At 42.7% G+C, this 72,089-nt stretch overlaps 1 protein-coding gene across 1 annotated transcript; it reads left to right on the forward strand.

Moving 5' to 3' along the window:
• The first annotated feature begins 13,589 nt into the window (after positions 1-13,589).
• WDFY1 (WD repeat and FYVE domain containing 1) lies at positions 13,590-59,671 on the forward strand. Its single transcript, XM_077825764.1, has 12 exons — positions 13,590-13,795; positions 26,204-26,271; positions 31,947-32,020; positions 33,262-33,316; positions 34,912-35,062; positions 39,665-39,777; positions 43,793-43,919; positions 45,899-46,004; positions 49,143-49,244; positions 50,417-50,547; positions 51,363-51,471; positions 53,232-59,671. Exons 1-12 carry the CDS (start codon positions 13,659-13,661, stop codon positions 53,289-53,291), a joined length of 1,233 nt encoding a protein of 410 aa, XP_077681890.1. The 5' UTR covers positions 13,590-13,658; the 3' UTR covers positions 53,292-59,671.
• Positions 59,672-72,089: the final 12,418 nt, after the last annotated feature.

The following is a 72,089-nucleotide window of genomic DNA, read 5'->3' on the forward strand; positions in this document are numbered from 1 at the left end:
GCCAGTGCCTGTGTGCTTTGCTTTCTCCCTGAAGACTGACCAGTGTATTGCTCACAGTTATTAGTTACCATGCAGCTCCTTCTAAGCAAGCATGTTTATTCTTAAGATAAAAGCATTACTGTGTGTGTGTGTGTGTGTGTGTGTGTGCATATGCATATATATATAATATATGAATGAACTTATATATTAGGACTGTCGATAATTGCAGTTAACTCACGTGATTAACTCAAAAAATTAATCGTGATTAATCGCACTGTTAATAGAATACCAATTGAAACTTATTAAATATTTTGGATTTTTCTACATTTTCAAATATATCCATTTTGATTACAACACAGTACAAAGTGTACAGTGCTCACTTGATATTATCTTAGATTACAAATATTTGCACTGTAAAATGATAAACGAAATAGTATTTTTCAATTCACCTCTTACAAGTACCGTAGTGCAATCTCTTTACATTTGTAAATTTCACTTTTTCATGATTGTTTTGTTTTTGTGTGCAATTATGTAAAAAAACAAAACTATGTAAAACTTTAGAGCCTACAAGTCCACTCAGTCTTACTTCTTGTTCAACCAATTGCTAAGAGAAACATGTTTGTTTACATTTACGGGAGATAATGCTGCACACTTCTTAACTACAGTGTCACCTGAAAGTGAGAACAGGTATTCATAGGGCACCATTGTAGCCGGCATCACAAGATATTTACATGCCAGATGCACTAAAAATTCATATACCTCTTCATGCTTTGGCCATCCTTCCATAGGACATGCGTCCATGCTGATGCCGCTCGTTTAAAAAAATGCGTTAATTAAATTTGTATGTCTTCTGCTCTGTTTTACCTGCATTCTACCATATATTTCATGTTATAGCAGTCTCGGATGATGACCCAGCACATGTTTGTTTTAAGAACACTTTCACTGCAAATTTGACAAAATGCAAAGAAGATATCAATGTGAAATTTCTAAAGATAGCTACAGCACTCGAACTAAGATTTAAGAATCTGAAGTGCCTTCCAAAATCTGAGAGGATGAGGTGTGGAGAATGCTTTCAGGAGTCTTAAAAGAGCAACGTGCTGATGCGGAAACTACAGAACCCGAACCAAAATCAGCGTTCTGCTGGAGGCATCTGACTCTGATGGTGAAAATGAACATACATTGGTGTGCACTGCTTTGGATCATTATTGAGCAGAAACAGTCATCAGCATGGACGCATGTCCTCTGGAATGGTGGTTGAAGCATCAAGGGACGTATGAATCTTTAGCGCATCTGGCATGTAAATCTCTTGCGATACTGGCTACACCAGTGCCATGCGAACGCCTGTTTTCACTTTCAGGTGACAGTGTAAACAAGAAGCAGGAGTCGTTATCTTCTGCAAATGTAAACAAACTTGTTTGTCTGAGTGAATGGCTGAACAAGAAGTGGGACTGATTGTACTTATAGGCTCTAAAGTTTTACATTGTTTTATTTTTAAATGCAGGGTTTTTTTGTACATAATTCTACACTTGTAAGTTCAACTTTCATGATAGAGATTGCACTACAGTACTTAGGTGAATTGAAAAATATTTATTTTGTTTTTTACAGTGAAAATAATTGAGCACTGTACATTTTATATTCTGTGTTGTAATTGAAATCACTATTTGAAAATGTAGAAAACATCCAAAAATATGTAAATAAATGGTATTCTATTATTTAACAGCACAATTAATCACAGTCTTAAAAAAATTAATCGCATGATTAATTTTTTTAATTGCTTGACAGCCGTTATTGATCATTTATTCATTCACATATGCCAAAAAGTTTACCAGAGGTCACCCCCAGCTCCAGCCGAGGGCTTTGGTAGATTTTTAGTCCTTCAAAACCCACAGCTGTTTTTTCCCTATGGTTACAAGTTCATATCTATCTTAGAACCAGAACCGAGACTGCGCAGATCAGCTATTTTCTTGATCCTTTGATCTTGGTTCAATCAGTAGCACAAACTGGATTCAGTCTATGCTCCACTAGGATTAAAGGCCAACAATTTGCCCCCAAAAACATTGACTTTTCAAGAAGCTCCTGGGGAAGTTCAGAACCATATCAGAAATTGGCCTATGGCTGTTCTTTTACAAATGCATTTATGTGCAGTCATCATTCCTGTAGTACACTAGGCTAAGCTATTATTTCTGGTATTTGGTTAATTAATCATCTTCCAAAACAGATATTTAGTTGCTAAAGTACTGAAAACAGTTTCACGTAAAGTGCAGCAGAGAAAGGGCTCTGGATGCTTAAAGTGTATACAGGGCTTTTATGACTGACTTAAGATTCTAGTTAGGTGAATAGCTCAACTCACCTCCCTGAAGACAATTTCATCAATGTTTGTAAAGCACTCGAGTAATGTGATGACAGCACCATAGAAAAACCTTTGGGGAAATGAATAATTCTGAATTCAGGATGGTGTGTACTAAATAATGCATAGGGCTACACCCTGAATCTTAATCCTCCCCGTGCTGTCAGACATGGCCGAGGGCAAAATCTTGTTGTGTTCTATAACTTGACTTTTTGACAACAGGTTCTTGACCTATCCCTCAACCCCACTGTAGAGATCCCAGCACACTGCCTTTCATCTGGTCCTTGTCCTTTGCCTTGTCTGGCTTGGGTGACTCTACAAGGAGTTAGGGCTCCCACCAGCATAGTGCTCAGGATTACTGGACTACACCGGCCTTTCCACCATGTCAAGGTGCAGCCCCAGGGAAGGACACATTGAATGAGGAGTACAAAAGAAATATTGAATAGCTGCTCCTTCAGTGATCACCATCCATCCTGTGCTCTGAATGAGGTAGAGGTCCTGGGGAAAAAATAGTATGTAATTAGAGACTACATGTTAATGTACATGCTTCCCTCGGTCTGAATTAAAGTTCTGGCATTAATTTGGGCATTCCCTAACTTAAACGCCTAACTTTTCAGCCTCAACTGTCTTTTAATGTAGACTTTTAAAATTAACAGTTAATTGTTATTTTGACTGAATTGGCTTCAAAGGATGCAGTACCTGCGTAACTGAGGGCAGATCTGAACTGCTGCTTTTTTCTGTCTTTGCCTGTAAATAACCTCCAGTGATTGAAAATTTGGTACCCATGAAGCAGACAGACAGCTGCCTCCAGATTTGTGTTTTGTAATGTAACTGAAGTTCAGAGGTTTCTTCTGCTTTGTGCTTACCTCTGCTCCTGTCCGAAATGGACAATGTTAAGTCTCCAGTGCCCCTTCCACCCAAGGACCCGCTTCTCCGTCCCCCCATCCCCCAACTATCTTGAATAATTTTGTATTATCTGCAAATTTTACCATGTGACTGCTTACCTCCTTTTCCAGATCATTTGTGAATATGTTGAACAGCACTGGTCTCAGAACCGACCCCTGGAAGACACCACTGTTTACCTCTCTCCATTCTGAAAACTGATAATTTGTTCCCACCCTTTGTTTCCTATCTTAACCAGTTACCAATCCATGAGAGGACTTTCCCTCTTATCCCATGACAGCTTACTTTGCTGAGGAGCCTTTGGTGTGAGGGACCTTGTCAAAGGCTTTCTGAAAGTCCAAGTGCACTGCATCCACTGGATCACCCTTGGCCACATGTTTGTTGACCCCCTCAAAGAATTCTAACAGATTGCTGAGACATGATTTCCTTTTACAAAAAATATGTTGACTCTTCCCCAACAGATCGGGTTGATAATTCTGTTCTTTACTATAATTTCAGCCAATTTGCCTGGTACTGAAGTTAGGCTTACTGGCCTGTAATTGCCAGGATTGCCTCTGGAGCCTTTATAAAAAAAATTGGTGTCACATTAGCTCAAGTCACCTGGCACAGAAGCTGATGTAAGCCATAAGTTACATACCACAGTTAGTGTTCTGCAATTCTGCTGGTGAGAGAGACAAGCTTTTGAGCTTACACAGAGCTCATCTGCAGGCCTAGGAAACTGGCCCAGTCTAACGCCGTTTAGTCCTTGCACAGGGGACCTATTAAGAACATTTCCCTTTGAGGACTGAGCTAACACCTCAATCTGAAGTTCGGGAGCACTGGGCTGCTGGGAGTGATGTCATTAAGAGGAGAGAGTTTCACCATGCATGGTCATAAAAAAAACCTATGAAAGAGTTAGGGGTATTAGGTCTGAGGAAGACTGAGTCAGGAAATATGAATTCAACTTCTAACACTGCTACTGACTCTTTGTTGAGTTTGGCCAAAAATTTAGGGCTAAATTTTCAAATCTTTTAGTTCACTGTTTTGGGTGCTGGCCATAAGTGTCAAAGTGGGAGCTGCTGGGGGCCGAGCAGTTTTGAAACTGTGGCCCTAGTTACAGGTGCTGAAAACAACTTGAAAATCTGGCCCCACAGCTCTCCTGTTGCCTCAGTTTCCTCTCTCATAATAAAGGGAATCAACAATGCTTATTCATCTTTGTAAAATGCTGTAGGCTTTATGGATGAAAAGACCTATAAATAAATAGTACAATATTTTTACACTACCTTTAGAAATCTATTAGATTAACTCTATTTCAGGGGATTACATATTGCACTCCCTCTGCAGCCCCCAGGGAAGACAGGTTGTGGTTTGATCAAACAGAACCTGGATCCAAAGTAAAACTTGACTGATAAAGTTCTGAAAACCATACTCAGGGTTGGCAATTACTGACCACTCTGCCACTGATAATCTGAAACTAAGTTGGCTCTACAGTTTTGTTGACCCAACCAAGAATAATCCTCCCTCTTCTCTGTTGACTTCTTTCTCCTCATCCTCTGCTTATCCTTCCCCCTAGTTACCTGTGGTGGAAGATTGAACAGCCTTACTGCCCTGTAGTTTCTGGAAGCTATATACAGAAATTGGCTTCAAATACTGTTTTTGTTTGTTTAAACTCAGGAAAATGGTATGTGATGTCCGAACTGGATTGTGGGTGAATGCGTGCACACCACTGTGCTCTCCTGAATGGAATGAAAATTGCTCAACTGTGACTCTGGTTATAGGCCCTGTTCTGCCAACAAGTCCGATGACTTCAGAGGCCTTTTCTTTTGGAACACCAAGGTCTGAGTTCTATTCCCACTGCCACTGTGGTGTTCGAAACAGCCATGGCACATAGCATGATGACAACCATGAAGCACTAGAGAACAAGATCTTCTACTTTAATCGCATATGGTCACTTGAGGCTCACTAATTCAAGGACTGTCTTTCCTGCAGCCTGACTAAACTGGACCCATCTCTTGGTTCCTCCTCTATTGGTTTCAAAGTTACTTTTGAAATTGTAGCGGCTATAACTCTGGTGCCGTGGGAAGTCCTGAAATTCTGCAGTCTGTCCCAAGGGTCTGTGAAATCCCTCAAAAGTCTGAGGTCAGGCTGGCCTCTTTGGGTACATCTACACATGACTGACCTGGTCAGCTGACTTTGGCTTGCAGGGCTCAGGCTCTGGGGCTGAAAAATCACTGTGTAGATGTTTGCATGGGAGCCTGAACTCTGGGACCAGGCAAGGGTGGACTTTTAGATCTATAGACTCCCTGAGGGGTTAAAAATCGAGCCCCACAGCCCAAGCCCTGTCAGCCCGAGTCAGCTGACCCAGGCCAGCTGCTGCTGTTCTTCTGCAGGTCTTTTATCCCTGTGTAGATGTGCCCTGTCTCCTACTTAATAGTCTGGAGTGGGACAATGACTGACCGTCTTTCTTCCCATCCTCTCACACAACTGGGAAGTTGAGCTGGATCCAAACTTCCTTTCCTCTCCTTTTGTGGGGTTTGTAAGGAGGCTGGTTTACAGGGCAAGACAACAAAGAACACATTGACCTTTACTGCTCCTAAGCCCTGGTCTACACTAGGAGTTGAGGTCGAATTTAGCAGTGTTAAATCGATTTAACCCTGCACTTATCCACACGACGAAGTCCTTTTTTCGACTTAAAGGGCTCTTAAAATCCCCCAACAAGAGGATTAGGACTGAAATTGGCCTTGCTGGGTCGAATTTGGGGTACTGTGGACACAATTAGACGGTATTGGCCTCCATGAGCTATTCCAGAGTGCTCCATTGTGACCACTCTGGACAGCGCTCTCAACTCAGATGCACTGGCCAGGTAGACAGGAAAAGGCCTGCAAACTTTTGAATTTCAATTTCCAGTTTGGCTAGTGTGGCAAGCTGCAGGTGACCATGCAGAGCTCATCAGCAGAGGTGACCATGATGGAGTCCCAGAATCGCAAAAGAGCTCCAGCATGGACCGAAAGGGAGGTACGGGATCTGATCGCTGTATGGGGAGAGGAATCTGTGCTATCAGAACTACGTTCCAGTTTTCGAAATGCCAAAACATTTGTCAAAATCTCCCAGGGCATGAAGGACAGAGGCCATAACAGGGACCTGAAGCAGTGCCGCATGAAACTTAAGGAGCTGAGGCAAGCCTACCAGAAAACCAGAGAGGCGAACGGCCACTCCGGGTCAGAGCCCAAAACACGCCGCTTCTATGATGAGCTGCATGCCATTTTAGGGGGTTCAGCCACCACTACCCCAACTGTGTTGTTTGACTCCTTCAATGGAGATGGAGGCAATATGGAAGCAGGTTTTGGGATGATGATGATGATTGATTGATGATGAGGTTGTAGATAGCTCACAGCAAGCAAGCGGAGAAACTGGTTTTCCCAACAGCCAGGAACTGTTTCTCACCCTGGACCTGCAGCCAGTACCCCCCGAACCCACCCAACACTGCCTCCTGGACCTGCCAGGTGGAGAAGGGACCTCTGGTGAGTGTACCTTTTAAAATACTATACATAGTTTAAAAGCAAGCATGTTTAATGATTGATTTGCCCTGGCATTCACGGCTCTCCTGGATGTACTCCCAAAGCCTTTGCAAAAGGTTTCTGGGGAGGGCAGCCTTATTCCATCCACCATGGTAGGACACTTTACCACTCCAGGCCAGTAGCACGTACTCGGGAATCATTGTAGAACAAAGCATTGCAGTGTATGTTTGCTAGCGTTCAAACAACATCCATTCTTTCTCTCTCTGTAGCACTTTAGAGACTAAACAATTTATTTGAGAATAAGCTTTTGTGAGCTACAGCTCACTTCATCGGATGCATACTGTGGAAAGTGTAGAAGATCTTTTATACACACAAAGCATGAAAAAATACTTCCCCCCACCCCACTCTCCTGCTGGCAATAGCTTAGCTAAAGTGATCACTCTCCTTACAATGTGTATGATAATCAAGGTGGGCCATTTCCAGCACAAATCCAGGGTTTAACAAGAATGTCTGGGGGGTTAGGAAAAAACAAGGGGAAATAGGTTACCTTGCATAATGACTTAGGCACTCCCAGTCTCTATTCAAGCTTAAGTTAATTGTATCCAATTTGCAAATGAATTCCAATTCAACAGTTTCTCGCTGGAGTCTGGATTTGAAGTTTTTTTGTTGAAGAATTGCAACTTTCATGTCTGTAATCGCGTGACCAGAGAGATTGAAGTATTTGGTGAGTATTTGCTTCAGGTTGGGGGGAAATACTCACCAGCAACCACATACCACACAACAGAACCACTAACCCAGGAACCTATCCTTGCAACAAAGCCCATTGCCAACTGTGCCCACATATCTATTCAGGGGACACCATCACAGGGCCTAATAACATCAGCCACACTATCCGAGGCTCGTTCACCTGCACATCCACCAATGTGATATACGCCATCATGTGCCAGCAATGCCCCTCTGCCATGTACATTGGTCAAACTGGACAGTCTCTACGTAAAAGAATAAATGGACACAAACCAGATGTCAAGAATTTTATAATATTCATAAACCAGTCGGAGAATACTTCAATCTCTCTGGTCATGCGATTACAGACATGAAAGTTGCAATTCTTCAACAAAAAAAACTTCAAATCCAGACTCCAGCGAGAAACTGTTGAATTGGAATTCATTTGCAAATTGAATATAATTAACTTAGGCTTGAATAGAGACTGGGAGTGCCTAAGTCATTATGCAAGATAACCTATTTCCCCTTGTTTTTTCCTAACCCTCCCCCTCCTCTCCCAACGTTCTTGTTAAACCCTGGATTTGTGCTGGAAATGGCCCACCTTGATTATCATACATATTGTAAGGAGAGTGATCACTTTAGATAAGCTATTGCCAGCAGGAGAGTGGGGTGTGGGGAGATATTTTTTCATGCTTTGTGTGTATAAAAGATCTTCTACGCTTTCCACAGTGTGCATCTGATGAAGTGAGCTGTAGCTCACGAAAGCTTATGCTCAAATAAATTGGTTAGTCTCTAAGGTGGCACAAGTACTCCTTTTCTTTTTGCAAATACAGACTAACACGGCTGTTACTCTGAAACTTCTCTCTCTGTGTTATCCTCAGGAGAGTGATACCATTCATGGTCACCTGGTTGAAGTAGGGTGCTTTTCTTAAGGGACATTCAGAGGTGCCTGTTCCTGCTGGGCTGTTTGCCTGTAGCTGAATAGAAATGTTCCCTGCTGGGGATGGGGGAGGGACGAGGGGCTAGCCATGCAGTGGGGGGGAGGCAAAATGCAACCTTGGAACGAAAGCACATGTGCTATGTATTTAATGTTAACAGCAAGGTTTACCGTGAAAGAATGTACCCATTGTTCTATAAAATGTGCCTTTTAAAATATTGCCTTTTTTTTTCTCCACCAGCTGTGTGTTTCAAGGATCACAGGATCTTCTCCTTCCCAGAGGCTAGCGAAGATTAGAAGGTGAAAAAAACATACTCGCGATTAAATGTTCTCTGAGCTCATGCTGTCCTCCCACACTGACAGAGCACAGACGAATGTGTGGAGGCAGACAACGTCAGAGTGCAGGAAAGCACCAAATGACCAGGAGAAGAGGTGGTGGGCTGAAGAGACAGCTGAAGCTGAAAGGTGGTGGCAGCGCGATGAGAGGAGGCAGGATTCAATGCTGAGGCTGCTGGAGGATCAAACCAATATGCTCCAGCGTATGGCTGAGCTGCAGGAAAGGCAGCAGGAGCACAGATCGCCACTAAAGCCCCCGTGTAACCAACCACCCTCGTCCCCAAGTTCCATAGTCTCCTCACCCAGACACTCCAGAACGCGGTGTGGGGGCCTCCGGCTACCCAGCCACTCCACCCCAGAGGATTGCCCAAGCAACAGAAGGCTGGCATTCAATAAGTTTTTTAAACTTTTGAAGTGCTGTGTGGCCTTGTCCTTCCCTCCTCCACCACCCTTCCTGTTGCTTCTCTCCTCCACCACCCCTCCTGGTCTACCTTGGTAGTTATCCCCCTATTTGTGTGATGAATGAATAAAGAATGCATGAATGCGAAGCAACAATGACTTCTATTGCCTCTGCAAGTGGTGATCGAAGGGAGGAGGGAAGGGTGGTTAGCTTACAGGGAAGTAGAGTAAACCAAGGGGCGGGGTGTTTCATCAAGGAGAAACAAACAGAACTTTCACACCGTAGCCTGGCCAGTCATGAAACTGGTTTTCAAAGCTTCTCTGATGTGCACCATGCCCTCCTGTGCTCTTCTAACTGCCCTGGTGTCTGGCTGTGTGTAACCAGCAGATAGGTGATTTGCCTCAACCTCCCACCCCGCCATAAACGTCTCCCCCTTACTCTCACAGATATTGTGGAGTGCACAGCAATCAGTAATAACAGTGGGAATATTGGTTTCGCTGAGGTCTAACCAAGTCAGTAAACTGCGCCAGTGAGCTCTTAAACGTCGAAATGCACATTCTACCACCATTCTGCACTTGCTCAGCCTGTAGTTGAACAGCTCCTGACTACTGTCCAGGCTGCCTGTGTATGGCTTCATGAGCCATGGCAATAAGGGGTGGGCTGCGTCCCCAAGGATAACTATAGGCATTTCAACATCCCCAACGGTTATTTTCTGTTCTGGGAATAAAGTCCCTTCCTGCAGCTTTTGAAACAGACCAGAGTTCCTGAAGATGCGAGCGTCATGTACCTTTCCCGGCCATCCCGCATTGATGTTGGTGAAACATCCCTTGTGATCCACCAGTGCTTGCAGCACTATTGAAAAGTACCCCTTGAGGTTTATGTACCCGTCGGCTTGGTGCTCCGGTGCAAAGATAGGGATATGGGTTCTGTCTATGGCCCCACCACAGTTAGGGAATCCCATTGCAGCAAAGCCATCCACTATGACCTGTACATTTCCCAGGGTCACTCTCCTTGATATCAGCAGATCTTTGATTGCTTTGGCTACTTGGATCACAGCAGCCCCCACAGTAGATTTGCCCACTCCAAATTGATTCCCGACTGATCAGTAGCTGTCTGGCATTGCAAGCTTCCACAGGGCTATTGCCACTCGCTTCTCAACTGTGAGGACTGCTCTCATCTTGGTATTCATACGCTTCAGGGCAGGGGAAAGCAAGTCACAAAGTTCCATGAAAGTGCCCTTACACATGCGAAAGTTTCGCAGCCACTGTGAATCGTCCCAGACCCACAACACTATGTGGTCCCACCAGTCTGTGCTTGTTTCCTGAGCCCAGAATTGACGTTCCACCATATGAACCTGTCCCATTAGCACCATGATGTCCACGTTGCCAGGGCCCGTGCTTTGAGAGAAGTCTGTGTCCATGTCCTGATCACTCATGTGACTGCGCTGACATTGTCTACTCGCCCGGTTTTGCTTTGCCAGGTTCTGGTGCTGCATATACTGCTGGATAATGCATGTGGTGCTTAATGTGCTCCTAATTGCCTAAGTGATCTGATCGGGCTCCATGCTTGCCGTGGTATGGCATCTGCACAGAAAAAAGGTGCGGAACAATTGTCTGCCATTGCTCTGACAGAGGTAGGGGCGACTGATGACATGGCTTACAGGGTTGGCTTACAGGGATTTAAAATCAACAAAGAGGGTGGCTTTGCGAGAAACTGAATGGCCCCCTCAAGGATAGAACTCAAAACTGAGTTTAGCAGGCCATTGATTTCACAGAGGGAGGGAGGAGAAAATGAATACAAAACAAATCTGGTCTATTTCTTGTTTTGATCCACTTCATCTATCTTTATACAACTTGCTGGCAGCAGACTGTGCAGTACGATCGCTCACCATTGTCATCTCCTGGGTGCTCGGCAGAAGACGGTGCACTTTGACTGCTGGCCATCATCTTCTGCTGTTTGTTGATTAAAAGCCAGTGCACTGCCGGTAGGACTCAATCTCCATGAGACTAAACTTAAAAGGGAAATGATTTGGCTGAGTCACTCCCATGTTTGCCCAGGCACCCCTGACCTCATTGAGATCAGTTAAAAGAGCACCCAGGACTACGTCAACAACAGCTACCAGTCATACTGCACTGTCTGCTGCCAAAAGGAAATAAACTGCTGCTGTGTAGCAATGCAGTACCACGTCTGCCAGTACCCAGGAGACATACGGTGACGGTTAGCTGAGCGGGCTCCATGCTTGCTGTGGTATGGCATCTGCACAGGTAACTCAAGAAAAAAGGTGCAAAACGATTGTCTGCCCTTCCTTTCATGGAAGGAGGGAGACAAGGGGGGCTTGATGATATGTACCCAGAACCACCTGCAACAATGTTTTAGCCCCATCAGGCACTGGGATTTCTACCCAGAATTCCAATGGGTGGCAGAAACTGCGGGAACTGTGGGATAGCTACCCACAGTGCAACGCTCCGGAAGTTGCCGGTTGCCTCGGTACTGTGGCCACACTCCGCTGACTATACGCACTTAGAGCATTTGTGTGGGGACACACACAATCGACTGTATAAAAACGCTTTCTACAAAACTGACTTCTATAAATTCGACCTAATTTCATAGCGTAGACATACCCTAAGAGTGAACAAAACTAGCATTTAGGTGATCAATGCACTTAGGCCAGGTCTACACCAATTTTTTTTTCTGGTATAGCAATGTCATTTAGGGGTGTGATTTTAAAAAAAAAAAAAAAAAAAAACATTCCTACATCTTTAAAAGCCCTCGTATAGATGCAGTTATACTGATAGGAAAGTACACTGGCTGATATCACTTATTTCATTCACTGACCTAGCATAACCTTTACCAGAAAAAAAACCACACTTTTTTGCTGGCATAGGCTGTCTCTACACTAGGACGGGTTTGATGGTATAGCTATCCTGGCCATACTTTTAAGTGTAGACTAAGTTTTAGACAGCAGCAGCCACACAGTTCCATGTTAAAATTGAGACTTTCACAGATACAGAGGAACCACATCACTGCGCGGTCTGCTGGGTCTGTATCAACCTCTCAAGGCCAAAATATGAGAGATGCAACATGGAGCAATGATACAAAATAATATGAACAAATGAATGGCACATGAAACTTTACATACCACAGAATAAATTACTGTAGTGTAAACACTAGTGTTTCTAATATCAATTTACTGATCCAGCATGGCTGACATAAATTTTCTACCCTACCACTATGAGACTTCCAAATGTGGGCGTTGGGTGTAAGATGTAGGACAACGGTCAAGTGCCAGGATTTATTTGGGAAACTCCTAATGAGGGCTGGGGCACAGGGGTTGAGAGGAAGCATGGAAAGGCCTTAGTACTCCAGGCAAACTCTGCACAGTGGTGAAGCGCTGATAATGCAGAACACAGACAAATGTCTAAAGGAGGAGAAAATAGCAGGCATGCTATTGAATATTTAGAGACAGCACGGAATGGGTAGGTTAAAAGGGGGAGGTTGGCTTTGTGTCGGTGTCAGATCATATGTGTTAGTTGTCTCAGGCTCGCACAGGGAGGATAAGAGATCAGCTACTGCTGCCAGTAAAGGGAGCTCTCCTTTATCTTAGGAGATAGAGACCTGTGTTTAGAACCAAAGGAGAAGAGCCTGGTTCCCAGTGCATGGATGGGCTTCTGGGGCACCTGCCACTCTTGCTCCCATTCTGGCAGTGTCTGATGGGTGGCTGTGGCTCTCAGAGAGGTACTGCCCTGTGCACAACAGACCCTGCCCTGGAGAGCTCCCAGCCCTATGGGGAAAGCACAAGGTTGGGTTGGGCTGGCTGCTCACAGTTAAGGTTACCAGCTTTGATTGGATGAATTCCTGGAGATTTCATCACATGACATTATCTTTATTTAAAGATTAATCCATAATTCCTGGAGACTTCAGGACACTCCTGGAGGGTTGGCAACCCTACTCATGGTCCATCGTCCTCTGCTGCCATTGGGGGCCTGTGGGAGGCTGGTGCTCAGGGCCCTGTGCCAGCACCACTGGCATCTCAGGTTCCTGGATCACGCAGGAGGTGACTTCACCCTTATACACACATCACGCCCAAAAGAAAATTCCCAGCTTTTCTATGAAATACGACCTCTAATCTGCCCAGCGCAGGTGCAGAGCTATTTGTAGGAAAGCTCCATCACGCTGCGTGCTGCCCTGGGTCTTTTAGAGGCCCTGCTTCTCTGGGGAATACGCAGCCCATCCTCGGCGTCAGGACCTTTCAGAGGCTCCTCTACTTCAGAGTATACGGGAGCCTCTGACTGGCATTGGGCCTTCCGCTCTGCGTTGCTAGTCCGATACGAGGGGCGCTCCACTCCTTCCGGGAGCGTCACTACTCGTGATATTACGGGATCCTCCAGCGCCCAGTCCTTCCGGTGGCGCCGCTACACCTGATATTACGGGCACCCATCGCGTATTACCCCCCCCAGTCCCCTCCGCCGAGTAGAGCCTTTACCTCTGTCTGTCACTCAGCGGAGGGGCCGCCCCCGGCGGAGGCTCCGCACCGAGATGGCGGCCGAGATCCATGCCAGGCCGCAGAGCAGCCGGCCCGTCCTGCTCAGCAAGGTCGAGGGGCACCAGGACGCGGTGAGCGCCGCTCTCCTCATCCCCAAGGAGGACGGGCTCATCACAGCCAGCGAGGACAGGTGGGCGCCGGGCCGCCCCACCCCACCCTGGGAGGGGACCCCCCAGCCCCCCGGTTCGAGGGCCCCGGCTCTCTCCGGGGAAGCCCCCTCGGCTCACTGCCCAGGGCTGGCCGGCGGCGTAAGCTGCAGGTCGCTGCGTCTCAGCCCTCGGGGGGGCTGCCGCGCCCCGCCCCCCCGGCTACCCCGAGCAGCCCGCCCCTCGCGGTGCCCCCTGGAGGAGCAGCTCGTGGGGGGCTGGCCGCGCTCCGACCCCTCCCGGCTCTGGCAGCGCCGCGCCCGGGCGCAGCCGGGGCGCGGGGGCGGGGGAGGGGGGTTGGCCGGGCTGCCCCTCGTGCCATTCCGGGGTGCCAGGGCTGTGGGTCAGAGCCGCCACTGAGGCGCCGCCTGCCTTCCCCAGGCAGGGCCGGGGCGGAGAGGGATCGGTAGGAAAAGCGTGTTAGTCCCAGGGGGACCCCTCTCCTCCAGAGGAGTGAAGGGCCGGGGCTGAGGCTTCGCTTACCAAGGCGCCGAGAGCTAGCGGGTCAGGGAGCGCTTTTCGGGCGCGGGGAAGCAGCGGGCTGCGGGCGGAGTAAGGCGTCCGTGCTCGTCAGTGAGCCCTGGGCTGCAGCTTTAGTGTTGCTTTAGGCATCCGGTGCAGGTTGCTGGAAAAATCCGTTAGACACCTCAGTCCCGAGAAGCGCCTTTGTCCGTCCTGAGGAAGGTGTGCAGGCCCCTTCTTTAAACAGCCGCTAAAGAGTCCGAGGCTGTTCGCCGGTACGCTAGGGATCGCTAGAAATCAGAATAACTCGGCTCAGACTTCTCTAGCACGGTATGCATCCGATGAAGTGAGCTGTAGCTCACGAAAGCTTATGCTCAAATAAATTTGTTAGACTCTAAGGTGCCACTAGGACTCCTTTTCTTCTAGCACTGAGAGTCACTTCTGTAAAGAGGAGTAGAATTTGGCTCTCGTTATTTTAAATTTGGGCCTGGGATTGGAGAGAGGCGCAGTGTTGTGGGAGTCCAGCTGGATGTCAGAGATGTGGGATTGAGGGGCACAGTGTGAAAAGGCACTCTCTTTAAGGCATAAATTTTGCCAGAAGGCACAAAATAGAGACTGTTGCCACTAGCCATAAAGAAACAGTGGATTGCAACACTGATTAGGGAAAATGAACCACTTGTTACACTGGGAGTGGTGAATTGTGAAACTGAGCAAGAGTTGGCTAGCATACTGCCGTTTGGGGTTGGTTAGGAATGAGAGGCACTTCTGAATATTAGAACCAACAAATACTTCAGACAACCTGTTTTGAGGATCTTGATGCACTTTGTGAACATAAATTAAGCTTCCCAATTCTCTTCTGAGGTAGGCAGGCAGATATTGTTACCTCTTTTACAGATGGGTAAATGGAGACATGTGGAAAGGTTAGATGGCTTCCTTGAATTAATGCAGAGCTAGGATTAGATCAGGCTTTCTTTTAATCTCTAGATCACATTGCTTCTATGATTATTGGGAGGGGAAAGCAGCAAAACTTCTGTTGTGAAAAATACCTATTTAGTTAAAGAGAAGAACAGAGCCACTGGGGATTGTTGGGCTGGAAGGGAGGTGCAGCCCATCAAGGTTGTCTACAAGATGCTGTTGTGAAGTGGTGGTAGCTGGAGAACTTTCCAGCAGTTGGGAATGAAGCAGAAGAAATGGGAGCTTCTTTTTTTTTATCCAGTTGAAAACATTTCATTGTTTTCTGCTCTAAAGGAAAGTTATAGTCTAGACTGGATAAGGGCAGGGGTAATTATGAGACTGGAAAATATCCTCACATCAAAGCAGCAGCTCTCAACTGGGGGAAAAATAAGTTACAGATAAGGACCATTATTTGTTATAAACATTGACTCAGTTTAAAACAACAAATAACTCTGCATGATATATATTTGCAAGCATATTTGTTTATAGTGATTTCCTAAGGGAGGTTCTACAAACTGTGTATATTGTAACAGGAGTTAGGAATGGGTTTAGTAACTTAATAGTACTAAACACTAAATGGGTTTAGTAACATAATACTAGTAAAGGAGTGACTAGCATTTCTCAAGGGAGAAGACAGAAAATGTGAATCCATATTTACTTTCTGTTCTGAGGAGGGATAACATGAATGTTTTTTTTTCTGCTTAGCCTATCAAGAACTTCTTTAAATTCTGGAAAGAACTCGGATTCTAACATGTATTTTGTTGTAAGGAAGAAGTTGAAGACTGCATAAGGGAGTCTTGTAAACAAGTAGTCTTTGTTTATTGTTTGGATTAACATATGCAGAGCAGAGACAGAATTGCCTTTTGTGAGGTGGTTGGGAAACCCACTTCCATTTGATAAAGTAGATTAGAACCTCTAGATTTCAGAGTAACGTTTTAGTCTTGGGCACATTTAGTCTTTAGCCCAGCCCTCGTGATCATGGAGAAAAGTTCAAAAATGTGAACCTTGAAGGCTCAAATCAGAAAGCAAATGCAAAGTATCCAAAACTGTTATTTCAAAATCATGATTTGGGGGATCTGACTCTGATTTTTAAACACTTAGGATTGGCATTGCTGGATTTAGGAGCCGATCAGTGGGACATGTGTTTCTAAGTTACTTGCGTGGTTTTAAAAATACCACCCATAGGCAGCTAAATGTGGATTTAGGAGCTCTGGGGTGGTGCTGCGGAATGAGGGGTTTGGGGTGTAGGAGGGTGCTCCGGACTGGGACCAAGGGGTTCAGAGGGCAGAATGGGGATCAGGGCTCGGGCAAGGCGTGGGATGCGGGGGGGTGGGAAGGGGTATATGGCTCCATGCTGTGCTTATCGGAAGCAGTAGCATGTCCCACCTCCAGCTCCTATGTGGAGGCTTGGCCAGGTGGCTCTGCCGCCGCCCCCGCAACTCCCATCAGTAGAGGTTCCTGGCCAATGGACTGGGAGCTGTAGAGTTAGTGCTCAGGGACAGAGGCAGTGTGCAGAGCTGCCTGGCCGTGCCTCCCCAGCAACAGGGACTGGGAGTCCCATGCGGCCAGGCAGCTCTGCAGGCATGCTGCCTCTGTCTGCGGACACCACCCCCGCAGCTCCCATTGGCTGAGGTTCCCAGCCAATGGGCTGGGAGCCGAATCAGCACGTGGGGAGCGGGGACGGAGGCAGTGTGCCTGCAGAGGCGCCTGGCTGCGCCTGTGTCAGCAATGGCAGGGACAGGAGCTGCCTGAGGTGAGCCCCCACATGGACTTCAGTTTTTACCATGGACACGTAGCCGACTCCAGCACTATGTGCTGGGTCTGGGATGTGATCAGAGCAAGCCTGGGCCAGTTTCCTTAGCCCTGTTCCATGGAGATGCGGAAATCTTGTGTCCCATTAAATACCCGTGGGGGAAATATTCTGGATCTGTGGTGAAGCCTGACCAACTCAACTTCCTCCCCCACTGCTCACTACAGCTGCTCTCGCACATATCTCTTCTAATGCTGCTTAGGTGGCAGTGTGCAGCCAGCATTAGTGTGGTGGTCATTTATTTCGATATGCTTCCATGCAAAGGACATAAGGGGGACAGTGATTTTTCAACACGTTATCCCTGCCAACCCTGAACAGCATTTTATGGCACTCTATCTCTAGCCCCAGAGCTATCAAAGGCCTGTTGCAGACAGTGGTGGTGGTGGAACTTCGCACAAAAAGGTTGCAACTACTTTTTGTGATGGTGTTAGGGTTAATAATGGGGTTGCTGCTTGCTCTCCCTATAATAATCTAAAGCTTGCTCAGATAGATACTGTATCCCCAATTCATACCAAAACATTCCACCTTTTTTAAAGTCCAAAATGTCTTTTTAAAAGTGACACACCAAAGGCGGTAAGGAACTATAGCTCAAGACTGAGAGTCTATAAGCAGTCCTATAATCTGTTTCATTAGTCCAGGGAATTATTGTTTTGGTTCTTGGATTCTCAGGTTTCAGCATTTGTTGCATTAGATTATATGTAAGAGAGTGCTTGCTCTCTTGAGAGTAGGGGGAATATAAGATTGTCATGTATCTCTGAGCCACAGCTTAATATGGTATCAAACTGTTTGTTTGACTTCAAACTTTGTGCTCATCTGCTTTTACTTCAGAACAGTGCTTGAACTTTGGGACATAGGAGTTGTACAGCATAGGTGGCTGTTCCATACAGTAGCATCTCACATCTGCTGGCAGCAAAAAACAGGGATAACAATGGGAGCATTCTATCCCTCTGCCCCTCCCAGTTTAAGCAGCATGCCTCTGGAGTAGATTGTGGTGTAGTGGATAGTAAAACTTGATACAGGTAACATTAACATCAAGTTGGCTATGAACTAGTACTCTCCTCTGTTGTGCTAAGCATGTTTAACTATGACTGTACTAGGTAGGGCTTTATTAGCATTCAAACATTCCTTCAGGAATGTTGTAGGTTATTTTTTTAAAGGCAGTGCAGTGCTTTCAGTCAAGTTTGAAGTTTGTTGGACTAATGTGTGACTTTCCTGCCTTAGTTCATGCATAATATGCAACAGACCTTCTGTGGGTCGTGGAATTTTGCTATTGAAAATGTTCTGCAAAGAGGGAGATAGGGATCCTAGAAGAGTGAGCATTTGATCATTGTTCCATCATTGCTCCTATTAGGATTTCACTAATTGCTTGGGGTTTTTTGTCTTGTCTTGAAATGAAAACCCCCAAATGAGAATTCTGGCACTTATGGCTAATGTAGTGCCCATCTTTAAAAAAAGGAAGAAGGAGGATCCCGGGAACTACAGGTCAGTCAGCCTCACCTCAGTCCCTGGAAAAATCATGGAGCAGGTCCTCAAGGAATCAATTCTGAAGCACTTAGAGGAGAGGAAAGTGATCAGAACAGTCAGCAAGGATTCACCAAGGGCAAGTCATGCCTGACTAATCTAATTGCCTTCTATGACGAGATAAATGGCTCTGTGGATGAGGGGAAAGCAGTGAACATGTTGTTCCTTGACTTTAGCAAAGCTTTTGAAACGGTCTCCCACAGTATTCTTGCCAGCAAGTTAAAGAAGTATGGGCTGGATGAATGGACTATAAGGTGGATAGAAAGCTGGCTAGATTGTCGGGCTCAACGGGTAGTGATCAATGGCCTCATGTCTAGTTGGCAGCCAGTATCAAGGGAAGTGCCCCAAGAGTCGGTCCTCGGGCCGGTTTTGTTCAATATCTTCATAAATGATCTGGAGGATGATGCAAACCTCAGCAAGTTTGCAGATGACACTAAACTGGGAGGAGAAGTAGATACCCTGGAGGGTAGGGATAGGATACAGAGGGCCCTAGACAAATTGGAGGATTGGGCCAAAAGAAATCTGAGGTTCAACAAGAACAAGTGCAGAGTCCTGCACTTAGGACAGAAGAATCCCATGCACCGCTACAGACTAGGGACCGAATGGCTAGGCAGCAGTTCTGCAGAAAAGGACCTAGAGGTTACATTGGATGAGAAGCTGGGTATGAGTACACAGTGTGCTCTTGTTGCCAACAAGGCCAATGGCATTTTGGGATGTATCTGTGGGGGCATTGCCAGCAGATGGAGGGACGTGATCGTTCCCCTCTGTTTGACATTGGTGAGGCCTCATCTGGAGTACTGTGTCCAGTTTTGGGCCCCTCGCTACAAGAAGGATGTGGAAAAATTGGAAAGAGTCCAGCGGAGGGCAACAAAAATGATTAGGGGACTGGAACACGTGACTTATGAGGAGAGACTGAGGGAACTGGGATTGTTTAGTCTGCAGAAGAGAAGAATGAGGGGGGATTTGATAGCTGCTTTCAACTACCTGAAAGGGGGTTCCAAAGAGGGTGGATCTAAACTGTTCTCAGTGGTAGCAGATGACAGAACAAGGAGTAATGGTCTCAAGTTGCAGTAGGGGAGGTTTAGGTTGGATATTAGGAAAAACTTTTTCACTAGGAGGGTGGTGAAGCACTGGAATAGGTACCTAGGGAGGTGGTGGAATCTCTTTCCTTAGAAGTTTTTAAGGTCAGGCTTGACAAAGTCCTGGCTGGGATGATTTAGTTGGGGATTGGTCCTGCTTTGAGCAGGGGGTTGGACTAGATGACCTCCTGAGGTTCCTTCCAACCCTGATATTCTATGATTCTATCGTGTACAGCACCACTAACAGGAAACATCCCTCCCAAAACCAAAAACATTCTTGTTATGGAACTTGCTCAAAGTCACAGTGAGTCAGTGACAGAACCAGAACTCAGGAGTCATCACTCTCCCATGCTCTGAATACTTATCATGCTGACTCTCCAGCCTTTCACAACGCAGAGCAAAGGCATAAGCTAGTAACTCTAGAGTAGCTGAAATATTGAAATCCTGGAGGTTTTTAAAGAGAGTGAACTAATGTAACTTAGATATTCAAAGGTTATAATATGTTTCAATATTATCTTGTTGCACAGTGGTTATGTATTTTCTTTGTGTTATGGAGGGTGTTCATGGAGGCAGTGGCCTTGTTAAACTAGTAATGCTCTAAATGCAACAGCCTGAAGAAAGCTGCTTGGGATGAAACTTTGGCTTGGCTTATGGCTGAAATTATTAAATACGCTTCGATTTTTATGCAAGTTCCAATTTCCCAGTAGTGATGGTTTCTTGAACACAATGCTAGCTATTTTCTCAGTGCTAAACTTTTGTTTCAGCTACAGTATTTATTTGGTAATTCTCTTCCGAAAATTTGCCACAGGCTTTTCAGTAGCAGCTGTGATGAGTGAGTCAAACACATCAGTATATAGACTAACTATGTATCTTTTTTTAACATCACAGAGCCAGCTCCTTAAACTTATGGGTTCAGCTTGCACTTCCTAAATAATTTTATTTATTAAACTTTGTGTGGCTTTTATTTTTTAAGCCCTGGTTGGGAACTTACAGGGCATCACTTCTCAACATTGTAAATGGTTGTGGAGATAGCCAAAAGACCCTCAATGCAGATCTCACTAATGTGGGTTGATCATATCCTTATGGCACTATAGCACAACCTTTGAGTTACTGCTATGCAGGTGGAACTTGGGTGCAGAAAGAGAACAATTCCCTAATATTCTATTCCTGTGGGGATATTTGTTCAATGATTATCAGTTTCAAATCAGTTTTTCAGCAGATGCAGGAGGTTGAGTGCTGCTCTTGGTAATGCTGTTGTAGGTCATAGTGTAACTCTGAACTTGTGTTGATGCAAATGAGAGCAGAATCCAATCCTGAAACTAACACTGCAGTTAGATCATGTTTGTCTGTTTATCCAAGCACCTGTGACTTCTATCACAAGACTGATAAATCTCGAGCAAAGAAAACTATTTGTAATATGAAAGTTTCCAAGGGAACTGGCGAATACTCAACAATTTCTTGCTAGTTCTTGTTTCTGTAGGCATTTGTCTGAGCTTTTGTATTTACGTGAAATACATTTGAACTAAACTAATTTGCAAAGTAGTCTTGAATTTCTTTTATAGTTCGTATGTAAATCAAGGGGCCAATTCAGGGACCATTAGAATTCATTGGCATACCTTTCAGTGGCTTGTTTGGGACCAGGATTTGGCCCTGGGGCAATAGTTTAGATAGGCTACAGAAGCAACACTTCTTCCACTATCTAAATGCAGCTGTAAATTAAGGTTGCATATATAATGATGTATCCATAATTTCTGAAAGTAGTGCATGGTGGCTGAAGACTTCCGTCTTCTAAGATTAACTTTGAAAGAAGCAATATTGATTGTAAGGTTTTGAAGTAGGGACTGCATCTATGTACAGAAGAAATAAAGATTGGCCCACTTGTTGGATGCTATCCTGTGACTTGGGAGATCAGAGTTCAGTTCTTTGCCTTGTCTCGGCCTTCCTGTGTGAGCTTGGGCAAGTCACTTAATCTCTCGGTGCCTCAGTTCCCCATCTGTAAAATGGGGATAATATGTTTCTATCTCATGGGATGTAGAGGATAAATGAATACATAAACTGAGGTGCTCAAATACAGTAGCGATGGAAGCTATGTAATTCTACCAGTTCATGTTTACAGAGCACCTAGCACAATTCGATCCGAATATTTATTCAATCTTCTCAAGGCTACTTTAACTCAAATATGAAAATCACATTTTAATAACTAATGTGAACTTTAGTTCAGTTCAGACATGCTGATACTGACCAGTAATTAACATTTCCTGACAAATAGTTTATTGCATCGTTTCATTTCAAGTTTAGGCTGCAAACTCTGCTGTTCAGGCTCAAGGATGCTGGTTGAATTAGATTTTTTTTTAATACTCTGTTCTGGAAACATGTCAATGGTAGTGTTCCGTTCAGTTTGCTGGAGATTTATGTTGTTCAGTCTGCCAGCAAATTGTGCCTGCCTTGAAATTTTTGTTAGCCTATCAGAATTATTTGAAGCAAAAGTCATTAAGTGCTACTTCTTTTAAAGCAGAGGATGGTGTTTGTGGTGTACCAACAATATTTGCACACTCAGACTTGCTAATGGCACAAATGCAGATTTACTTTCAGTTGTTGTTTTTTCCAGACTCCTGGCCCTTGCATTTCCCCCCAAAAAGTAGCCTAATTATTCAAAGAGGAGTAATTTGAATTTGAAAATAAGTTGGAGTTTAGCTGCACTGCATGAGTTGATGGAGTTCTGCAGAATTCCAGAACTTTTCCTTGGTCTTAATGTCTTCAGAAAGTTATCTCAAGTGACAAAATGTTCAACCAATGAAACACCAAGTGAGAAACTCCAATTGCTCAAATCTTGAGGACACAATAAATATGGTTTGTAACAGCTTCTGAAAAATACTTCATTTTAAATTAACATTTCATGCATGCTATATACCACACAATGAGTACAAACTGAAATTCACATATGGGCATAGCTATGATTTGTAATATCTCTAGAAATCAGTTTGTCACTCTGGAGGGACTACTACTTTAGTGTAGCCACTTTTCACTTTATTACATCCCAGAAAAATATCCTTTAATGATCACTTGAAATAAACAATGTAACAGAATATTTTACACTTCTGGTGTATCTGCGTTAATGGATTAGCCTCACAACATCCATCTAAAATATTACCTCTGTTTCATAAGGGAATCTGAGGTACAGAGAAGTTAAGTAATGCTATCTACAGTTACAGAAGAGTCTATGGAAGGATAAGCAAGAACCAAATTCCCTGGAGTTCTAGTTCTGTGTATTAAGCATTGGACCATTTGTTGAATAAAATGGGATTGAGACTGGATTGATAATGAAAGAGCTGGGATTCATGAGTGATTTTGGCTCTAATGTTGTGGAACTCCTGAAATGAATAGTGTACATAAGAGGGGTGTGTGGAAAGATCATTATTTGCTATAGGAGCACTTCATTCTAGTACCTACTTGTATTAGAATTGGCATCACCTACCAATAGGGTGACCAGATAGCAACTGTGGGAAAAAATGGGACGGGGTGGGGGGTAATAGGCACCTATATAAGGAAAAGACCCCCAGAATGGCACTGTCCCTTTAAAAATGCAACATCTGGTCACCCTACCTACCAAGAAGTTCACTCTACTGTTCAGGAAGAGGAAGAGCATTGCAGCTGCAGACAGCTAAGAGAAAAGAGAAGTGGAGAAATCAGTATTGGCTGTATAATTAGTCATTGCTGACAAGGGTTTCTTCAGATTTTGCTATGCTTCATAACATTATACATTTATGGTGCTAACAGAGGGACTGGAGCAATAATATTCTCATCAGTCTTGAATGATTGCAAAATGCAAACCTGTCATTGGTGGTTTAATTCTTATCTGGATTTTCTTTTAAATCAAAATGAGAAGAAACTTTCTAAGAGATTTGTTTGGCTGACCTTTGCAGCTTGTCTCCAGCTATGTGGCCTTCAATGAGAGGAACTGTATCTTTGTAACATACTGTATGCACCACATTCTCAAGAAATTATCTGACTAGCAACGCGCTGGCAATGTTATGTCTTCATGGTACTGTCTTCAAGAACAGTGAAATATACAAGAGACCTAAGAGGAAACAAAGGCTATATATGCTTGCAAAATCTGTAATGAATTTTCTCAGTTGTTATGGTTACTGCAGTTCACTCTTCTGTCATTTGAGAACAAAGATAATTGAATTACTTTGGTCAAAAGTGAAAGAGGCTTGAATTAGTGCAGCTCAAAGCTGCACTTAGAAATTCTTCAAACCTTTTTGGTGAGTGTGATGAAGTTGCATAAAAAGCAGCAGGTAAAATGATCTGAACTTTCTAAAAGCTATGGAAAAAATAATGGTGGTTATAGATTTTTTTTTTTAATAGCAGTGCCCAAATGGAAGGAGCACGTGGACATTTTGGGAACAATGTTATGAATGGTTCACATCTGCTCTATTAAATGAGGGAAAACAACCCCTGCTTCTGTAAAGCATAATTTCTGAATCTTGCCACAGTCTGTGGATGGTGGTAGGGGAACCATGTCACTTACTCCAAATAAGGCACATTTGTGGCAGATAACATATCTAACTGAGGGATTTGAGTGGAGTGCAGTGTGGTGCATGGGATGACATGTTAAATAAAAATTGAACAGCAGCTCGATGTCCAGCCTTCCTGGGGGAAATTGGGTATGTGGTCACATATGATATAACTTTAATAATGCATATGCAAAGTCGCTGGTGTTAGGGGATGCATTGGCAACTCTAACTTTGCTATGTCAAAACTTTGGCATTCATACCCGTGTGAACTGCAAACTGAATAGCTTTTTTTTATGTAAAATTTTTGGTTGTAATTCTAATATAATACACTGTAGTCCAGCCTTGAAAATACACCAATCCAAATGCCATATCTGTTTGTCCTCTTTCTTTCTTTTATTGTAGTTAAAATTAATTTAGTTGTCTAACAGTCTTGTGTGGGTGAGTTTAAAAAGTAAGCTTGCTGTAACTTGTGACAGGACATAACTCTTCTAAAAAGCAATAAAATTGCCATCCCCCTGCCACCCAAAACAATAAACCAACTACATCCAACATTTGTGAAAACAGTGCATGTCTCTCTCTTTTTAATTTGAATATCATATTTCGTGGTAGTCTCTTGTAAATGTGCAAAAAGAAAAGGAGTCCTTGTGGCACCTTAGAGACTAACCAATTTATTTGAGCATGAGCTTTCGTGAGCTACAGCTCACTTCATCAGAACACGAATGTAGCTCACGAAAGCTCATGCTCAAATAAATTGGTTAGTCTCTAAGGTGCCACAAGGACTCCTTTTCTTTTTGCGAATACAGACTAACACGGCTGTTACTCTGAATCTTGTAAATGTGATTTCCTCATTCCCTCATGGTGTAATCTGTAACTACCATCAAGATAACAGTATAAATGAAGGTCCAAATTACTCTCAGCCACAAAAGAGGAGACTAGCTAGCAAAGCCTTGGAAGAGTGGAAGTTAAAACTAGACAAGAAAAAAAATCTATTTGAATCTTTCAATTTTTATTTTTAAATCTTCTGCCGAAACTTTTTTAAAATGTCGTCTCAAATATTTTAAAATTTCTTTAAATATATATCATATAAAAATATGGGTTTTCTACTTCTAGCTGTTCCTCCTCCTCTTCTTCCCCCACACCCCCAAAAAACCTTCAGGGCAGGCACAGGAGCAACGGTACTAAATTTTCTGAAGATCACTTTTTCAGCCCTTTCCTTTCTTTTTAATGACCTGATACTGCACCATTAGATTCAATGGGAGCAGGCCTTATGTGCGCAAACCTGCATATTGTCTCCATTTCAGTTCTGTTTTTGTTGCTAATTTAAACAGATCAACAGTTTTTATTTGCATTTTATGTACAAGGGAATTCCCCTCAGCAGTACGTGATCTCATGCTAGTGCATGAGACCAAGAACAACTAACAACAAAATAGGAAAATTGGTCATACATAAAGTAATCCTAAGATTATGCATGGAGGAGGAAGGGGAATGTGCAGTGGAATGGACTACAAAAGGAAGGGATTGAGCCACCATCACTGCTACTGTTAGATACAAGGGAGCAGCCCTGAAAAATGCAGAGAATCAGATTGGGTCACCCAACTGATCTTTTTGACCTACTGTCTGTTAGTTTGAATGTAATTATGTAGTATAAACATAAATATGATGATTATGTATAAAATGTGGTCTGGTTTGACAGTAGGATGACCTGATGCTTCCTGGATCAGGCTTAAATCTCTTCTTTTTGATTCTGACTGACAAAGAATATATAGAGATGTGATGAATTATTCTCTGATGGAAGGGTTGAAATAGTCTTCCTCAAAGCCTGCCATACCTATTCAGATAACATTACAACTGCTGTGGAGGAAACTGTTCAGAGTACTCTCTGAAGGCATTATCCTGTACCGTATTAAAATGGGGTAGTAGAAAAGCAGAGGGGTTACTTGAGTCTTTATAAAAAACAAAACAAAACACACCCCACCAGTATAGGTGTAACGATTGATACACAAGCTTACAACTTTTCTTTTTCTTCCTCCTTTCTCCTACATCCTGCAGAACAATTCGAGTATGGCTGAAAAGGGACAGTGGCCAGTACTGGCCCAGCATTTACCACACAATGTCATGTAAGTAACACTATACATAAATGTAAATGTTATGATGTATTAGTGTTGATTATTAGGTTCAGCCAAACATAGAGTCCATTCTGTGGCTATGTTAAATTCTTAATGTTAAAGAAAAGTAATTGTAATTTATGCTTAGGCTATGTGAAACGCCATTTGAATTAGAATAATTTCACACTAATTGTAGATAAGCTCAAACAGAAATATTGGCTGAGTTTTTAAGTTTCAGTATAAATGTACTAATTTTTTGTCAAAATAGTTCTTTAGTCTTATGTTTTGTTTTAAAGGGCATTGTGCCAACTCATAATGGGGAACATCTTTAGTAATGATGTCTCATAGTTTGGCAACATTACACTTATATGCACTTTTTAAAGGAACACTCTCAAATTCTTTAGGTCTGAATTTGACTTAAAGTTTCTAGGGGGTGGGGGTGTGTGTGTTTGTGTTTGCTGGATTCTGAATGTTTAGCCTTAAAACTCTTAATGAGAAATTAAAAACTGAAAGAGCATCTTGTTTATCTATGTAGTATTATTGGAATCAGAAGTTGCTATTGCACATGGTCCTGCTAGTGTATTTAAATATTTAGGAGTTGATCACAGGGGGTAAATGCTTACTGTTAGTTGTGATGCATCACTTCTTAAAACCTGAATGTATTGCCCATAAAATCTCTTCTGCTTTAATCTTTCTGCCTAAAGAATCACTACTTAAATGTAGAGCTGCTGCCTAGATGCTTTACATAAATGGTATTAAACCATGACAGTCTAGGATATACACAAACATAGGGCCAAGTGCTGCAGTACAATCAAAGCTACCATTGAAGACAGTGCAAGTTTTGACTGAGGACTGCAGGATTTTCTGCTGTTTTCTCTGGTACAGTGCATGCCAACTAACAAATCTTAATTACAGGCTGAGCTGAACTAACCACTGAACTTGTGCATCAGCATCATTTTTTCTCAACCATTAATTTTTTTAAATAAATTTTGGGGTAGTCATGAAGGTCAAGAGGACTGGAAAAAGCTAATGTTTTTGACAAAAATTGGGTTGTAAATTAGGATCCAGGAAACTGTAGGCTAGTTAGACCGACATCAGTCCCAGGCAAAATCCCAGCCTTGGAAAAGCTGATCTGGGATGCAGTCAGAAAGAATTACAGGATTGTAGCATGATTAAGCTAATCAGTATGTTTTTACAGAAAAAACATCTTGTCAAATGTACTGGTTTTTGAGAGTTTGGTTGATAAAGGTGGAAACATAGTATGCTTAGACTTTTGTAAGGCATTTGATGTATTCCCACATAACATTCTATTTTGGGGAGGAACCTCTTGAAGATCAATGCAGCCCATATTGAATGGATGAATAACTGATAGCTCACAAAAAATAATTGTAAACAGGGAATAGTGATCCAGTGGAGGTGTTTCTTGTGCGGTCTGTCTGGGATCTGTTCTTGGCCCAATGCTATTCAATATCTTTGTCAATGATTTAGAAGAAAACATAAGATCATTGCTGGTAAAATTTGCAGATGACACAAATTAGTGGAATGGTAAATGATGGGAACAGGTTAGTTACAGGACCTGAATCATTCGGTGGGCTTATTTGAGCATGCATTTTAATGTTGCCAAATGTAAGGTCATACATCTAGGAGCAAAGAATATAGGTCACACTTGTAAGATTGGGGACTGTATCCTAAAAGCAGTGAGACTCTAAAAGGTTTAGGGGCCATAGAACACAACCAGTTGAAAATGAGCTTCCAGTATGATGGTGTAGCTAAGGGGATGAATGTGATCGTAGGATGTATAAGAGGGATAATATCAAGAAGGATTCGAGAGGTGGTATTATCTCTGCATATGGCATTAGTGAGACCATTACTGGAATGCTGTGTCCAGTTCTGGTGTCAACAGTTTTTAAAAAGGATGTTGAAAAACCATGTAGGTTCAGCAAAGAGCTACAAGAATGAATCAGGCAGGGTGGATTTGATTTAAATCATGATTTTAAATCACTAGTCAGGAAGTCTCGATTTAATCATGCATTTCTACATAAAAGTGCATTCTTGTTGGTTGTTATAACCTTAATACATATTCTTCACAACTCAGATAGATGTAAGTTTCATTTTTAGAAGGTACACACTGTACGTTTTTAAAATAATTTAGTTTGAAAACTTTTCAGGTTAGTTTTACAGCTGTATCAGAATATGAATGATTGTTTGGTTATTTCATTTACCAAAGGTAATTGAAGCAGTTCACCTCCCAATGACTTCATAAATATCTATCTCCAATTCAACAAGTTAATTATTAATATTTGGAGGATTTTCTTGCCATGCTGAATTAGGAGGAGAGAGGTAAGGGAGTGACTCTGTGTACACAAATTTGCAGAGGGACAATAGGATTGAGGTCTGTTATTTCTCACCTCTATATTTTATTTATTTAAAAACATTTTTGCTATTAACAAGCATGTTATCTCTGGAGACACAAATCCACAGTTTGAGAACTGCAAAACTAAGCATCTGATGGTATCTTCTAGACCAGGGGTCTGCAACCTATGGCACGCGTGCCAAAGATGGCACGCGAGCTGATTTTTTCTTTTTTCTTTTTTTTTTTTTCTTTTTTTTAATGGCTCGCTGCTGCCTGCCGGGTCCCAGCCGCCAGCCCTGCTAAGCCCGTTGCCGAACTCAGGCCGGGACCCCGGCAGGCAGCAGCATGCCATTAAAAATCCTGCCCGCCCTGGCCAGGTCTTCTCTGTGTCCCCCTTCCACCCACCTTGTGGGGGCAGGGTGAAGAAGCTTGGTCCTGCCAGCTGCTGCTGCAGGGCAGGCAAGCTCCCCATCCACCGCTGTGCTGGCTTCCTGCCCCTCCTCTTCTCCCTCCCTGCTGCTGATCAGCTGATGGCCCTTGCGAGGGAGGGAGCGGAGCCGCGGCGCGCTCTGGGGAGGAGGCAGAGAAGAGGTGGGGACAGGGCCTTGGGGAAGGGGGGTGGGATCAGGGCATATCCCCTCCAGCCCCCTGCCGTGAGCCACTCTGGGCAGGGAGCTGGGACCATCCCCAGCCCTCTGCCCTGACCCCTGCACCCTGCCATGACCCCAGCTTTGACTCCTGCACCCTCCTCACACACCCCACCAGCCCTCTGCCCTGACCCTGGTACCCCCACAACCCCAGCCTTGACTCCAGCACCCCCACAAATACCCAGCGCCACCATGTCCTGACTCCTGCACCCTCCTCACACATACCCAGCCCCCCCATGCCATGACCCCCCCCCCCACATTCTTATCCCCACCCTGAGCACCAAACGGGAGCTCCTGCACCCCTCTGCCAGGTAAGCACTCCACACCTAAACCTCCTGCCCCAACCCTGAGCCCCCTACCTCATACTAACTCCTGGCCAGACCCTACACCCCAACCCCCAGCCTGCTTCTTCACCCCCAGCCCTGTGCTCAGTGCACTCCCACCCTCAGCTCAGTGCAGAGAGAGAGGAAGAGAATGGGCTAGAAGCAGGGAGAAGGTAGGTACCTACTCTGTGTGGGCAGGGCCGGGATTCCAGACCGGCAGCGGGCTGAGCAGTGCCGGCAGCCGTGACCCTGGCTGGCAGGAGCCGGCAGACGGAACCCCAGACCAGCAGTGGGCTGAGCCACTCAGCCCATTGCCGGTCTGGGGTCCCAGTCCCCCGCCCTGCTCAGCCCGCTGCCGGTCTGGGGTTCTGGCTGCCAGCTCCTTGCTGGTCTGGGGTCCTGGCAGCAGGCCCCGCTCAGCCTGCTGCCGGCCTACGTGAACGGAACCCCAGGCTGGCAGCGGGCTGAGCGGGCTGGTGGCGTAAGATCAGGATTTTAATTTTAAATGAAGCTGCTTAAACATTTTGAAAACCTTGTTTACTTTACATACTGACAATAGTTAGTTATATAATATAGAGAGAGACCTTCTAAAAATGGTTAAAATGTATTACTGGCACATGAAACCTTAAATTAGAGTGAATAAATGAAGACTCGGCACACCACTTCTGAAAGGTTGTCAACCCCTGTTTTAGGCTGAGCACTTAGTCCCATTGGGTAGATAGAAAGATTAACCTAAATTTATACAGAAGCCCCTAGAACACCATTAAATTGGATACCTAATCCATGAACTATTGGAACTCATTTACCAAACTTTTCTTAAACATTATGTGAATATATTGTCTCATACTATAGAATTAGAATTTATAATCCCTATTCCATGATGAGTTATCTTTGAGTTATAATGTATCTTAATTAAAACTATCTTTAGGTACGGTTTTTTCCTCAAAGCACTTTATCAAAAAAATCTGATTTTAAAAAAAAAATTAAATCATTTTTATTCACCCTGGATTCAGGGTCTGGAAAACAAACATTCTAATGAGACTCTAAAAAAGCTCTATCTATGTAATTTATCCAAGAGCAGTTTAAGAGGTGATGTGATCATAGTCTACAAGTGCCTATGTGGGAAAGAGATTTGATAGCTTTTTTTATCTAGCAGAAAAAGACATGAGATCCAGTGGGTTGGAAGCTGAAGCTAAACACATTCAGACTAGAAATAAGGTCCTCATTTCACAGTGCGTGTAACTAACCAATGGAACAATTTGGTTAGCAATTATGTGGATTCCCCATCTCTTGAGATCAAGACTAGATAGTCTAAAAGACTTACTGTAGCTCAAACAGAAGGTTTAGGCTTGATACAGAAATTACTGGGTGAGGTTCTTTGTCCTGTGTTATGCAAGAGATCCAATTAGATTATTGGAATGGTCTTGTCTAGCATTATGTATCAAAGGAAACTGGAAAAAGAATCATTAACTTTAAGTTGCATTAGATGTGCAAAGAAATATCCGCCAAGGTATTAGAGGAAAAACAGTAAATCAGAGCCTCTCCCCCACAAAAAGATGTGGCTAGTGTTGCGAAAGATTAATCATTTTGGTGATGTAGAATTTGTGATTAAATGATTTGTCACCCTTATTTATTTTTGCATTAAATTTTTTTATTACTCTTTCATTGTCTGTCTTGTAGCTCGGTTCACCACATTCTCACTAAGTACGTCTAAAGACATTCTTCTCTTTTTTGAAGTTTCTTCTGGTTTTGTAATGGGCTCTCAGAATAGACTGCATATAATCAGATGAGAGAGAATCTTTTTGCATGGCTGCCAAGAGAATCACAAAATATAATTGTTTACCACAACAGATGTGCAAGGTTTGAAATGCATGGTCAGACACGAGGTTAACATGTGATCAAATATTATTTCTGCCCTGAAGTCTGCCTCCTCTAGCAGTACCTTATGCCAACTCAAGAAAGGTCCTGAATAGTTGCTCTGTCATGCAGTTCAAAGACTTTGAACTTGAGATAACATAGCAAGCTTCGCTTTTAGATGTCAGCTTCTGTGTATGAACTCTTCAAGCCAGATTTTCAGTCCTGGTCAAATTCCATTTGTTCATTCCAGTTCGTGGCTGGAATTAATGGGGTGTGTTTCCTTTACAGCACTACTATACCTTGCTGTAGCCTAGCAACAGGGAATTAAATCTTTCAAACAAAGCAAAGACACACACAATAACATAAGACCATCTCTTCAGTTGGAGCCTGACTGTGAATCTGTTTATCAAAACCAGGCATCTTCCTTCCTAGAGGCCAAAAACATTCAGTGTTAATTGTGATATGATATGTACTTTAACAATTGTCTTGTGATGGTCTTCTTGGCAGCTCCTTGTTCAGCTATGTCTTATCATCATGACAGCAGAAGAATATTTGTAGGCCAGGATAATGGTGCCATTATGGTAAGTTTTTTTGCTGCTGCAGTTTCTTTTAAGAACACAAGTTAATTGTGAAGCTTCTTTGGTAGTGGCTGAATAATTGCAGACTTGACTGAATTGTCCATGAGCAGTATATATAGCCAGCCCTTTATTTTATACTTAAATCAAGCTATAGAATAACTGAAAACTGTTTGCGTGTTTTAGGGAAGTAATCTCAGTTTCCTTGCTGTGGGGCTTTGTGTCCTTGTGTTTGATTCTAGTCCATAGTTCCTGCACACCTAGCTCTATGGCATTAGTGTTCAGCCCTTTCTCTGTCCTTTGTGTGGGTCACCCAATCATGCATCCCTCACCTCGTTCCTTGGTGCAGAGGCTACATCCTTCCTTGTCTCTCCTGTTTTCTTGTCATGTTTTACACTCTTGTTTTTCCCCCTTTGTTGCCATATGTACTTTCTCCCACAAAAAATGTTGCAGAGAGCAACCCTCTGTTACAAACAAGGGGAGAAAAGGGTGGCGGGAACACACAACTAATCTCAGAGAAGGGATGAAAACTTGTGACTGCCAAAAGCTTCACTTCCATAAGAAACCCTTAAAAATACAAGGTGATGCAGGTTAGGGTAACTGTTAATACCTGATGAAATTTCTCCTTTTTTCCTTCCAGCACATTGTCTTTGGTCGACTTGATTCCGAATGCAAATCCTCTGTTGAAAAGATGAGTGATTCATCTTCATGCAGCTGATACAAATAAATCTGCACTTTAATCTGTGATCAGCGTGGTACTGAGTGTAGTATCTGCCAGCCTGTGGCTTCCAAGGGTTGGTCTCCACTAGAAAATTAGATTGACCCAGCTATGTTGTTCAGGGGTGTAAAAAATCCACACCCCTGAGTCACATGGTTTAGCCAACCTAAGTCCCTGTGTGTACGCACTAGGTTGATGGAGGAATTCTTCCACCAACATAGCTACTGCCTCTTGGGAAGTGAATTAACTACAACGATGGGAGAACCCCTTTCTTTGCTGTAGTAAGTGTCTATATTGAAGTGCTTCAGTGGTGCAGCTGTATTGTTTCAAGTGTAGACAAGCCCTGAGGACAAACCTATCTTTTTGTAGCGGGATAGGTGGTTGTTGGCTGCCAACTTAAGTCTGTTGCTTATATGAGGTTATTCCTGTGTTCTTGGTGCTAAAGATTTTCCTCAGTCAGTCTGATTCCCGTTTCAACCTGAGAGGATGTGCCGTTTTACTTCATCTAACTGTGTTTCCTTGGTATTAGGAATTCCATATCTCAGAAGACTTTAATAAGATGAACTTTGTCAAGACGTACCCAGGTAATACAGCATGGGGTCTTCGCTAATGTGTTTACTTCGCAGATGAGATTTTTAAAACATTCGATACATTGGGAGGCACCTTCATAGTTGAGCCTAGACATTGACTCTAACTTTAATAGTATGAAAGATATCGGTAAATTACTTGTAATTACCTTTTAATCAAAATAGGATCAATTCGTGTAGCCCAAGTATTGGATTTTAGAATGTGTTTAACGTCTAAAATTATTTTTTGGCCATAGTCTTACTGCAAAGCTGCTGGCTTCATTGTGATATAGTTGGCTATGGAGAACATTCCTTCTGAAAAGCTTTACGTTCAGAACCAATATAAAGAAAACAAAACACTGACAGTCTGACCCAAATCTTTTAGAAGTTTGTGAGTGGGAGGTGGTTGCAGCGTGAAGGTCATCACAGGTGGGAGCTAGGAATCCCCAAAGGATGGAGAGTAGGAGCTGTATTAAAACCTCACATAACTGTAAGGTAATGTGCTGAATGTCTCTAACTCTGGTTATATTGTTCAGCACTGATCAGTGGTTATACATTTGTGGATGCTTTAATCTGCAGATGACTTTCTAAAGGGGGGAAAACTGATGCAGTACTGGTGTCTAATATAAGGAGAGGGGGAAATTCTGCTCTTTTAAAAACAGTTTGGTGGTATAGTCCTAATAGAGGGTAGTACTTACGTAGGTGCAATAATTAGGCCAAAATGCCTGTTACTAAACACTGGGACTCTTGGGTCTTAGTTGAAGTAGTAAGAACTGAGTAGTACAGTAAGAATTGAAATCATACAAGATCCCCATTCATCAGGTATTTCTGGCAGAAGAGGGGACTACTGTATTAAAACTAATGTAGATGAAAGATACAAGGTTCTTTCCAAGCATTATTTAGTATTCCTTCTAAAGAATGTACAGCCAAATTCAGTCACTTCTATTCCACAGTTGTTATTTAATAATTTGACGATGTACAGAAGACTTTGTACTGACGGCTAAAAATATAGGAAAACAAAATACAGCTTGTCTTATGACTTCCTGTCATCCTCTAATGGAAAAGGGTGTTCTTGTTTAAAAGAGAGACCTTGTTTTTAAAAGCTACAAAAGCCCCTTTATACTAAAAGCAGATGACTTTACATTTCAGTTCAAAATAAGTATATCTAATACACCCTCCCCCTATATTCTTTCTTCCATTTCTGTCTACATCGTCTTTCTTAAATGATCTCAGCACTGTACAGAGTGCTCTCACTGGAGTTCAGTTGCCAGCATGCCCTCAAAGGAGAGGGACCCTCACATTTCTATGTGAGGGAAATCACTAAATGAAAGGACAATTCAAATGAGCTGACTTCTTTTTCTGACATGCCCGATTCATTAAAGGCCAATCACTGAGATGGAAAATGCAAAATAAATTGAGAACTTTGCTAACCTTATCAAACTTTGGGGCTGCAGTAAGTGACAGTGAAAGTAAAATTCTTTCTTCCTGCAATTACTCCTCCTTCCCCCACTCCCCCCCAAACACTTTCAACCTGTGTTTCTAACTGTGTAACTGAAGATTTGATTGAAATACTTCTATCTGAAGTGCTTAGATCCTTTGCTTTATTTCCACAGCTCATCAGAATCGGGTGTCGGCTGTCATTTTCTGCCTGGCAGCTGAGTGGGTTATCAGTACTGGCCATGACAAGTGTGTCAGCTGGATGTGCACCAGGAGTGGGAATATGCTGGGAAGACATTACTTCACCTCTTGGGCTTCATGTTTACAGTATCCATCAAAAATGATCACGTTACTAACAAATCACAAGACAAAATTTTATCATTACAAAATCCACTGCAGTATAGTTAGCATAGAAAGTATTAAATAACTAATACTAAACTACACTTGGCAAAATTCAGTCGCATCTTGTGATGCTATATCTTTTTTTTTATTTTTCAGTGTATTTTTTCACTTATTTGAATTTAGAGTTCGCAATCTACGATGGCTCCCCCGTTAATAGTATGATTCTACTGTTCAGATTCTCTAAAATGCATAGCTTCTAGCTTACAAAATTACAAGAATACATCTTAAAGATACTGAAACTTCTGTTCTTCGGTTTCTCTCCACAGCACATATATAACTTGCTATCCTGTTTATCCAGGTCATTCTTCTGTCAAAGAAAAATTTTTAATTAAAAAGACAATCTACAAATGCTCATATGATTGTTGGCCTCCTATACACATTTAAAAATTGGGATTAGACTGAATTGTTAGTAATTGAACAGAAACACGTAGCTTATATGGTATGCAGATTTGATTTAAGAAGATGGAAATAGCATGGCATCTTATGCACTGAAGGCACACAACTTAAGTATCTTATCCACAAATTTAATACACAAAGTATGAACGTTGTCGGCATCTGCTATGTCTCTCCAAATTGAGGCATAGTGTATGTCTACACTAGAAATGTAAGTCGACCTCTATTAGGTTGATTGACAGCCACTGCAGTGGTGCATGTCCAAACTACCCTTTTTGTGTCAGTGATGCATGTGCTAACCAGGAGCGCTTCCACTGACTTAAGAAGGGGAAAGTGGGGAGCTGAGAGACTGGACTCTCATCTCCTTTGTAGCTCCCTGCCAGGACCCCAGCTTCTCCACCAGCTCCCGGTGTGCTGCCCCTTCACCCCCTCGCCCCCTTCCCCACAGGGAGTGGAGGAAGTTTTCGGCCGTGAAATTGACAAGGCTTCCAGGCTCCTGCTGGGGTGCTGTGGGGGCAGCTGTAAAATTGACAAGACAGCCAACAGCCAATGTAAAGGACGTAAGTGTCTTCATAGACACTGTGCCAACATAAGCCTTTCACCTCTCGTGGAGGTGGAGTAGTTATGTCGGTATAGTAGTGCACTTACATCGGCGGGAGGAAGGCTGTAGTGTAGACACTGATATAATTAGGTTGACATAAGCCAGTGGCTCTCACTTTTTTACTGGTGACCCCTTTCACATAGCAAGCCTCTGAGTGTGACCCCCTCCTTATAAATTAAAAACACTTGTTAATATATTTAACACCATTATAAATGTTGGAGGCAAAGCGGGGTTTGGGGTGGAGGTTGACAGCTCGTGACCCACCATGTAATAACATCATGACCCCCTGAGGGGTCGAGAACCCCTGACATAAGCTGTCTTATGTCAACCTAACTGTGTAGTGTAGACCAGCCCACAATCTATATCCCAGAATAAATCTTACAAGATATATATATATATTGTATGGGGTGTAGTTATCTACCCATCAGCCCTTACGTAGCTCCTTTCATTAGGGCTATTTCATGTCCTATTAATATGTGCCATATTTTCGACAATCAATTCAGATTTAGCGAGTCAGAACATAGAGATAAAAAAGAATGAACTAGTTGATCTTACGGTTCTTTCTTCCTTTCTCTCCTCCCTGTCCCGCAGTAGGATTGTTCCCTACTGTGTATTTTCTAGTCTTCTGTCTGGGTCAGCTTTAAATTCTGAAGTGACAAGGCCAACTGCTTCCCTTGGAAGCCTGTTCCTCTGCTTCGTGGATTTTGTTGTTGGAAAGCTTTTCGTGATGTTAAGCCTTAAGGTTTCCTCTCATTACTCCTAATGATAGGCCATTGTGCTGTACTTGGTGACTCTTCTCTCTGCAATTGCAGACTGATGTGCCAATTTCCTTTGCCAAACTACATATCTTTTTATCCTACTAAATCTGTCAGTTCCTCCAGCGTCCTGATCATGTTTGTCTGATTTCTTCTAGACTCACTCCATTTTGTCTGTTACAAGGTTCAAGGAATGAAATGCTTAGGTGGGAACATAATTCATAAGTTGCATAGCCAGAGCTGTTTATAAACGGGGTCTAATATCTCTTAATGTGATGCCTGTGTATCATTGGCTTTAAACTAAAGTGCATCTTTTTTGCTGCTTAATACTGCAAGCTCGTGTTGGATTTCTTGTCGTTGGATATTTTAATATTCCTGGTTTTGTTCCTTTTATTGAATAGGTGCGTCCAGTTGTGGGGGCAAGGCCGGAAGCAGGGGAGATGAAGGGGCAGGGCCCAAGCTGGAAGGGAAGAGGCGGGGCCAGAGCCTCTCCTCTTCTGGCAACGCTGTCTGGTGCAGCACGCAGTGGCTGCACTCTCCCAGGCAGCCTCTGGCCACGCTGCTTGCCTGGGACAGCCCAGGCAGTGTGGCCGGAGGCTGCCTGGGAGATTGCATTAGTGGCTCCACACATGCCAGGGGGACGGGAGCAGAGCTCCCCCTCCCTTTCCCCCTGCCAGGTAATGTGGGATGGGGAGAGGTTGGGGCCCCTGGGCTGGGGGCAGGGCAGGGGTGTCACATGGGGGGATCATGTGGTGGGGTGGGGACAGGTCACATGGGGTGGTCACGTGCCGCCCCCCCTTAGCTGGTGCCCCCTTTGTGTCCCCGCTACTAATTGCCTCACTCCTCTTTAAAAATGGTAACCCTCCAGCAGTATAGTTCCCCAAACCATGTGCCAAGTGATTAGCTCTATACCAAATAGAGAAGAATGCTTCATGCTGAATTGCCAACACTGCTTTGAAGCATGTGTGTTCTTTTGAGGTCTATGCACTGATTTGGCCTACCACACTTAACTTGCAAAACACAATACCAAAAACTGAAAGTAGCTCTGTCTTCCTACATTTGTTTTTTCTTGGCGATGCTCTGTTTCACACCAGTCTCTTCTCAGTGAGGTATGTTGACATAACAGTACAGAACTGTGCATAATAAGTGCTCATTACAAGATCTGTTCACAAAACAATCCGGTGTTCTCCCCCAACCCCCGAGTTCTCATCCATAAGCATCCAGTGGAAACTATGGTCACTAACTAATCCTTAATCATTTCAGTGAATATCTGGAACAGATTGCTCCTAGGAAAGGGGGAAATTTAGAATACTTTGTTTTTAACAGAAAATGTTTTTTTTAGCTTTCCATGGCACGGCCTTTTATTTTCTTCAAAGGAAATTGCTTCCTGTCAACACATTTGTGTGCTTGAATCATTAACAGTGGGGAGCAAATGACCAGCTTGTCAGTATGTACGCTTGAATATTCAGCACAATCGTGAAAAGCTTCTATGATGCATGAGTTAATCATCTTTTACAAAAGCTTATACAAATATAAAATATTACAGAATGGATGTTCCTTAGTGTTGTGTCTGATTAAACAAAATATTATAATTATATAATGGACGCATAGGATGAAATAATGCTGATAAGGCTGAGACCTTGCAATTAACAGCCTGTCTATAAAGGCTTTTCAGGTGCAGGATTGTTTATCTTCAGATGCTCATTCTTAAATCCCTCATGCTTGTTAACAAGACATTGGAAACACAGCTTTCTCACTATTGTGGTGACAATTTTTTAGTTATACTGCACTTCTTTCTACAGAGTAAACCCCTCTTAGTTACCTCTTGTCTTTCGGTGGTGGCCTCAGCAGAGAGCAAACAATAAGCCTATCTCAGGGGCTGGGGAAGTCCCTTCCAGGTGCCAGCTGTTTTCTGGATGGAGCAATACCAGCTGCTCTTCAGGCACCACTTCCTATGTGAATAGTAAAACTTTTGAAAAGGAACTTGTATGTTTGCCGTATATCATTTTGATCATTCAGCTTACGTTACAAAACAAAGGGAGGGAAAGGATTTATCCACTTCTGTTGTAAGGTCTCTGGGGCAGTCTCTGGTTTTGTACAGTGCCACACAAAGGGCCTTTAATCCTGATTAGGGCAATATAAAGTACTACTGCAATACAAATAATGCAAATAGGAGGTCAGTAGATACCTGCCATGGAAGGTAGGGCTAATTAGAATTTCCAGGTACTCTAATCCTGAGACACAGCTCTGGCTTCCCTTAGGCCCTTCCTTAGCAACAAGACTCTCTTATTTTCCCCCCTTTCCTTGACTGAAGTAAACGAGTAATTTCTGATCCTGTTTGTCATTAAATCTGAATATAAGGTACCTTACATAGGCAAGACTCAGTTCCATGAGTTCTTCTGCACTTTCAGGTAAGTAAAAAGTGGATTATTGATCTGTGTCTAAACAAGTCTCCAGTCTAGTTCATAAAATATTTTGGCACCTCTTGAGTTTCAGGAACATCCTTAATTGAAGGTTCAATTATTCTTGCACTTTTTAAACTTCTGGTGAAAGCAAAGCTGAATATTTTTTTAACATTGTTTCCTTGTTTACAGGTTTGTACTACATCAGCACTCTAGTATTTATGTTTATGGGCCACTAACAATCTTTTCAGTATGGTTTTTGTTGGTTGTTGCTTTAATCGGTTTGTTTTTTAGTCATGCTGGCAGAGTATTCTTGCTGTAAAGAGAAGCAAGTGAGACTGAAAACAGTTGGTGGTGTTCCTTGACTTATGTTCAGATATGACATTGAAACCCAGCATGCCTTCGTTGGGGACTATTCTGGACAGATCACACTGCTGAAGCTTGAACAGAACACTTGCACGGTTATCACAACGCTCAAAGGTCATGAAGGTAAACTAACTTTCCCCCTTCACTTCCCTGGCTAATTCAGTCTCTGGTAATACAACTTTCTGTCAGCAGAAGATGGGAAATGTAATCAAGAGCAGGTTCTTACCTAAGCTCTCGAGTTCATTGCCTGTCACCACTTTCTGAACAAAGTTTTCTCCATACAGAGAAGTTTTCAATAAAACTCATACGTCTTAAATTAGCAGGATATTTAAGTAGCTAAGAACTCTGCTTGTTTCATAGGGAACTCTGGGCTATGAATGACATTGCCATCATCCTAGGCACCAATTATAGAACATGAGCTTCAAAGTAACTGCCTTAAATGGTGCATGTATATATGCCTAGCCCATCTTACAAAATGGCCCACCTTACAAAATGTCAGCCTATATTCACTAACATGTAAAGGAGTGGCTCCATCTTAGTGTCTAGAATGTTACCACTTTAAGGCAGTGTGTCTTGTACTTGTTTGTATAGCGATCAACATTGCTATCACCGCATGCTTTAATCAAATGTAAGAAAACTTTGCAAAGCTATCTAGAGGAGTTTGTAAATTATGGGATAAATTCTCAAGTTCATGCACTGGACATGCATTTCATATCATAAGGTGTTGGTAGAATCACACAGGGCCTGTGTATTGAGTAAAAACTAATTCTTGTAACCTGATGTATGGCACAATATGTGCAGTGTTAGGTTTTGGCTCAGTTTTGCCTGACCCAGTTGTATTTAAGATGTATAGATATTATGGTGATGGTTGATGTAGATTCTTAGGTGTTTATCTAGGTGTGCTTCAGGGTGAGGTCATTGAGGCAGGGGTATGCTGAGAGGAATAACTAAAGTGACTTTTGCTTTTTCATGACCTCATATGACTTAGAATCCAGAATAGCAATTTATCGGCCTGCTGTATTAACAATGCTGATCTATTGGGTCTCAAGGCTGTGGTCCTGTGGAAAACGCCAGTTTCTACTTACCTTGTTGCTGGCTGTAAATGTTAGTCGGTAAAGGTTTAGATTGTTTGTTTGTTTTTCTGATACGGAATGGGCTTCTGCAATGCAGATCACCATGACCATGAAGTGAAACAATACAAAGATATCTTTGATAAACAAAACAGAAAACAGGGGGAAGGAGTCAAAACAGAAAACAGGGGGAAGTTCCCCTCCCCCCACCCCCCATATTTAGGACAGAATAATAGCAATTGGGTTGTGCTTGCTGGAACAGTGTGAAAATAAGATAATTATTTTACAGAATTCTTTGCCTGGGCTTTCCTTATATTGATCTCAAGCTAAATAAGTGTCATTTGAATTAACACTGCTACTTAATGAGTGTAGTGTGAATTAGTCTATTGTATTCTGTTGATCTAATACTTATAATGCAGTGAGCTATAAAATATTAAATCAAAGCAGATTTTTCAAGTGTCCTTTTTTATGTAGCTTTGTATGTCATATAAACAGATGACTTGGTGCCACACTGAATTGTTCTTACCGCTCATGTTCCCTGCGTGGGTCTGCTATTGCTGAGGTCTTGTCAACTTGAGTTTCAACAGTTTAATTACATTGGTTTAAAAATTATCCCTTTTAATTAAACTGGTCAAAGCCCAGATGGGACTCTTTTTGGTTCAAGAGTGGTTTATTTCAGCTTACCATAATGGAAAGAAAACTGGCTTAAACCAAAATAAGTGTCCACACAGCCTTTTGTATTGATTTAAAACAACCTTTAGTTAAACTGGTACAACTTGTGTGGACAAGGCCTGAGAACTTTTACAAAATGCTTATATTTAATAATGAATCTTGTTGCTCTGTAAGACGGGGTCCCATGTCCAGGAGACCTCAAAGGTGGCTGCTTTAACTAAGCTTTGTTTCTTTATCCTCATTTCCTCCTTACAACTCTTTGGCAATTCACTACAATTGAATAGCAGATATGCACCAAAACAGCATGTTGGCTTCCAAAGTGGTCTGTCTGGGAATGAGTACTTATTACTTTTCTTAATATCCATGAAAATGTTTCCAAAGGGATCCTGGTTTAAAAATAAATAAATCCTGTTCAGCCCTGCAGCAACCATACAAAGCTTATTGCTATTAATTATAAAAGCCAGAAAGGAGAGGCTTGATTTGAGGCTGTAATTAATTAAAACAAGATGAATATCAATTGAGCTAGTGGCCGAAAAGATGCCACTTGAACTATGGAAAGATGCTCTATAAAAGTACACGTTCCTAAAGGAAGGAATAGAATATTGCATCCAGTAACTTGATGATGTAAAGCAGTCCTTATTGATCTTTCAGAAAGTCCAGTTTTGTTGAAGGTTTAAAACAGGGATGGACAAACTTTTTGGCCCGAGGGCCACATCTGAGTATGGATATTGTATGGCAGGCCATGAATGCTGACTAAATTGGGAGTTGGGGTGCAGGACTGGGTAAGGGCTATGGCTGTAGGTACGGGCTCTGGGTTAGGGCCAGAAATGAGGAGTTCAGGGTGCGGGAGGGGGCTCTGGACTGCGGCAGGTGATTGTGGTTTGGGGGATGGGGGGGAGTGAGGGCTCCGGCTGGGGGCTGCAGTCTCTGGGGATGAGGGATTTCGGGTTCAAGAGGGTGCTCCGAGCTGGGACCGAGGGGTTTGGAGGGTGGGAGGGGGATTGAGGTTGGGGTGGGGGGTTGAGGTCCTGGAGGAGGTCAGGAGGTGCAGGTTCCAGGCGGCACTTACCAGAAGCAACAGCATGTTCCCCTCCGGTTCCTACATGGAGGCATGGCCAGGCAGCTCTGCGTGCTGCCCCATCCGCAGGCACCACGTCTGCAGCTCCCATTGGCTGTGGTTCCCGGCCAATGGGAGCTGCAGAGCCAGTGCTTGGGGAGGGAGAAGCATGCGGAGCCCCCTGGCTGCCCTATGTGTAGGAGCTGGAGGGGGAACACTGCTTCCGGGAGCTGCATGGAGCAGGGCTAGCTCCCGACCCTGCTCCCTGGCTGGAGCTCGAAGGTTTGATGGGCTGGATGCAGCCCACGAGCTGTAGTTTTCCCACCGCTGGTTTAATATGTATCACCCGCTGAATAGTGTCATTCTACTCCTTTCATTTTTTTGGATGAGACGGTGGTGGCCTAATGTAGTACCATGCATTTTGTGTTCAGTAATTACAAAGCCAGTGTGTTAAACTGAAGGGCTCTTTAATAAGGAGTATAAAACACATACAAGAATATCTTTGTAAAAAACAATGGAGCACATACATTTTGCCCTGCAATATGTCTGTCCTGTGACTGATAGTTTCTCACTGCCATTAAAATATTTGGAATAAACTGTCAGAGCACAACTGTATTCAGAGCTAATTATGTAAGAGGTCAGTGTATGATGACTGAGATCATTTGTATTCCTCTCAACTGCCAGTTTTATGCATTGTCTTGTTAAAGTATTGGTGTTATGAACGAATTGCTGCCTGCTCTATTCAGTTGTCACAGTGGCTATGTTCACCTTACAAAGAGCCCAGTAAGAATGGCATTAAACACAATTTGTTAGGCTGCTGATACATATACTTGGGGAAGCTGTTAACCTAATTCATAGCTCATCTGGCATTGTTAGAAAACCCAACTCATTGCTTAGCATCTTATCTTGTTCTTTATTAGATGTTAGTATTTAAATTTCTTTCAAACAAAAATGGCTTTATGTGAAAACCTGAACTTTCCTATGCTCAAATAAATTGGTTAGTCTCTAAGGTGCCACAAGTACTCCTTTTCTTTTTGCGAATACAGACTAACACGGCTGTTACTCTGAAACCTTTCATGAACAATGAGCATTTTAGAAGTATGCATTAGTTCTACCAAACCAAAGTATCCCATTGCTCACCATCCTTTGTCTTTTGAAGTTTGATTTTCCAACTAATGATAGTTCAGTGACTTTAAACTGTTAGGCTGCGAGTTTCTTTACTAACTCTCACCTTTGATCTAACAGAAGCATGAATGAAGAGCTGTGAATGAGCTCCAAAGCTTATCTCTCCTAGTCCAATAAAAGAGATTACTTCACCCAATTTTTTTTTTTTTTTAAGGAAGTGTTGCTTCCCTGTGGTGGGATCCTGTTCAACGGCTACTCTTCTCTGGAGCATCCGATCACAGCATTATCCTGTGGGATATTGGTGGAAGGAAAGGCCGAACACTGTTGCTTCAGGGCCATCAGTATGTAGCAGTGACTTGCCGTTTTATTTTTTTCCAAATACTTAACTAGTTTGTGGGGTTGTAGAAAGACTAAATGTGACAAGCTCCCAAGTATTGTGAATAATAACTAGACAAGATAGCATATTTCAGGGCATTCTCTTAAGACAGTGATGCATGGGAACTGTGGGGAACAAATGTCAGAGCAGCATTACTGTCATAAGGGGCATTTTTGTTCTGTTGGCTATGACTTAAATGTGGGAAGTAATGAGATCAGAGAATAAATACAGTTCACAGAATAAAGAGATGAATGAAAATACTATGACTACCCTTGTTTGCAGTGTTGTAGCTGTGTTCCATCTAATATTGTAAGGTTTTGCTGCATGGAGGTCAAATCCCACTGCTATAATGTACCCTTCATTAAGATGCTTGTGCAGGAAGGGGGTGGAAATGTATAATGACATACACATAGTAGCGTGTGTATATATAGAATCCTTTGTTCTATTGCTGCTTCTTCATCTTAGACACTAGTCATGAAATCACAGAATTATTTTACTGGCATAGTTAGTATTTTTAAAGTACCTGTGCTGACTTCATGTACTTCTCACAAGTGCACATGAATTCCCACTCTTCTGTGCATTGACATGCAACTGTTCATTTTTACATATTGGCTACAATAGTGTAATTTGACACCTACGTGACTGGAAGACCTTCCACTGCTTCTTTCACTCCTCCTCCATGTATCCTGTTGGGAAGATTGTGTGTATCAGCTATTAGTTTTTTCCTGTCTAATCTCTCACTGGACAGAAGGTGGCGGAATTTTTACGAAGTGTGGGAAATATCATTCCATTTCAAAAGCAGTCTTTTTTTCTTTCTGAACTAAAAACTGAATTTTCACTGTTTTGCAAGCTGTGACTAAAAGTGAGGAGATCCACAACAGATTTCCGTTCTGGACAGCTATATCAAAAACAGATTCTTGTTTTTCTGTAAGTCAGTTTTCCTCCTTGAAGAAAGTCAATATTCACACAGCGAGTGAACACCATACTTAAAGGAAACAGGAACTTGTGGGGGGAAAGAGATTAAGAAATTGAATCACAATAACTAGGCTTGACAGGATTAGATTTTTATTGGTAAACGTCAGTAAACACCAATTTCCACTACATGCGCGCAAACAAGGAAAAAATACTTCCATCAATAATAATCAAAACTTACAGGGAAGCAGCATTTTTTGTACTTTGTCTGAAAACTATTTAGTTTGATTTAAAGATATTTATCTTATTTATTTGACGTGATGTTGACAATTTGTTTTAACTGTTAAAAGTTTATAACTTTTTGAATCAACATCTATGTTGTTAATTTATTCTAACCACCCTGTGGTCTGACTCCTCCGTAATTTCCTGCAACTAAAAAAACTTAAATAGATGAAAATAAATATCAATCTTTTAAATTGAATTCTGCCAACCCTAACAACTCATACATCAGCAAAAGGGTTTCCAGTAGAATCTTTAAGGACATAATTCCTTGATGGCTATTTTCTCACAATTGTCTCCTGATAATTTGGTGGTCTGTTGCGTTCCAAGTGTGGATGAAGAAGGGGCGTATTTGCAGTTCTGCTCAGTTCAGACACCTGTCACCTGAGATGCATTCCGTTTGTTAGGCTTCACTAGCAAAACACCGACATGATGCTGTATCTTCAGCTTACAGGTCAAACGAGCTGCTTCCTATGCTGACACTTTGTTCTATCGCAGCTACTTCAGTGCTGAAATAACACTTGGCAATGAGGGTACCAAGTCCAGCTTCTAAACTTTGATTCTCCGTTTCAAGCACTTTAGGTTACTACTTAGTGGTCTTGCTTTAAAATAGTTCTACAGCTGACAGTGCCTGGCTACTGACATTGTTTTCAGCTTTCCAGGTGACTCTTAAAAATTCAAACCCAGACCTGTTAGGGATGTTGCTTTTGCTTAATTGTTTGGAAGAATTAATAGTGGCCACTTCATTTCCAGTGACAAGGTGCAGGCCATTTGTTACATCCAGCTCACGCGGCAACTGATCTCATGTTCAGCTGATGGAGGAATTGCTGTTTGGAATATGGATATCAGCAGAGAAGAGGTAAGCACATGTGCTAGATCAGAGGATCTGATACTACCGCTTTGTGAACTCTGCAATGGCTATGCTTTCCAGCTTATTCTGTCATCCTAGATCAGGGCACCCCAAATTAACCAAGCATTGGTAACTGTCCAGGAATCGGCATTCAGTGCCTCAGCTTCCATGAAAAGTATCAGATTACCATAAAGATAAGGGCAGTGACAAAGTCCACGAAGACCCTAGAGCTTTGTTCAGTGCAAGTCTGGCCATGTGGACAAAGGTGAAGCTTTGCATGTTGAAACCTCAACTCCCCCAGACCACACTTCCATATTAAAGACAAGGATGGACCACATAATAGATCTCTGCCATGCTTGACCTAAAGGTACACCCTCTTCACATCTGTTCTCGTTAATATAATCGGAAAGAATCCTGTAGGGTACTACAGGAGGCAACTCCCTAATGCAGACTGTATTGAATTCCCTATAGGATTATGCAGACTTGACAAAATATTTGCTCTGAGTTATCTCAGTAAAATGGTATTGTAGTTTAGCCCTTCCCCTCTCTCCTCAAAAAGGATATTAAAAGTATAGAAGTCATTCACGGAGTAGCCAGATTTTAAAGAGCCCTTGATCACTAAATAAAAGTGACATAAAATGAAGTATTGTTTATGCATGGCTTGAGACCTGTTCTGTGTTACATGTTCCTTAGTGTATTGTGAAATAAAGTGCTATAGAAAAATCTGTGTAGCCTTTGAAGATGTAGTTTCTTGCCACCAGTACACTAATGCTGTCAGGCCAACCAAAAATGGCTTGGTGATGGACTGCTCTTACTGCTTTTTCTCAGTTCTGTCTCTGCACACCCTGTTTTCTTTGTAAGGGATCTTCAAAGCCACAAGCACTGTTGTCTTCATTATACATATTGTGATACCACCTAGGAGCCCATGTTGGACCAGAACCCCATGGTGCTAGGTGCTGTGCAAAGGGAACAAATAAGAGACTGCTGCTGAGTGCTAAACAAAGGGCTTGCCTACACCATGTGATGTAGTCTGACATCAGCATGCATGAGAGCACTTCTAAGGTCCACACAAGCCAGTTAGGTCACGGCATGCTGGTGCACAGTAGAATCTACACCTCCAGCTGGTATGCACTAACGCACAGCATAGACAAACCCATAGATTCCTTTTTCTCCTCCAGAATCTGTTAACTAGTTTAGGATCGGTGTAGGGCCATGTCTACACTACCACTTTTCTCAGTATAACTTCTTTCGCTCATGGGTGTGGGGAAAAATAACACACACCGAGCAATATAAGTTACATTGACAAAAGAACACTGTTCACACTGGCGATGTTGGCGGAAGAGCTTCTCCTGCCAACATAGCTACAGCTGCTTGTGGAGGTGGGGTTTTTTAGGTCAGTGGGAGAGCTCTCTTGCATTGGCATAGAGTGGATATATGAGCGATCTTACAGCGGCGCAGCTGCATCGGTACAGCTGTGCCACTGTAAGCTCGCTAGTGTAGACATAGGCGTAGTCATTACGTGGTGCTGTAATAGAGCTGAATACACTGCCTTTGAAAATTCCTCTAGAGCAGTGAGGAGATGATTTTTATGGAGCTTGTTTTTTTGTTTACCAAGTTAAAGAACAAAGTATGGACTAGACAAAGTCTTCATGCACTAGAGCTTTTTAGACCCTTGTTGGCAGCATGGTGAGGAAATTCCCAAAACTAGCGGCATAGATTTTAGTGGGAGTTTGAATTAAACTTTGGTAGTTTTTAATAATGTATTATCCGTTGGTTTGTACTATACTTCTGTAATGGCTTATCTATTTTCTGCCATTAAATAGATAAGCCATTACATTCTGAGAAACAGAAGCCACTGAACCAATAGTGGGAACCCAAATGGGCAGGAGATGAAAACAATGGCCCCTGAAACTGTCATCACATCATTATTGAAATGGAGACAGTCTTTCATTTTCAATATTCACTCACTCTTAATTGACTTGTTGTCCATCAAGAATTTGCTACTCTTTTACTGGTGCATCTATTTTAGGAAGGTCCACCAATGTGATGGAAAAAGGAATGTTAATGGATGTCACTTACTGTGTAGTCTATTGAGAGAGAGCATTATGGAATGTGGAGAGACTGAATCAGCAGTCAGTGTGGGTAGTCATGGTTATTCTGAAATTTGAGATGGGAAGTGATTCACCACAGAACAATAATATGCCCAAGAGAATAGAAAAAGAGACAAGTGCAATACTGAGGTGGTGTGAAATTTAAGGGCGTTAAACTAACCTTGAAATAGCTTTCAGGGTATATGGTCCTTATCAGATGCATGGGAATATTTACCCAACACATAAGGAGGTGCCCTAGAACTATTCTGTATTATCCCACAAAAGTACCTTACTAAAAAGTGCAAGTATTAACTTCAGAGTTATGCTTTGAATACTCTGCTATAGCACACTAATATCTGAGAATGTTAGTACTACTTAGCATATCTATATCTCGCATCATCCAGAGAGCCCAATATAGTCAAGCATTATTTCCGGATAAGGAAGCAGAGGCATGTGTATACTTAGAGTGAGGGCAAAGGGTTGGGGGTTGCAGCTGATAAGTTTTCTTAATTGCTTCAAATGCTACAGCCCCAGGAAAAGGACATGATGAGAATGACAGCTTCTGAGGGAGTAATTGATTCACTGTAGAGTTTCTGTATCTTAGATTACTTTGTAGCCATTCTGAATCGTCCTGGCAGCAAGACCCGGGGGTCTACAACCCCAGCAGCAATCCAGTAATTCAGATGCATCTTAGCAGGTTTTCTCATTAGGGCAGGAACAAGAAATGCTGTGGGGGTAAAAACTGTGTGAGAGAAGAGCATAAAGATCTTTGTAACAGATAACTATAATTATGACTCTGCCTTCTGCACACAGCTCAGCACTGAATTCTCAAGTTGCTTTTAGAGTGTGGCCAACTTTCGCACTGAATGTGAAGCAATTCAGATTGTCTTGTGTATTGTTTGTAATGTCCATAGCTGATAGAGGGGGCTTCTCTTGAAATGTATTTAAATTTCACTATATATCTTCATTTGAAAACAAAAATGAAAACCCGAGCTGTTCATAACCTTGCTGATTTTGAACATGTGCTAAGAGTATTTATTTCTCCCTCCCCCACTAGGCTCCTCAGTGGTTAGAAAGTGATTCTTGTCAGAAATGTGAACAGCCTTTCTTCTGGAATATAAAGCAGATGTGGGACACAAAGACACTAGGGTTGAGACAGGTGAGGATGTGGTTGTAAATCATTCATGGTGCTGTTCATTGTGTAAAGAATTTGGTGTCAGTGGTGTTCTAGCTTTATACCTGACTTGCTGTTCAGCACTTCTAAACTTCATCTCCAATCCGTTTTTGAAAAGGAAAAAATGAGTAGAAAGACATACTATAAAGCAGCAGAGGTCATTGGTGTCTGCGTTGCCAGCAAAGTGTTGTGAATCAGGAAATCTCAACTTGGTGCTGAGAAGTTACCAAGTACAGTGAAAAAAAGCATTAAATTGGGTTGTCCTGTGTGGGAATAATGGGGTTAAAAAAAAGTAAAACCTGTTTTGCGCACAAGTGTGCATGTAAGAAAGAGCTACAGTTAGTAAATACTGAATGCACAAAATGGCCTACAATCTTATACTGGCAAATTACTACCAAAATGTCTGCCTTAAATTGAGCACCTTACGGTGTGCTGAAGCACTAATGGCCTTGCCCTCCTTCAGTTACGCCAGAGTGTGAATCTCTTGTAAATGTTGAAAGGAACTTTCACCTCCTAAATGTTCCAGGAGAAATCCACTCATGCTCATGCCCCTCTTCCCTCCCCCCCCCCCCCCCCCCCAACCCTTGATGATAGTGAAGGCAAGAGTGTAAAGAACATCTTTCATTCTGTAAGGCACTTGCCCTCAGATCCCTTGGAGAAAAGGGATGTAGAGCAGGGGATCTCAAACTGGGGGTTGAGATGGTAATTACATGTAATTACCTCAGGGGGTCACGAGGTAATTACATGGCGGGGGGTGGGGTTGTGATCTGTCAGCCTCCACCCCAAACCCTGCTTTGCCTCCAGCATTTATAATGATGTTAAATTAAAAAAAACAAAAACACTTTTTTGTATGTTTATGGGGAGGGGGGTCACACTTAGAGGATTGCTGTGTGAAAGGATTCACCAGTACAAAAGTATGAGAACCACTGTGTAGAGTATATGGGTAAAATCCTGTCTCTATTGGAAGTCAGTGGCAAAATTCCCTGGGGCTGGCATATAACCCAGGGATTCTTGGTCCTTGGTTACAACTGGTTTTGAAAGGTAACTATCATAGGATGTTACATAATTTCTTTGGTCATCCCTCCTGATGATTTGGGAGTTCTCAAGTAGCGCTTCGTGTCCTGAAATGTCCATCTTATTTTAATTCTTCTTTGAAGCATCACTGCAGAAAATGTGGTCAAGCAGTGTGTGGCAAGTGCAGCACTAAGCGGTCCAGCTACCCAATCATGGGCTTTGAGTTCCAGGTCCGTGTCTGTGACTCTTGCTTTGAGTCAATCAAAGATGAAGAGTGAGTATGCTTAAAGATCTGATGTTGTTCCATTACTGACTTTATACACTAAAGGCTGAAACTTTTGGAGGAACTTAACTGGTAGCTTTTAAGTTCTCTGGTTACAATTCTGGCAGCTCTGGCTCATCTGTTTGTAATCAGCCTTTTATTAAATGTCAGAAACTACATACCATGTTTATAATCAATATGTAAATAAGGAACTCTTACTTATGTATCCGATACCTTCAAGTTCTAATGTGCAGCCTTCTCACAGGAAAGAATATATACATAAGTTACCAGCGTGGAAATATTATTGACCTGTGTCTTTCACAAGGCAGCAAACATTGATGCCTCACAGTCAGGTTAACTTGCTTGTATTACATTGGTGGTTCTTTTGGGGCTTCTTTGCACACATTTTGAAGGGGAGGGGGGTGGGGAGAAGAGGGGCAGCAGCCACTTGCTTAATCTAGTAGCCAATACAGTTGGAAGAAAAGTTGAGAAGCTTGTTGGAAAGTAGACTTTACAGCTGTTAAATGTTAGAAGTAAAGAACTGTATTCTCTACCATGTTCCTGTTTTCCTTTGTGTTGTGTTTTGAGGGACTTCCAAATATCAAGTGGGAGCCCAGGTAAGCACGTGTCACTCCTATAATTCAGTGTACTCTGGGCAGAGCTTTCTGATTATTTCATTGTCATGTAGGTAGGCGATGTTGTCAGGTCTGACTTATTAGCTCTTCAGAAATTTCCCTGTAAATGCTTTATTTTGTATTGCTGCAATGACGCCATCCAGTTTTAATGTCTAATAGATGGTTTTTATTTAAGCTGTTCTCTTTTACTAGTCGTACTTCCCTGGCAACCTTTCATGAAGGAAAACACAACATTTCCCACATGTCTATGGACATTTCTAGGGGACTAATGGTGACCTGTGGAAGTGATCGGATTGTGAAGGTAGGATTTCTCTTCTCTGCAGGTTATATAACTTGCTTTTTTACTTTGGGTTTTACAATATTAAATAGCTTATGCACTCAGTTAAGGTGACACTTTCTTTTGCCTTTCCTAGTGGTTGCAAACACTTAATCAAGCTGGCAGTTTGATGCTTTGTGGACAGGAAGAGTTAAGCTTGAGTCAAAAACTTAGCAGTACTTGATTATTGTAGTGAAGGACAAAGACTTTCTAATAATCGATTCCACTACTACTGTCATTCAGCCTCTATATGGTGAATATGCCGGAAATCCCCATGAATTAAAAGGACTGTATAGTTTGAGTAACAGTGTCTGTAAAGCACCATACATTAAGGAGATATTTGGTCCCTGCTCCCAAGGAATCTGAAATCAAAGGGTTCTGTGGTGCAAAACAATCCTATTGAAGCTCAATGGGGAACTACTCAGGTCGCTGAGGTTTGAAGGACTTTCCCTAAATTATATGATAGTTCGTTTGTTTTGCACATGGTCAAAGTATGAAGTTTCTACAGGTAACTGGGCTCTTCACAAACCCCAAGAGGGATGGATGTGCCTTATTCAGAGTTCCCTATAATCGGTGACCTCCTAGAGATCATCCAGTCTCTTAGTGAAACTGTTTTCAGACGCGTACTAATCTGATTAAGATATTAAATTAACTGCCATTTAGAGTCTGAGGCTTCCAAATGAGAAACTTAATCTGAGCTATCTCTTGCTGATAGCGTACATTCAGCAAAGGGGTTTGTCAGCACATGCCCAAGGACTTGCATTTTAAAATGCTTTGCCTTAATACCTCTTGTGTCACTCCATTTGAGATGACTGTAGAGGAAATTAAATGTCTGGATGCTGTTTTGGGATTTAACTGTGGAACAGTGACTGCTTCAGGCTCACAAATATCAGATACTCTATTTGAGAAGTAAAGATTGTATTTCAGCACTGCATCTTGAGGAATCTCTGTGTACAATTGCCATGATGCAAACATTATATTAGTGTTGCCTGTTTGGTATTCCATCTTCCATCTGACACTACCAACTTCCTACTGTCTGATACCTATCTTCATTTCCCCCTGTTCTCATGTCTCACTATGCTTTGTCTCATCACTACTGTGGCTGGCTGGGCAGATGAGAGAGGATCTTGACAGTGCCAGTATGTTTGCCTAGTGCCTGCAGGTATACCCTGGAGTGTTGGAAAGCCTGGAACACTTCTGTAACACACATTAGAGAAAGCAAGTGGAATGCCATAAGCAGCAATTCAGAGCACTGCTCATATAACCCTTGGGCAACATGCCCTATTTTTGGCTCTAATGCAGTGATACTCAATTTCCTTAAGTCATAAAATCTTTTGATAATATGCTATACTGTGGTTATACTTCCTGCAAATACTAGTAATGAAACAGCCCAGTAACTTTTATACTCTTTCATAAGCCTGTGTGTAGGGAAAAACAGTTTTGACTTTGGAAACCCTCTTCATTTAATGTTCTGTAGCTCTGTAACAATGTGCTGTGCAAGCTAGAATCCTTTCTTCAAACATAGTTTGGCTATGTTGGTTCACAAGGCTAGTATAATTTTTAGAAGGTGATCAAGCTGAAAATAAACAGTGCTATTTCAAAATCCTGTTGAATGCTGATTTTTTTTTTTTTTTTAGGGCATATTGTTACTCTAATCTTTTGGCTACATGTGTAAGTCTTTATACTCTTGATTTTAATACTATATGATATGCTGAGTAGTTCCCCACATGTTGTTTTTCTTATAGATATGGGACATGACGCCAGTAGTTGGTTGCAGCCTTGCAACCAGCTTCTCCTCACACTGACCTAGGACCTGACAGGTTCTTGCACCTTATGTACAGCAACATACACCGAATGAATGAAATCCCTCCTAAGAATATCGTCACAAAAGCACTGATTGCTGGATCCTTTTTCTCTTGCTCCTCCAGGATGGACAGTCACCTTTGTAGAGCAAAGCTCTTCTATAGGCTTCAGTGGGAATCACCTTGATACAGAAATGCAATTTCCCAGCCTGTTGATGTAACATAAAATGGCTTACCTGCAACGTGACACTGCGATAAAAGGATCTGTCATAACTTGGTTTACATGTAGTGTTAACAATGTGCTTTCTCTGCTGAAATATCTTGTACAGTAGCTAAAGGATTACCAGAGTAAAATGCGTTTAGTTTTTTCAGGTTTGTGCAAATAATAAATAACTTACTGTCCCTTCCAATAAGCAGTCCCCCACTGAACTCTTTGTCTGGTGTGCAGCTGTTTAGGCTGCCTCCAAAAGGAGTATTGGTTATAACTTTGGAAGAAGGAAAGACTTACTTATTTTTTTAAGCAATGTTTGAATAATGGGGCAGGTGTTCCCTCTCTGTTGGAGTGGCAGTAAGAGTAAATGCTTGACATGAGAGATCCTGATCTACTGGCTTTCTTGGAGTGTTGTCTGCAAATTCAGTTATTGGTAAAACTACTTTAAAATAATCTGTTCTGTTCAGATAGCTTGAGAGTTTCTGTAAATAATCCCAGGCTCTTAGACATGCTGAAACTATATTTATTCCCTCTTCTTGGCTAACGTATAACGAGTGAACTTTTGTAGCTGTTATTTAGTGGATAAGCTGCACATTCTCAATAGTGAAGGCAGCCCATGATATGTCACAAAACATATGCTCATTCAGTATGTTTACAGTGCTGTTAAAATGGGGGCTATGCAAGCCTGTTGTCTTAGTAATCGCTAAAATAAAAAGCCCCTCCTACATTAATGAACTAATTTTTTATGTGGAAAAGCGTAGTTCCCCATTTATCATGAAGAAACTATATGTAGCTATAGCATTAACTTAATTACCACCTTGTCTTTGTTTTGAAGAAAAATTAATGTTAAACATTTCTAAAATTCTCTTCTGAAGCAATAACTATGAAGATACAAAATATTTCTTGGGAATAGTTGGCCTGAGTGCAGATGAGGGCTGTTAATCTTAAATGCTATGTGCAGTGGTGGTCCTTGCTGTTATACGCTGAGTGAGGCAGTCTGACATTTTCATGGATTGCATGATTCCAGCTGGCAGTTAGGGAAATATTTCCCTTGTACGTTGCTCTGTCAAGTACATGAATTACCTATGTTCCATAAACGTTAGGATATATGTAATGCCATAAGGTTGTCTTACAAGAGCTTATTAAACAGTTTGAAAATGAAATTCATTTAACTTTATCATGATGTACCATGGAGTCGCAAAGGAGATGGGAGTTTGTTGGATTTTCACAAAAGCTGATGTTATAGTGTATTATGTAGTGAGGGAAGAAATATGTGCAGGTCAGCTCTTTCTGCTGCCGTTGGAAGTGACGTGCTCATTCTTGCAGAAAAATTGATGAGGTATTGGAAAGAACTGCGATTTTAGCCTTGCAGCAACAACCAAGTGGTGCTATTGTCACTGCTGAATTAAAATCATTGTCATATACTTTTGATACAAAAATTTTGCATTTATAGCCTGCTATAGCTAGTGTATGCTAATATCATGGGACTGTAATGCGTCATGATCTTACTCAGTTTTCATTTCAAAAACAATAAGATGGTAGATTCCATGCTACTAAATACTATCTCTGGTATATTCTTGATTCACATATTTTGGAACTGGCTTTATGACTTACCATTTTATGGGCCCTCTCCAGAAATATTTTGCTAAAGGATTTTTTTTAACTTGATATTTCCTAATTCTTCATACTTCTCATAGCTTCCCTCAGAAACTGGCATCAGGCTAGTGTTTGATTGTATTATCCTCTTAAATTTGAAATCTGAATGAGTAAACGCTAATTTAGAGCTTTTGGCAAGTCTGTATTAGGAAGAGATACATTTGGGGGCCTGATTTCAATGATCTGAAACTGTATTGAAAGGAATATGTTGAATGTTTTACATTTGAAGAGTTACATTAATTAGTTCCATTCCTTGTTACCTGATGGAAGGTTTTAGTTTTGGAAAGACTTCTGTTTTCAAGTTATATGAAATATCATGTGTGCCAGAAAGGACCTGAAGTTAGGTAATGAGCTAATGTAAATCAGGGAGGAAACTGACATTTGGTTTTTTTTTCACACACATGTTGGATCAAACTCTTTTGTTCCAATCACCTGGTTTAAGAGTAAAGATTAACAATAAGAGATCTGTGAAAACATTCTTCTCCATGTTTCTCTCTACCCTAAAAAACCAAGATGGGTTATGTATTTACAATCCTTTTAATCAATATCTTATTTAGATTAAATTGCAGCAAAAATAAAACTTGGGGAGGTTTGGAGCCACACTGTAAGTTCTGTGCCCCAAAGATTTGGGAGTGGGGACGCACACCTCCTATTAACATGAACAGGAGCTATGTGCCTGCCTCAGGAAATTAAACTATGTAGATTTGATAATGAACTGTATGATTAAACGCTAGCTGATTTAATTTCATTCTGTCCCCTATGTCAATCTATACTACTGGGATTGCCCCTTTCCAGCAAAAAAAAGAGCTAGTACCCGCTAGCATCAGCTTCTTTGAATGTTCTCTTGCAAAACAGATTGTCAATTTGGCTATCTAGCACCTCTCCCATATTTACCATTTAACTTTTTCCCCTTCCCTGTGGATAATTCCCCCATCCGTGGCAATCATATTAAGGTTTTACCACTAGATAATCTAGAATCTGCTACATAGCTTTTAAATTTAACAAATATATTTTCTATAATAAATATATGAAATTAACATAGTTATAGCATCACTTAGATGTAACAAGGTGATTATGGCTGGCAAAACACCAGCTGGTCACAAAAATAAACCTTGAGATTTAACAAACTAATAATGCACTGAAGGATATATTGCTTGTGTAAAAACACCTAACCTATTTTTGAAGAAATATACTGTTTTGTGCAATTTAAAATACAATAACTATTCCAGTGAGTTCAAATGTGCAATTATTCAGGAGATTTATTTTGAAGCATTACCAATTTCTTTTGTATGGCCTTTTTTCATTGGAGGAGCAAAGGGTACCATTAATGTATTGTAAGTTCTTTACCAGCTGTGTTTCTACAAAATACTGTACTCCACATGGTTTAGAGATGCTAGATAAATCTTGCTCCCTCTTTGGATTTTTAACTTCAAATACATGTATAATAAAATTTCTTGATAGTCACTTAATTTATTCTGATGACCCATCTTCAGTTGGTCTTCATTGTTGCAGCAAATATTGGTAAATAAACTACACACAGTGTTCTTGTGAATAGGGGTGGATTAAAGCAGGATCCAGGCTTTTGGCTGGAAGGCATCCTTTAGATCCACAGTTAGAATCGGATGATTTGTAAAGGAGCCCCATAACCAGAGACTAGCACACATTGGCAGGATGGAGCCTGTAGCACCACTGAGCAGCTGGCACTGCAGAGTGGAGTGTTTTGAGAACACAGACTTCTCCCTCCCTACCCACTCACTTCTGTTGTCCAGTTAAGCCAGAAGAGGAGAACACCTTCTCCTTGCCCCTAATGGAGTTGCTTCATTATACCATGCTGGGAGATCTTGCTTATTAATTAGCTTACTGTCAAGAAAAGAGCCTTTCCAAACATTGGAGAGAAGGCTCAAATCGTGTGCATCCCTTTTGTATCAAGTATATGGGGGAGGGGAAAGCATTGCACTTCCGTTAGATTTCAAATTATTTTAAAGGATATTAGTTTTGACGTCACTTACAATGTCAGATTTTAAGCCCCCTTGATTTGAAATGCATGGAATGGTGGTCACTCTCTTCCATAGCTGGATTCCCCTTCCTTTTAGCAATATGGGTCACGATCCCCTGACACTTGTTAATGACCCCCAGGTTGAGAATTCTCTCCCGACAGCTTTGTGTACTGAAGCATTTACCAGAATGGGTAGTGTTAAAGGCTTGAGGGTTCTTTCCTACGTGAAATGTAGCTAAGCTCTCTACTCTGTTGGTATTCAGTGCATAAGATGCAATCAGACTAAGCCTGAGGACCCTACATTTTTATTTTATGCTGTATCGTTCTTCCTGTTGGTTCTGAGAAGAATCTTTTTAACCATGCAATACAGTACCTCTAATGTTTCATCAACAAGACTATTAAATAAAATGACCATGATTATGATTTCTATTACTTTCTCCCCACCCTATGCGAGAACAATATTGATAGGTCCTGCAGCAGCTCTGGGCTGTATGCAAACATGTCTTTGCTCTTTTTCAGTTCAATAGGGAAAAAAAATTGCCTGAGAACATAAGGTCAGCTCCCACCTCAGCCTTTCTGTAAATTATATTTCAGCTAACGTGAGCTTATTTAATGAGATCTACGGTAACCTCTGCTCGCCATGTCGTAAGGTAAGTTTGTGTTTTGTTTGTAAATGTGGTCATACTTTTTGAAGTACCTTGATCTGGCATTTCAGTGCTAAGCTTTCAGGTTCCACCCTCACCATATATTATTGCAAAAAGTTTAGTACTTTGGTGTGTGAAATAGCCCATCAGGCATAGCCTTAAAAGAAATGCATACTTAGAATACCAACACTCGTCCCAAACAGGATTCTAAATTACAGCCACTTTCCCCTTGTGCACTAAATAGGTTATGTTCTGTCAGATCCACCACCAACCAACTTTAGAAAAGAGTTCTTCAAAAAAATTTATTTTTACAAAATTAAAAAAAATCCTAGATAAAGACCGGCTTAGTTAATCATGAGAAGTAATTTTCATGTATCTGAACTCTACAGAAAACAGCAAATCACTGCCAACTTACTCAAATGACTATAGCAGCGCTGCCCTAAAAACAATGATGAGATGCCTGCTCTTTTATTAACTCTGTCCTCTGAGGATTTCTCCTAGATGTTAGGGGAATATCAGCTGCAGCAATCAATCACAGTAAGTCCTTCATAGGACCTGTACTGAAGGTGGCTTCATAACTGCATATATACTAGAAGTTCAGCTGAGTGGCAGGGAGAAGCCCACAAGTGGTTTGGCATGGGCTGACCCCCACCAGGGCCACTGTGTGCAAACTCCTGTTTTCTTCAAGTTCATCTGTAAGTATCTGCTTGAAAAATGTGTACACAGGTATCTACACGATCCCAGAGAAAAAGGTGGAGTTGAAACCCCTCTGACAATCTGGCCCTAAATCTCACTTTTTATGGAGAACATTGAACAATAAGGTGACATTATTTTTAGGAAACATCCTATGTTGCCCTGAATGTTCTTGTTTTGAATACATCCATTGATTTGTGCTCCTCCCAGCACATCACTGGATCAGGATCCTAGTTCGCAGCAGCTAAGAGATGAAATTGAAGCCACTTCTCCCCCTCTGAAATGTCCTAGACTACAGAATATAACCTCCAACTGTAGTCCTTTTGCCTTTTTCATGATGTCGTGTATTGAACCTTTATGTTTAAGGAAAAGATAGAGCCAGGAATGGAACCTAGATCTTAAATCCATGGCCAGTGCCCTATCCCCTGCACCACACACCTCATTAAATGAAGTCCTCAAGGATATAGCTATACTGCAGTAAAACACCTGCGGCAGCTGACTCAGACTTGCAGGGCTTGTGCTGTAGGGGCTGTAGATGCTCAGGCTTAGGCTGGAGACTGGGCTCTGGAACCCTCCCCCCTCACTGGGTCCTGGAGCCTGGACTCCAGTCTGAGCCTGAACATCATCTACAGGGCAGTTATATAGCCCTGGAGCCTGAGCCCCAGTCAGTTGATGCAGGCCAGCTGCAGGTGTTTTATTACAGGGCAGACATACCCTAAGGCTAAGTGACTCTAAAATCTGTCTTTCTCTCTAAAGGCACTATACTAAGTAGAAGCTGTGCTCTCCATCTGAATTTCCTTTAGTCGTCCATGTGTGTAGTCAGCATGGACTTCCTGTATTTCTCCACCCCTACATTTTTTTACCAGCTTTTATAACATTTGAATTCACACAGAAAAGCAGAGCCAGACTGTGATTTACACTCCATGTGATTGTATTGATTTCAGTGAGATTGTATGGTTTGTAAATGGACAATTTAACCCATTGCATCGTTCACTGAATAGATAGCATGTGTTCCCTGTAACTAGCTGTTACAACTTTCTTGTTAAGTTCTGTCAGTCAATTTTTGTTTTCAAACTGGCCAGTACTCAAGGACTGTCAATAATGCTTTTTGGAAAAGAGAGCAGTTTCACTGCATCTGTATGTACCCAATGCAAAAAATAAAAATCTCATTGATTGTAACATTTCCTCAGTCTCTTATGTACATTCATTCCATCCTTCCTCTGAAGTGCCTTATAATAGCCCTCTTGAATAAATTTGTCACTAGCATTAGCAGCTCTTAAGACCTCACATAGTGAAGTAAGCTAATGTCTGCCCTCAAAGTGAGGGAAAGGACATGGAAGTGGATAAAAAGTGTGTTTTGACTTTACCACTACATTTTCATTGACATACAGAAGATCCCATGGCACCTACTTTAATAAGAATACATAGCACCTATAGCAGCATGGCCCTTCCTGTAGAGAAGGACATTAGCTTGGCGTCCTAAAACCTTAATCTGGCTTTACGATTAAAATGTTCTACTGCCAGTACCATGTGCATGCAGCATTAAAGGAAACTGTTGAATGTGGGTATGGTGGTGTTACCAGGCTTTCCCGTACTTTGGGGTATGCTCACTTATTAGGGTTACTCTTCAGGGTGGGGGGCGGTTCTGTATTTCTATCAATGTACTGTTTGTGTCACTTATGTTCTCATACAGAGCTCTACTTCTTCCTGCTCTATGTTCCCTCCCAGTGGAGTTGTCCTGCAGGACTTAGGTTCCCTATAGGGCTGGGTTCTTCTAGCCCCAGAATCAGCTGCGTGTGCACACACTCCAACCCACCCACCCACACACCAGAGAGCATCTGAGAGGACTGGGTTAATCCGTACTCCCAAGCTGAACCCTTATATGCCCCTGGACTCAATAGGCTGGATCAAACAGCACCTCCAAGCTGTCACCCTCATATGCTATGGGCACCGCACCGGAATAGAGTATGCCTGAGCAGACTGGGGTGAGCAGCACTTCCAAGCTGCCCCCTTCATATGTCCCAGGTTCAGCACGTCCCGATCCCCACTTTCACATTACAATTGTTCTGGTAGAAACCCACTTGATGAGCAAACCCCACAGGATTTTTGGGCACCACAGGAATCTTTTAGCTTAGGTACGAGGAGCATTGCTGCAGAGCAAATGGGGAAGCCAACAAACACGAGTGGGGGAGAGAGAAGCAAACAGCTTCACCATGACAGTTATTTATTGACAGGTAATAACCATACAAGGGGAGCTAAACAAAACAGTTAGATTTAAATATTATAACTTAAATTTGATTATAAAAGTCAGGTTTACAAAACTATAACTGATCACACAAGTCAGGGTCAGAAGGCTATACTGAGAGCTCATTGGGTTCTCACCAGTCTGTGAAACTTGAATCGATTGGGGGTCCCAGGTGGTGGTGGTGGTAGCTGAGGGTCTGGAGTGCTGGAGCCAGGCAGAGCCACCACAATCAGTCAGGAGAAGATGATCCAACAGAACTGATGCAGATGTTGGATCCAGGCATCAGAACACCTACATGAGCGTGGGTAGGGGTTTTTGTAGGGAAAGAGCAATGGTTCAAGGGAGAACACTAGATTTGTTTATGGGTAAACTGAGGGCTGAAGGGAGTATACCAAAGTTGTTTTGTTCAGGCTAGACAATAGGAACTGATTTTTCCTGACTATGGGTGGTGGTCCTTCAAGGAAGCTCGCAATGCAATTAAGCAGCTTCAATATTTTGGATACCAATAAAGGATTTATTACTAGAATTGGTCTGATAACTACTGAGCTGGGTGTGTGTAGGTGTGGGTTCATTAACATCAGGTGCAGAGATTCTCCCAACCCATCCCCCATCATGCAGTGATTCCCTGCTTTTCAGGTCCTAGGGCTCAGTGCGGTTCTTGCCTTGGAATCTCTGTTCTCCATTCTGTATGCTAATAGGGATGCCTCTCTCTCCTATCTCCAATGCAAATGAGGCTAGGGGAGTTCCCTTAATCCTGTCACCCTTGTCCAGGAGGTTTAGGTGTGTTTTCCACTGCCTTTTCATTGCTTTTTGTAAGTCTGTCTTCTGAGTGGCTTTGGTTCAAGCAGAGGCCGTGGTGGGGGCTGCTAGGAAGGTCTTTTGTGAGTCAGACAGGCTGGACGCTGTGCCTTGGTTCCCCAAGAACACACAGCTGAAAGGTAACAGTGTAAAGCAAGGGTGCCCAGCCTCTTTCTGGTCCAGCTTTCAGTGTGAGGGATAGGAGTGTGGTACCCATCTGCCAAGCCACCTCACACAGCTGCAGTTCTGCTGAATAACAATCTTGCATTTCTGACCACTCCTTTCTGCCAGTTCTCTTCCAATTGTGTCCTTTCGGTTGCATTTTTGTGTCTCCTCTATGATGCCATGGTCTGGGGCATCCATCGTTGGCTCACAAGCACATGCTCCTGCAGCTTAACAGGGCAGAGATCTTGGAGTTGTTCCTGTGACTGGCTGAACTAAGGATGGGTGGGGCAGCTAGGATAGAAGGGTACATGCCTTTCAAGAAATCACTTGCTGGTTTTGCCCACAACTGCAAAAGCATTATTCCATTAGCAGGGGCAGGTCCAGCATCCCTGCAGCTTTCTTCACCCTTTCCTATTCATCTCTTCTCTGTCATCCCATGATGGAAAACAATACTGCAAAGGCACCTGCCTGCAACGTCGCTGACCTTAAACCTTTAGTTAGTTAGGCTATGGCCCCCAGTCCTTGCAATCTTGCTACCTGCTATTGGCAGGGAGGACATATGGCCACTGTACTGCCCACCCAACTGGGAAGGCAGCCTCAACCCCCCACTTACCACTGAAACTACTCTTCTGTGAAAGTGCATTTATATCTTATATATGGCATTAAAGCCTAATGTGGTACTCACCATTGCCTATCTAAACTAGCTCCTGCCCAAGTTGTTATATATTAGTGGGTTTGGAAACTACCAGTTAATTTCCATGCTACTGGTGGAGACTATCTGTTAAGGGTCTATTTGTTGCTTAGGGAAAACTAAATTTAAAATGTATTCTTCTAGACCTGATCTAGTAAAGTGAGGCAAGGTGGCTCTAGCACATTCACTCCAATCTCCAAACTTACTTCGTGAAGGGTACTGGAGGGTAAAGATGTGCTTATGCTTACACTGCAGTTACAAGTGTAATTGCAGCTGCTAGCTTTGATCTAGCTCGCCTGCTAAAATTGGCTGTGAAAAGGTGGCAGCATAACGGAAGTTCTGTATGGTCTGCCTGGGCCCTTTTGAGTATGTAGTCATGTTGCTAGTACACACTGAAGCCCACGTCATTGTGTCTTCACTGTTTTTTTGCCATGCTAGCTAGATTAAAGCTAGCGAGGGTATGTCTACCCAGACTGCAAATCATACAATGTAAATGTAGCCTATACATAATAAAATATTGTAGTCCTCTAAACAAACACAACTGATTTTGCTTACCTTGTGCTGAATGCTTCACGGGTTGCAAAGAGCATAATTCACATCCATTATTCTCCCATTACCAGCAGTTAGCAAGCACAGGACACGACAAAGGAGTGAAAGAGATCAGTGAGGAAAAGTGTGTGTGAAGGGGAGGTAGGGACTACACCAGGGAGAAAGGACTGTGAAAAGGAGAGCAAGGGTTCAGTTTGAGCAAGCAGAAAGCCTGCCATAATGGAGCTACGGGGCAGATTTCTCTAGATTTTGAAGTGGGAAGGCAATCGATGGATACTGTGGTTATTAGTCAAAGTGAACACAAGAGGGCTCCAATAACACATTTTGACTGAGGAAAATGGAGCTCAGTCTGAAACTTTCCTGAATGCCCCATCAATATTCTTCTGCTCTTAGCATTTTATTCCTTTCTCTAGCTGTAGAGAACTATTCTACATACTTGGAAGTACCTAAAAATATCATTAAGCTCAGTATAGATTATAATTACTGCAAATTTGATCACATTTTTTCTATGATGTTAGGGCTACTTCATGCACATCCCATCTGTGGCAGTACTTGTTCCAAAACCTACATCACCATGGACAGGGTATGATGCTATATGTGATTTATAGAACACAATCTTCTTCTAGCTTTGATCTGTGAAGAAATCAAATCTTGCCTGCAAATGATTTAAAAGTGAGCAAGCAAAATACAGGGAGAAATTGGTATGTAGAAGTAGAGATACCTGTCTTGTAACTAGGGTACCAAATAGCAAATGTGAAAAATCAGGACACGGGTTAGGGGGGTGAATAGGCGCCTATAAAAGACAAAGCCCCGAATATTGGGACTGACCCTATAAAATTGGGACATCTGGTCACCCTTGTAATCAAGAGGAAAAAGTGATCAATCTAGGAACAAAACGTAATTAGTAAGTAGCTCCTTCTGTTGAATTTAGATTGATTTTTTTTTTAAATGAGGTTTAGTATAAAGTAGACTCTCCCTCTCATCTTTCCCCTCCTCCCCAAAAAAAACTCTGCACAGGCCTCATACAAAAGCATGTGGGGTGTGATTCATCATGTTGGATCATATTAAAGAAGTTCTGTATTAAAATCACAAATGAGTTTGATTCCCCATAGTTTAAATTCCAGGGTATTACTAATTAAGAGGTCTCTTGGTTTTTGGTACTGTTTCTCTCCTTCTATGTGTTAAACTTGCAAGCTGCTAATTGCGTTAGTACATTCTAAGACAGAGTCTGTTCTCAAAGCAATTCTTTGTAATAACAACTACTCACACAGAGAGAGACTCAAAACAATACTCTGTAACAACAGAAACAGCACCCAGAGACTCCCTGCCTTTTTGTTTTATTCATCTTGCTTTGTTAACAATTGTGATTAAAATAGAGATAGAGGATGTATGTGGATGGATGCTTGGTGTGGATAATAACTGAATGATCAGGGAGGTGCCAGCCTAAGAATCCAGTGTCCATTGGCTGAAGAAGGCATCAAGTGGAAATAACCAGAGGACCCCCGGAGGGCAGACTGGAATCCACCCAACAGCCTCAAGGATGGGAGAACCAAAGAACAAGATAACATCTAGCAACACGGAGCTGTCAGGAATGTGCTATCTGCTGATTGATTCAGCAACAGCATGATGAAGCAATTCCCATAGACTAGCATAGGAAGAAATTCCTATAAAAATGGACTCTAGAAAGTGAGAACTTCGGGGGTCTGATTCTGCAAACCAACTTCCAGGAGCATCAGATGAGCATCTGACAAGGCCCTGCTCCCTCCTCATGTCCAGGCCACCTGGCCAGTGGCTTGGCATGAGCAACTCTAAGGCTGGTAACTATAACAACCTTGCAGAACCTGTGTGTGTGTGTGTATGAATGAATGTGTGAATAAATACGAGATTGAATGGAATGTTATAGCTATAACTGCTTACTATGATTCTTTCTGTATTCACAATAAAAGTGGTATTTTGCCTTTTCCTCTTTAATAAGATCATGCTGGTTTTTATTTTATTGGTATAACAATCAGCCTGAACTCTTTAGTCTACTATGAGCTATTTATCCTAACTATTCCATAGTTGTGTACCTTTGAGAGAATCTGAACCTAGATGGTTTGAAGTCAGCCTATAGCTACCATTGGCTAGAATTAATATAATAGGCAAATGTTCCGCCACATTTGTTGTGGTTGAAGTAGATTTATCCAGGGCCTTTGCTTGCCAGGGCCAGGGCTTGCTGCTTCTCAAAAGGGAACAAGAATGTTCTATTTTGTCCACTTATTTCCTGCTACCTTTTTACATAACAGCTGCTCTTCATTTCCTTTCAGCTGTGACCTGGCATGGATTCATCCATTATGTTGGAAATGTACAAAAATATAGTTTCCCAGCTAATTATCAAATATGTATATCTTTGCTTACAATGGCCATGATTATGCCATGAGCTCTGAATCCATGTGAAACCTCCTAAAGTTAATAGACCCTTGTATGAAGCTTGTAAGGAATGGGACCCCATGTGTCCAGATCTTCTGACCTTCCACCATGACAAAATCAGTGCCTTATGACAGCACCTAGGCTGTCAGTAATAAACCATGCAATCTGGTAGCATTATCAAACTCATTAGAGTCCCAGCCCTGGACACCAGAGGCCCTCTTATGCCATCAATTGTGTATGCACAACTCCCCCTGAAATTGTTGCGCTGCCAAGCAAGACACTAACTTCCATTGTGAATGTGACTGTTGACACGTGCAAAGGTGAAATTACAGGCTTTTTTCCCCTCTGTGTAATGGTGATAACCATCAGTAGCTTGTTTAGGAAGTTTGTAGGTGACATTCAGTTAGATGATTTATTGCAAGATTATGCACACCCACAAGTAAACAGTTATCTCCAGCTTCTAGTTGGCTGTTAGCCAGAGGTTAACACTTGTTTGATTTTTAATATCATTGACTTAAATGGGTACATATCTTGGCATGATTACTGTATCTGCAAATACCTCTGAACCTCTGTTGCCAAATTATTACCTCCATAAACCTGCTAGATCAGCCCTCAAGAATAAATAATTAGGAAAGCTGGTGCCAGGCAATGAACATGTGATACGTACCTGTTGGTTGTGTTTTCCTTTTCTCCCTGCTCCCTTTCTTTTTCTTATGCAATATTTGCATAAATTCAGATACTGTGAACCAATGTACCTGAACTCCTATGCCTAAACTAATTTAGGTCTTTATTTAAAAAAAAAAAATTATTGATACATGATTGTCACACAAAAATAGATACTACGGTGACAGACAGCAGACTAAAACACTAGGGTAGATTGGATGTGAGTACATGAAAGAGCATGTTTTTTGTGACCATAGCTTAAAATGTTCAGTTTTTAATACTTAATCCATTAAAGAAACAGGAAGACTGATTTCTGATTGTTAGGTTTACCTTTGCTAGAGAGCTGTAGAGCTCTTTATTTGCAGTAGTGTTTTCTTTGACTCATTCAAACCTACATTAAAATAAAGAAGTGTAGGGGTAGTCATTTTTTATTTCTGAATTTTTTTAAATTTCAAAACTTGGAATATTTTCTATTAAATTTTAGCAAAATTATTTTCCTGTTTGACCAACTGCAGATCTAGTCATTTTTTTCAAAGTAAATTTCATTCTTGAAATTTTTGAAAAGGGGATTTCAAATAGTATTTTTTAACAAATGATAGCTGATTTTTCAAATTTAAAAGTGGAGAAAAATTTCTAAAACTACTTTTGTAAGATGTTTTCTTTTTTATGAGCAGCTCTTATAAACAGGAACTTCTTCAGCTACAAAGGGATATCAAAGGCAAGTTGCACGTACCCTGGGCCAAACTGTCTCCTCTGCTACACCCAGGGCTGTCCTTAGGCATACAAGGCTGTGTATGGCACCTCTCTTCTCCTACCCCTCGCTGATGCTGGGCTGGAAGACTTCTCCCCGACCCCAACCCTGCCCCATCCCTCGCTCATTCCTCAGCTGGCTGGAGCCCAGAGCAGCACAGCTGGTTACTGGCGGCGTGGCAGCCCGGTCCATCACCACCCAGAATGGAGTCCCTCCTTGGATCTACCTGCCTGTGTCACTCGGTCTCCGGCGGGGGCTGGGCCGGGGTCAGGACAGGAGGAGCAAAACTTTGACATGAGTCAGCCAGTGCGGGGGAAAGCTGGGATGAGTGGGGAAAGGATGGGGACACTTAAAGTAACAGTGTGATCACTATCTCACACTTCCCTAACTCATACACACCCTCTCACACACAGACTGGCTCTCACACCCACATACACTCTGCCTCTCACCAGTCACAGTCCTCCAAAACAGATTGTTTCACACACACACAGTCTCACATTCCCCAACACACACTCTGTCACACAGTCTCTCTCACACACACACACATACACTTGTATTATTGTTGTTATTACGGTTTGGTACTTCCCTCAAAATGGTCATGGAAGGCCAGGAGTGGCTAGGGGGTGCAGGAGGGCTATGGACTCCGGGAAGATGTAGCCCCCATGTGACAGCCCAAAGCCTGCCTTGAGCCACCACTGCAGCATCTCTTACCTACAAAGCTCAGTGTGTGTCAGCAATGAGAGGAGTTCTGGGGGTCTGTAGACAGGGGTGGTGGCTGTGCCCCCTCGACACACTGGGGTCAGTGGTGCCGGCTGGGGACTGCCTTTAGTGGAATATAGGGGCACCAATTTAATAATACTGCGTAGGGCACCATAAATCCTAAGGACAGCCCTGGCTACACCTATGCAACTGCCCAGGGAGTTTAGTGGGAATTACATGCTTTTATTGGAGACAATTTGCCTCTTGCTAAGCATAATTAAGAATAACTAATGCCTTTGCCCTTTCGAAGACTGAAGAAGGGAATTTATTAAGTGTGAGCTGTGGCTGACATGTGACATCAGTAGGTAACTTTCTACACTCCTCCATATTTATCTGTTATTCTCAATTATATGGGGATGAACAAGACCTGGGATTTGGACACTCAAGCCTTAAAACCTCTCTGTATAATGGGCCTGAGCCAGACACTGAATATGAATCCCCAAAGCATGGAAAGGCTGCAGTTTGTGGGATGGGGCCCATCTTTTTGATGACACATGGAGTAAATGACTGGTGTATCAGGGCTACCCTAAATCTCCACCCAAAATCAATAAATACAGAAGTTAGGCTTTCTATTCCCAGTCTCATGCTACTATAATTAGGTATTTCAGCACATGCAAGACATAAAATCTCCATAATGAGATCCATGGCAATTGAATGAGAAGCCTTAAGCCTAGATTCTGGGGCTTTGATTCAGACCTTTAGCAATTTTAAAGAGCCACCATCCAGGCCTCAAATTTAGGTTGCTTGTGTTTTGAAAAAACATAAAGACGTATACGTATAGAAATATTGTCATGATTTTTTCTATAAAAGATACTGAAAATAGTTTATCTGGAATTTTTTGTTTGGATTTATATATTTCCCAACATTGCACCTTTGTACAAATGCCTGAGAACCAGAAATCAAAACTAGGTACCACAGAGTTCCAAGAGCAAGCAAGCAAATGGTAAATTGGATTTAAAATCTTTAACTTTTAATAATTAACCTGCTCTTAGTACAGATGTAGAGAAAGTTATTTGTTTGCGGTTTTACCTTGGCATTACCACTCAAGTCCAAGTTTTGTTTTCTTTTTCAAACATCTCTCACTGAGACAATGCATGACCTACCATCACTGCATTTTTATCAGGTCTTTTGAACTTGGTATCACTTCAGTTAGTCACTATGATCTTTCCACTGAGACTGCAAAAGCTCCATTTGAGCCATTATGTTCTCAGTGGAACTACAGGAGATACTGCCTGAGGTTACTCAATATGCTGGAAGTTCACCAAGCCTCGGTGTAGCTTGATAAATCCTCAACATAGAGATTGCAGCATGAGTTTAATGCCAAATCAGTATTGCCCTGCTGCGAGCGCTCTCACCTCTGGACTAAATGTCCACAGGTTCAAGTTGCAAATCAGCACTCTTACTCAATCTTCATGTTGAGAGGTTTCAGAGTAGCAGCCATGTTAGTCTGTATTCGCAAAAAGAAAAGGAGTACTTGTGGCACCTTAGAGACTAACCAATTTATTTGAGCATAAGCTTTCCTGAGCTACAGCTCACTTCATCGCGTTACAGTACTAGAGTAAGGCAGGCTTCACCATCCTTCTCATTAGACACTAAATTGAGATAACTTCTGCCCACCTCTGGTAACTATCTAAATGGAGATGAAAGATCCAAACCAACCAAAACAACAGGCAGGGGGTTGTAATCTTGGTGGCTTCACCAGCCTTCTCTCTCTCACTAAAACAGGTTCTCGGTCCTGATTCGGTAACGTTCTTCAGCGTGTGCTTAACTTTAAGCATGAGTAGTCCCACTGAAACCAACAGAACTTCTCGGCTGTCTTTGCTGAACTGGAGTCTTCTCCAAGAGATATGCGAGGGGTAGAGATGGGAACAAGAGCCCGGAATCTTGACTCCCCCACCCTCCTCCTTATTCATCTGTCCTGTTGCGCCTGGTGACGGCTGGGAACGCCAAGCAGTGGGAAATCCAGGTGCCTAGAATATGCTAAGAACAGTTTCAGTCTAGCCTGCCTATCTGCCACTGTTTGTGTGCTTGGGTATTTTGTAAATGTAACTGGTTAGCCTGTGCGTGAATTTCACTCGGGCGCTTATATACAGTAACAGGACACAGCTTGCCTTGTCTATTTCTATGCAGCCTGTTGGGTCCGCCTGCTGGCCTCGTGGTGCAAGTGGGAAATCCCTGGAGACTGGGAGCAGCGGCCCGCCCCCGCGCCCCTGGAGCGCCCATCCCCGCCACCCGGCGCAGCGCGGGGGGAGGCGGCTGGCCGGCGGGGCTCGCCCGGCAGGTGCTCGCCGCTCCCCCTGGCGCTGGGGCGGGGCCCGCCGACGGGCTGTTCCGGCGCCAGGTGCCCGGCCCCTCCCGAGGGCTGCCCGGCGCAGGTGAAGGCGGGGTGGAGTCGCTTTCGGTGTCGGGCATTGTGGGAAGGCAGGATGGGCGGCGGGGAGCGCACCTGGCACTGAGGGGGGAGGGAGCCGGGGCGAGCCGCTCGGAGCAGGGACCATGGTGAGTCGGGGGCGCGGGCTCCAGGGCGGTTTGAGGGGCCCGAGGAGCCGCCAGGCAGCGAGCCCCGGCCGCGGCGGGCACTGGGTGCCGGGAACTTGCTCCCGGCCAGCCGGGCTGGGGCCGCTCCGGCTGGCTCCCTGTCGTGCCGCCCCTGGCCCAGACACCTTCCCGCGCTCAGCCTGGCAGGGCCCGCCCTGGGGAGAGCCCCCTCCCCTCAGGCAGGGGTTCGGCCACACGGCCCTGGGAGCCTCCTGCCACTGTTCAGACTGGGCCGGGATAAAATCCGGTTTTGCGGGGCTGGGGGCAACATCTGAAAGAGAGGCTGCCCGCTCCCTCCTCCCCCTCCCCCCCGTGACCCCAGAGGGGAGGCTGGCGAGATCCTGCCTGGGGCACGTACTCCAGTGGGCAGGGCTGGGCCCTGCTCTGGGCACTTCCAGCAGGCCTATAGGCTGGCTGTGCTACTAGGGTTTGGCTCCTCGGGTCACCACACCGCTCCCTGAAACATGGCCCTGGGTGGCACGGCCACCTTGCGCACCGGCTCATAACGCCGCTCGGGGGGCTGTCGCAAATGGGCCCTGGGCAAGTGACCCCTTCTGTGCCCCAGACCTGTAGGTGGGTGACCTGTCCGCTTCCCCTCTTGTACTCTACCCCAGTGCTTAGAGCTTAAATCACTTCACTCACCCCTGCAGCACAATCCCTGCAGAGGGTGACTTCTAACATGGTAGAGAACATCATATTTCTGTGACATCTACTTCTGTTTCCTTGTACTCTGTAGATCATGGGCTTTCAAGCAGACAGGCAGTGGTACTGTCTTTCTTTGCCTTTCAGTTTTGTGGCTACATATGCTTTTGCATGTTATAGGCTTGCAACATCTACCACTTCCCTTCTAAGGGCTGCTCTACAGGCAGAGTTCCATTGGTTTCACTTTAGGGCTCATTTTAAACTGACTTGGTTCAACTGGTGCAAAAGGCTATATGGACACACTTACTTTGGTTTAAATTAGGCTTATTATAATTGACCTTAAGTCAATTAGGAACCTGTTTAAGCTAAATTGAAATAAGTGTGTCCACCCCAGGGGTTTAAACTGGTTTAACTAAACCAGAGCAGGTTTGTGTGTAGGCCAAACCTAAGGCCTCAGTTTTCTAAGATGTTCTGTGCCCGTGAATAGATTCATTGAGGCAAAATGTTGTTGTGTAGTCAGGGCCTAAGACACTCCGTTCAAATTTGACCAGATAAATATTGTGAAAACCTAAGACAAACAGAAATGTTTGCATGGCACTTAAAGTATAAAACAATCCAGTGGAAACAGGTCTTTTAAACAATTATTCATTAACAGTCTCCACAGTGCAAACATTCAGCATAGGTACTAATTAGCATATAAGGCCCTGAAAGTGAACCAGATACTGAACAAAAGTGAAATTGACTAGCTTATGCCTGGTCTATAGTAGAAAATCAAATTGGTGTAGCTACATCACTCAAGGGTGTGAATAATCCACAGTTCTGAGTGGTGTAATTAAGCTAACCTAACCCCTAGTATAGAGAGCTCTAGATCAATGGAAGGGAATTCTTCCCTTGACCTAATTACTGCCTCTTGGGGAGGTGGATTAGGTACGCCAAGGGAAGAACCCCTCCCGCTGGTGTAGCGAATGTCTACACCGTAGTGTAGTGGTGCAGCTGTGCCGGTGTAGTATTTAAGTGTAGCCATACCCTTATTTTGACACTGAGAGAAATGGGGAAAAAATGGTAATTCAGATGTTCAAAATTCCAGTTTTAATAATCTGAGCTGTTTTTAGACACAGGAAAAATGTACATTTAAAGAAATCCAATTTTTACATCAACAGTGTTCAGTATTGCTACCTCCAAGTGTTTTAAAAGAATAAATCAGTCCCCCTCCCAAATAATGAGATTTTTAAAAGATAATACATTTTGTGTTCTTTTTATTTGCCTTCCCTCTCTTCCCACCAATCCCTACAATGTATTACCTTTCTGATCGCCGCTTGAGGTCAGCTGACTCCGTCATTCCCATAAGTGTAAGTAAAACTCGAGCTTGTACTTGACATTGAAAGTCAACA

The sequence above is a fragment of the Eretmochelys imbricata genome, chromosome 9, assembly GCF_965152235.1.
Source record: "Eretmochelys imbricata isolate rEreImb1 chromosome 9, rEreImb1.hap1, whole genome shotgun sequence".
Classification (NCBI taxonomy): Eukaryota; Metazoa; Chordata; order Testudines; family Cheloniidae; genus Eretmochelys; species Eretmochelys imbricata.

Bases quoted from the DNA above. Each gene is read 5' to 3' on its own strand.
- WDFY1 (XM_077825764.1), top strand. From the start codon at position 13,659: ATGGCGGCCGAGATCCATGCCAGGCCGCAGAGCAGCCGGCCCGTCCTG. The intron at 33,317-34,911 runs GTAATACAGCAT...TTATTTCCACAG, and splicing joins CTTTGTCAAGACGTACCCAG to CTCATCAGAATCGGGTGTCG. The intron at 50,548-51,362 runs GTGAGTATGCTT...CTCTTTTACTAG, and splicing joins GAGTCAATCAAAGATGAAGA to TCGTACTTCCCTGGCAACCT.